The 55,351-nt window shown below is 36.3% G+C and overlaps 2 protein-coding genes across 3 annotated transcripts; both read right to left on the bottom strand.

Moving 5' to 3' along the window:
• Window positions 1-4,459: 4,459 nt before the first annotated feature.
• Window positions 4,460-26,237, bottom strand: LOC108678780 (sodium-dependent neutral amino acid transporter B(0)AT3). The gene is made up of 18 exons (XM_047882773.1): window positions 25,918-26,237; window positions 24,672-24,722; window positions 23,525-23,572; window positions 18,705-18,844; window positions 16,731-16,837; window positions 12,009-12,124; window positions 11,646-11,753; window positions 11,061-11,141; window positions 10,213-10,374; window positions 9,418-9,528; window positions 8,503-8,704; window positions 8,265-8,344; window positions 7,447-7,648; window positions 7,031-7,190; window positions 6,425-6,545; window positions 5,962-6,104; window positions 5,313-5,403; window positions 4,460-4,948 (listed from the first exon to the last, which is right to left on the bottom strand). Exons 1-18 carry the CDS (start codon window positions 26,077-26,079, stop codon window positions 4,820-4,822), a joined length of 2,214 nt encoding a protein of 737 aa, XP_047738729.1. The 5' UTR covers window positions 26,080-26,237; the 3' UTR covers window positions 4,460-4,819.
• A 14,434-nt stretch (window positions 26,238-40,671) lies between these two features.
• Window positions 40,672-54,410, bottom strand: LOC108678790 (mannosylglucosyl-3-phosphoglycerate phosphatase). Of its 2 annotated transcripts, XM_018167258.2 has the most exons (15): window positions 54,286-54,410; window positions 53,106-53,279; window positions 51,730-51,816; window positions 51,217-51,365; window positions 50,257-50,373; window positions 49,263-49,385; window positions 48,816-48,984; window positions 47,910-48,173; window positions 46,985-47,098; window positions 46,227-46,363; window positions 45,060-45,187; window positions 44,688-44,792; window positions 43,914-44,019; window positions 42,545-42,676; window positions 40,734-40,797 (listed from the first exon to the last, which is right to left on the bottom strand). In XM_018167258.2, exons 1-14 carry the CDS (start codon window positions 54,326-54,328, stop codon window positions 42,557-42,559), a joined length of 1,836 nt encoding a protein of 611 aa, XP_018022747.1. In that variant the 5' UTR covers window positions 54,329-54,410; the 3' UTR covers window positions 40,734-40,797; window positions 42,545-42,556. The 2 variants fall into 2 exon arrangements, with proteins under 2 accessions (XP_018022748.1, XP_018022747.1); XM_018167259.2 differs by lacking the exon at window positions 42,545-42,676 and having other exon boundaries at window positions 40,672-40,797.
• Between the last annotated feature and the right edge of the window lie 941 nt (window positions 54,411-55,351).

The following is a 55,351-nucleotide window of genomic DNA, read 5'->3' as shown; positions in this document are numbered from 1 at the left end:
TCACTGGCGATATGTTGCTATCACTAGATTCAATCAATGCATATTTTCTTGCTGGAAAAAAAATTTATTAGTTCATCTAAAAATTTCTGGGCTTTAGAAAAATAAACAGATTCATCTGCCTCCTGTAGAAACACATTATCATTCACTCTATCAAAATTATATCATATATCACTTAATTGGATTCTTTTAAATTTCATTTGACAATAAAGTTTAGTCCCGTCATCTTTCCTTCTGAACAGTTCGCTTTTGAATCACGCATCAATTGCCGACCAATCACAGTGCAAATCGGAACGTGTTATACACCAGCTTATCTGCCTATGTAAGTGTGACCAATTTATTTTTTAATTCTTATCAAGTGCATCACATAATAACATTTAATTTGGCTCGAGCGTGTCATATCAACACGTATTACTTCAATTACTTCATCGCAGACATTTTTTTGCACGGCAATGAAAGTACTTTTCGTCTTGACAATAAAATTTAATTTATAATTTATTGGTCCACTCATGAAAAGATTGTTTTGGTTCCATAACAAATTATAAATATACCATCGCATCAATTTTTTTTCAATCCGCGAAATAACATAAATTTAACTCGATGGAAGCCATATCACGTCTCTTGAAGTGGACGTACAATTCGTCTGACATGAACGAGTATCGTTCAATTCCAGTCAGATTTTTTTTTGCCTGGAAAACTGACGTTTAGGATATCACTACACCTTAAGATATATAACATGGATTGATTTAAAGATTCTCTTACTAGTTAAGCAATGCAACAAGCAGAAAACAACAAACAAGATGAGGCACTTGGTAACAAAGGTTTAAAGAACTTGCACAACTCACAACCGTAATGAAACGTTGCCTTTCGCAGACAAACAGAATACTACTAATTTTAGTGGGGAAAAACAGATCTTTGAAAACAATTGATCCCGCATATATGGTGCAAAATTAGGTAATACAAATAATATTAGGTACTACTTATATTCATAGTTCGAGCTCGGAAAATGAAAATTTCTGAAACTTAGGTTTTTTAGTCATAACTGAAAATATTTGCAACAAATGCCATCTTTTTTCACTAATAAACCGTTTTTAATTAATTAAACATTGTTATTTCATGAAAACCGTAATAATTATTTAACCATAGAATACGCAAGCCTTTGCAACAACGAAGCTGTACTTCTTGATAAAAAAACATCGCTGCCAGCCTACTTGTATTGGCTGTAGCCAAAAAAAAACATTCATTTCCAATATGGATATTTTCTCATTCAACAGAAAGCGAATCCTCCAGAATTAAATAACCATGTAATTGTGGAAACTTGAGACTGAAATCAAACGCTGCAGAACTATGCGGTAACCAAATTTCTGCTTTTGAATAAAAATAAGGTTTATCTACAGAGATGTCGGTTTTGGTACGTTGACCGATACTATTACCGAAAAATTTGGACCGATATTCCATCGATGATATTGAGTGGAAAAATTGAAAAAGAAATAAAAATATGTCGCCTGGAAATTCAGTACAGCTTCAATCAGCATGGACTAGTTTTCTTCAACGTACAAAAATGAAAATTTCCAAATTGAGAATTTAAATCCTACCATTATAATTTAATTACCGTTAACATGAATAATTTGCTTCAACATTAATGCATTCCATTGCATTCGACATCGAAAATATCAGCAATATACAGCCAAACAGTAAAATATAAACGCATTTTAACCCTGATAATTAAAAAGAATTATTTGTTTTATTATGATTATTTTTCATTTTTTTTTTGAAGCGAAACTGATAAAACTTAAGTTATTATTTCGCGATCAATGAGCACAAATAATGCCCGGCAATATTGTGCTCAGCTTATCAGAATCAATTCTACAACGTTTCATTAAATACATATATAAAAATCAATTGCATCTGGATAAAGGTACACAACGCTTATGCTTATTCAAAACAAATATATTCGTTCCTGATCAGGAAGGAAAGCTTAACCATTAAAACAGTAACAAGGCCCATATACGACGACTGCAACAGTGACAACTTCATATAAACTTCACTAGCTAATAGCGCGCTATGGAGAAAGCATTTACACTCGAAATTCTCAAAACGGAACATTCGACACAACACTTGCTAATTTAGTTAGGGCAAGAGACAACAGGGCTAACGCTTACTTCACTAGTTATGGCGACTCATTACCCGCTATTTATATAGCAACTTCTCCTTTACTCGACTAGTTATGGTTTCTTATTATCCACTAGTTAAATATGCAACTTCTCTTAGACTTTCACAACACTACGGCACTTCATTGAAACTCTGTATTTAAACTGCTTGCAATTCGATCTCCTTCTAATAAACAACTGAAATAGTTCTATACTCAGAAAAATTAATGCACAAAATTGACCAAATAGTGACGCACTTCCTAGGACAGGATGACCCACACAAGAGCAGAATATGCATTACATAAATGGAATAAGTTTGACTAATTTCTCAGAGAGACAGTCAATACTGCTGACCAGAATAGTACAAAACAACGATGGTCGTCTTGATGATCACAGCATTTCTGAAGGAAGAATTTTTGGGGGATAAATTTCGAGGGATAGAATAGGAAAATCTAATCTTAATTAAAACCTATGGTGTTTGGCATTCTTGTGGTTTGACAGAAATCACAGTCCCCGAAATGGGAACTAACGCGTGCGGTTAAAAATAATAACACTGAAGTTAAACGCTAATCGTAAGTTTTCTGTTCACCCAAACCGATAACGAAAACTTTCCATCCAATGAATCGTTTCATTTAGTACTTGCATAAGTTCTCCTTATACATCCAGAAATAATTATAACTATAAAACGTTTATTTTGAAAACTGGAATGATAGGGTTGATAAAAGAAACTGGACTGGATGTTGACATTCATTTGCCATTCACTTTTTCGTTGCTTGTACACTAAAATAGAAGTCGCAGCCAATACAACTTTCAAACTGCAACTAATTATCATGCTCTTGGTCTTGTGGAAAAGGTTGGTGAGTCTTTCCGCAGCAAGTAGCGGCCATACACGAGCCAATAGCGCGGTAAATACTGGCAGATAGTATTTAAAAGTTATACTGGCCGCCACTATCGTCCTCGTGTACAACCACCTTATTCGTTGCTTCAAGAGAAAATGACACAGCTAATAAACCACGATCTGAAAACACACAGCTGGTTGGGAAATTTCACGCACAATACAACATAAGAAGCCTCTTAGGTAATTCGCAAGTTAAAGGGATCACCTTTCAGAAATACAATTGAATATGACCAAAATCGATGTGAGGTTACAATTAAAGTTTCGAATTTCGGTCCCATTTTCAGATTAGAAATTCGTCGTAGAAGAATTATTCACATTAACATTGAAACTTGACGCATAGCCTTATTTTCTACTGACGTGCATAGGTGATGTAGTTACTTGCTCAATGGCTTATGAGTATGAATGTTTAAACGATGAAAAATGGAAGACAATCTTGTGAGTGCAAAAATTTCAACCTGTCAGCCAGGGTTGTCATTAGATTTACCTTAATCAATACTCCAGATAAAATAATTCTTTTACACGCGTAGGCTCTTGAGATATTAATTACACATAAAGAATAAGTTTGTACTCCGACAATCAATTAGATGGACGAATAACTTGTTATAAATATAATCTCAAAGTTTAAATATCGTCGGACCGCATTTCCGTATTTGAATTATCGAGGCTAGAACATGGATGTTAAATTTTCACCTCACCAGCAAAGCATATCAATTTTCTAATCAAGATCTTATCTGATTTTATTGTTAGTCAGGGAGTTCATTGTACAGCTCATCATGTGCAAATAAAAGACATTTGACTCCCGAGTTGATTAAGTCGCTGTTCCTTTTGTAGAACCAAGCAGAAAATCCCTAAACCAAAGCAAAAGTCGCTCCCACATAGACTTTTCTGTGACGCTTCAGAATCCAAAGGTTTCCATTACGTTGTCCATGTTCAACCATTAGAATTGGAATTGTAAAATTATTGTATTATACCAAGATAAAAAACTTCCCGTTCCCATTTTTCTCTCTTAGATTGTCTGGGGGAGGCATTGGGTAGGAATAACGTAGAATAAGACCACGTGCCTTTACGCAGAACACCAGTTGAATATGGCTGTGTTCCGTTCAGCTACGGAATGCCAATATTTTATGTTATAAATTTGAAAGTGAAAACGTCACTATTATCCGATGTACTCGACAAATATGTATCCGAAACAAATTAATTTCGAAACTTTTTCTTTCTAAGTTGCAGGACGTACGTCTCGTTCTTGTTCATGCGAAAAGAAAATTCGTGTAGCTTTGAAACCGGTTAATACATTTAAATAAATTACGAATATTTTTAAGATCTCTGATTACTGGGAGCCTTACTGATGTACTATTTTAATTTCGCAGTAATCTGCATATAAAAACAATATGGAAAATTTTTTATCGCTCCTAAACTCGACTTTAGTTCTCAATTCTGATAAACAATAGTTTGCATCAAATATTTCAGTTTATTTCTCTAGATATAACTCTGAAATTCATGCTTTTTACTTACTATTCTCGCTCGCATAATGAATCAACGGCAAATTCAAACCACGAACTTTGTTTTCGCTTCATCTCTTTACTGTGTGCGTTAAACCCATCCTACGTTTTCACCAGCACAGAAATAGTTCTGGATAAATGACGATAAATTTAAAACCACCAATATCCACGGTAATCTTCTAAGATTTCGATAGGAATATTGCTAAAGCAAGCACACCAATTTGCTCGGTAAATGGCGGTGAAGTATTAAAAAATTATGTGTTATTGGATCATGATTATGCTTGTGGTGTCGTAGTGATGACTTCATCGTCAAACTCATCTTCAGGAGGTGGAGGGATGATGCAACAAAGTCCTTCTGACCCATCGTCTCTGATGCAGAACAAACGCTTCTCGGTTGCCGTGACCTGTCAATCACATAACATATTAAAATAGATATTAAACTGTTACCTGCACTCATACGTCACTTCTCATCTGTCATCTGCAGCTAAAATTACGGTGCTTAAAAGGGATATGGGGAATACCATTTAGGTATACCCCATATGTCGCTTTTTTTAGGGATCCCACTCATATATGTCGCTTCCAACCTTGAAACTGACGTTGAAATTACGCTAATTAAACGTTAAATCAACGTGTAATAAACGTGTTCCTACTTTTTCCCTAGAGGGTTAGTAAATTTCGCGGAAAGGCAGTACTTTCAACTGATGTATATTCTATTTTATATGATATTAGACAATTGAGGGCTGATGAAGTGGAAAGTCCATCCCCCACCTTGTGTGGCACGATGCTGTGAAATTCACGAAGTTCCGCAGTTGGAAACCAAGCGGGCTCTTCGTCCTGGATAATCTGAGCTCCACATAACCTGGCGGAATATCAGCAAAATAAATATCAATAAAATTAGTAAACTGCAAATTGTCGGATATCAATAATATGTTAATAGAGCTTTCTACCGTATCTCTGGTTCATGGCTTGATATGAAAGCAGCACCTGTTAGTTTTAACTTCTTTCAATTAGTTTTTATTCGGGTTAATTCCTTACTTTTTAATTGCGTCATCCTTAATTTTAATTATAAAAAAAATTACGGGAGTGACCAAATGCAATATGAAAATAATGTTAAATTTCATTTAGTATATATTCATAATAAATGCTGATATAGTAATAGTTATAGGTATCATCTGGTATTTTAGCAAATAGTAGGTATATATGGGCAAAAAATAATTATAATAAAATGAGTGTCATAAATCAAATAACTTTGTAAGTTTTTTATCCTAAATATACTAAATTTGTAAGCGTTTGCATAGTAAGTATATCAAAGCAAAAAAATAATAATAATAAAATGAGTGTAATAAATCGAATAACTTTGTATTTTTTTATTCAAAATTTAATAAATTTGTAAGCATTCACAAAACTTTTTACCCACCGGGTGACAGCGATCAAGGGTATCCACAAGACCGAGACGAGCACGAGGGCGGCGACGATGGTCCAGGACCACAGCGGCCAGAACTTGTACACCGTCACGCCCTGGGTGCTGTCCCACGCGTCGTAGCCCGACCCTGTCATCATCTATGGGGGAGACTTAGTTAATAACATAATTATTATACTGATTTTTTATAGTTATAATAACAGCATTAATTATAATCATGATAATAATAATATTTATTATGATAATTATAATAATAATAACAATAATAAAAGGAGTTAGGATAATAATGAAAAAAAAATAAATAACAAATATAGTTGAAAAATAAATGATATTAATAATAATCACAAACCCATATATATTATTTATATGATTGTGTGCTTGATTGAGTATATCATGACATTGGGCTGTTCTTCTCAGTGAATTCTATTTTAAAACTTGCAAATTTATATGATGCGATTACCTGCTTGATGATGGAGGCTCCGAGGATAGTGAGCATCACAGCAGGACTGACATATTTCCAGCATATCATCCAGAAGGTGCCTGGACGCGAGCCTGTCATGAGCTCTATGTCGTCGCTGAATCTGTTACAAGAAAAACTTAAGTAACTGAATTCTATAACGAACCCAATATATTGAACAACTGAATTTCAACGCGTTCATCAATTGAAAATGAGGATCTTAAATACAGAATATATTTAAGTGCTTTCAATAATAGAGAACGAACCTTCTAAATACTAAATGAGTGCTAATGCCTTCAATCATTATACATGAACCTCTTGAATATCAAGTTAATTTTAAAGCTTTCAGTTCTTTTAAGCTATTTTGCAGTTATATCTGTGACAATACAGCCAACCGGTGTATTTTTGAAGCTTTTTTTTATATTCGAATCCCAAGAGTGGAAGCTCAAAAAACTCGTTACAGTTGCCACTTTGATGCTAATTAAAAAAGCCAGTCAATCAAGCAGATTGGAAATTTCACTGTCACCGCAAATTCCATTTAAATAATTAAGTATAGAGCTATATAATGTAAATAGCAATATAAATATAACTAATCTAAATAGCAATTACCTCTTGAGTCCGTAGATGTATGATACTCCGATGCACTCGAAGAAGGCTATGATGAGGAGGGGAATGTTTCCAGAAAAGTTATCGAATAAAATGAATATGTAATTGCCAGCCCCATGAGCGAAAACCATGCTGATTACGCAGCATAAAGAACACAAAATACCTGCGGAATAACAGTTTTCAGTTATAGGATACAAATAGTTTTTTCATATTCTCTATTTTTCAGTTAAGCACAAATTTTCGTATCAATGTTCAAATTGAGAATTTATGTTCCCAATATTACATAAAATTTTGAACGCAAAATGCGGATGAAAAGTTAGGAACTAAATCCGTTAATGGAATTGTTTACGGTGCATTGAAATTGAATGACCACAATTACGTGTTACTAAACATTGATTCATTTATCAACAATAATTTACCTGTAAGTACTTCTTTCCTAACGTTTGGGAATATCTTCATGTCGACGATTGAAGTGGTTACCCCTTCGAGCGTGCCGAACTCAGAGTCTATACCCAGCGTGAACAACATGAGGAAGAACAGCACCGACCACACGGGCGCCAGGGGGAACTGATTTATTGCTTCTGTGAAGACGATGAAGGCGAGGCCGGTCCCGCTAGCAGACTGCGGGCAGAACTCCAGAGTAAGAAGTGCTCATGTCAGGTCTCGCACAAAACGTGCTTTCAGGCACGTTTTAGCACAAACATTCATGAGATTAGTCACGGTATTAAAACTGTACTAAATATTATAGTAGAAAACTATTATTATAGGAAAACATTATAAAATATTATTATAGGAAAACATTATGATTATTATAGGAAAACATTATAAAGGTCATTATCTCGAATCACCTCGAAAGGAATGAATGGACTCGACATGAGGCCCCAGATTGAGATGTTTTGATGAAAAGTATCGGGTTTAAGAAGACAATCGTTTTATGCTCTTCGGAAATAAGGAATTATTGCCGAACTCAAGGCCGAAATAATGCCTGTCAAGCAAAATTTCCTGTTGTTGCTAGCGTGCATGAAAACCATGCACAAAGAATGAGGTAATTAAATCAAGACGAATGTTGACGAGCAAAATGAATATTATGAATAATGATGGAAATTAATCCCAGGTGATCGATACATTAAATGACTGAGGCAAATTTGAATGATTATTATCTTTCAAGAAACTCATACAAGCCATATTTATTACCGAGAATATTGAAATCAATTCATTTATTCACACAAAAACTCACATTTTTTAGGATCTCGTCAAGGTCACATTTTGTGACATTGAGGGCCACGCATTCGTCATACGTGATATGCGCTTTAAACCCTGCAAAAAAATTTCAAGCCCTATAAATTTCAAAGATATATATAATCCAAAAACTAAATTTAAAAAAAGAAAAGAGACTCCATTTGAGCATCAAAATCTAAAATTCTCCAATTTATCTCAAATTTGTAAGGCTTTTCATACGTCAGTTATAGTCTGACCAAGTATAGAGAAAACAACGATGGCAGCAAATATGGCCGTCGCGCAGTTGATGAGGGCACACACGACGGCATCTCTGAAGCAATTGTTGTGCACGGGATTGTATGACGAGAACGCGATGAGGCCGCCGAACGCGAGACCCATCGAGAAGAAGATCTGAGTGCCGGCGTCGAGCCACACCGACGGATCCAAGAGTTTCTCGAACTGTGCAGAAAATGAATGCTATTAATGGATCATTTGACGTTTGTTTCATCTATTTAAGAAAAATACACCTCGTTAATTAATTACCAAGCGTTTCCTCCTCTACAAATATTCTCATTCTTATCACATTTAGTTAAGGTTATGATTTTCACTGTCCAAGTAGCTGAATGTCAAGTTATATGTATGGAATTTTTTGTAATTTTAACACTCATCTTCCTTCGAATAATGATTATCATAATAAAAACGATTATCCAATTTACGCAACTATTATTTCTGGATATATTCTGTGCTATTATCAAGTCCATGGTCGTAAATCTGGTTTATTTATGTCTTAATTGCTGCTTCAGAATAATCTTTGTCAAGATGTTTAATAATTCTTCTAATTTATCCCTGATATTGGTCTTTGAGAAGAAATTCAAAATACTTTTGGCACAAACAGAACAAAATATTTGGTGATGTCCATCTTAACGGTGGGTTCATAACATAAAAACCGTCAAAGCAAAAAAGCTAGGTTTTAAGTTTTGAACAACGAAAGCGATAACATTTTTACTAGCCAGAGATTAGAGATTAGCAAATGTCATTTAAAACCATATATAAACGTTACTAATGGCAGAATTACTTCTTTCATTTATTAGTTATAAAAATGAAAATTTGTATTATTTATTATATAAATTTCTTTATTTATGTTATTTATTGTAGAAATTTTAATTTCTTACGTCGGGAGTGAAAAGATGTCTGAGTCCGTCCTCCATGCCGTTGAGGGTGATCCCGCGCACGAAGAATATTACGAGGACTAGGTACGGGAACGGCGCGGTTACGTAAACCACCTGGAATGTAAGTAAAGTGTGATGGCGCATGAGATAAATTTTTGTTTTGAAATGTATCAGAAAAAGCAGGTACGTGAACGTCGCGGTCACGTCAACCATCTGAAGTGTATAGAAATTGTGATGATATATGAGAAGAAACTTAAATGAAATACAAGACGAAACTTACGTTTTTCTTCACTTTCTGTTGCTTGAATTTTGGTTTAATGGAGTACTTTTTGCATACAAAATAAATTTAAATAGCCAAATATGATCACACACATAAATTATTTTTTTGATCAAATAATAAATAATGAAACAATTACCAGAGACTAACAGCAAATTAAAAGTTGATGGCAATGCTTTAATAGTTCAGCTAGCGAAGAGAATTCAAAAAATGAGATATTAAAATATTTAACGAGCTTCAAAAACTGTGAATGAACTTCAAAATACAATAACGGAAAAATTTCTGCCGAGGAAGTTTGATTTCATGCTTTAGACGAACATTGAACAAGTTCATTACTTCCGTTGATATCAATAACAACTTAATACAAGTTACAGCCAAACCTGTATTTTAAAACGATAAAAAATTTCATTGATTTACTGAGAATAATTAGGAATTATTCAAATTTTAGTACTCTTGCCACCTATTTTAAATCTATTTTTACTTTAAGACCTAAACTCTATTTTTATGTTAAATCTTGTCACCTTGCCAGACGAGGCGATTCCTTTAGCCATGCATAGGTAAGTCAGCACCCAAGCAGCCAGGAGACAGGCGCATATTTTCCAGTTGAAGCGCATGGGATGTGCGACATCTGATGAGATGTCCAGTGTTTCACGGTACCAAAAATATTCAGTGGGGCTGCTAATCTGTAGAAAATCACCATCGTTTACATCTTTGAATTATAGTTAGAGAAACTATATACAGGTTATATAGGAAAACAGAGTTCAAACTTTCTGTCAATTTTCCACTAATTTATTAATTTATTAATTTGTGTTGGGAACCAAGCTTTCAGATGAAATCATTATATTATAACAATGAAATTGTCAATATTGCTGAGCTATGTCTTCACGTCCTGTTCTTGAAAATGATCAGAGAAAATTTCTTCAAGGCGTTGATTTTTATGTAAGTTTGTGCCTGTATTTCCATTATGAGCATTCAAAAGTACAATTTATCCACGAGCAGCCTACACTAAAAAAATTTGGGTGCCGCCTAGGTTTCTGTGAACAGGTCACCACACTCGGCATTTAGTCTTTCGGTATCTGCTTGGCCACCCAATCTAAATCAGTTTCTGGTCACGATCTCCTTTCCGACTTTATACTCGCTTGAGAGTATGAGCAGGGTTGGCCGAGCTGAGTCATACCAAACTTACAAACTGCCCTTCAAACCAAGAGTCGAACCAGACATAGAGCTGCTGATTTACGTGCTCCCCGAGGCCTAGGCGGCACCTCTTTTAGAGTCGGGCCAGCATCTAAATTTCGTAATGGTAATTATAAAAATATTCAAATCTGTCAAATTATCATCAGTAGAAAATAGAGTAACTTCAGTTGCCCACCGCACACTCCGGAACGTCGATTTCCGTGCCGTTGATTAACTGCTTGGGACACTCCGACCACGGCAGCGGCGACTGGAAACTCTGCACACAATTTACATGCTTCACGTTCAAAGATCAGTAATAATTTGTTTCAATATGGTCAAAGTAAAAAATTTAAATACTTCTTGAAAGAATAATTATAGTTTGATTGTTATAGTGCCGCAGACGTAGTATGAATTGTTAAGTATTTGTGTGATTATTTCCTTTTTTCCGAGTTTTCGGAAACCTTCCTTGTACATTTCATGAGCCTTGATTTGATGTGAGGGTTCAGTTAATATTTATTTTATATTTAATAGAAGAGTTAAGCGGGTCGAGATTTTTAATTTAGGTGTAGTCCTATATAGCTCAAACCCACCCCTAAACCTGTAGGCTTGAAAGTCATGTAATTCCTGGAGCTCATTATTATTATTTAATGTTATTAATATTATTATTAGTATTATTATTATTTTATTGTTATTATTATTGTCAATGTCACGTTGCATTTTGAGTAAATTAAGAAAAGGTCTAACAGTGAATAAATAATAAACAAGAAAACCAATGCTTCACCTGTGCCAGGTAGTAAAGACACCAGGCAATGATGGTGTTGTAGTAGAGCGCGACGTTGAATGACACAATCGCTGAAGCCACACCAATCCCGCCGAGGTATGGTGACATCTGGATAAGAAAAATATTTTATAACTAAATCTACAATAACAAATCTTCGGATTAAGTTGTTAAACTATCAGTGCCAGCCAAGCTAATTTGTCTGGGCAGAAGGCAGCGACGCTTGCTAAGAGGTTGAAAACAAAATGCTTATGATCGATAAAGATTGTTTTCTTGGCAAGATTGTTGACGATTACAGGGACCCAGTCGATTTATGTTGAATAAGTGTCAGAAATGCATGGCAATATAATATTTGCTTGAATTTACCTGATTCCAGATGCCTATTGCTCCTTTTCGTAGCCTCTGGCCGACTGCCAATTCGAGGTAGAATATAGGGATGCCTTCTACAGCCAGCATGATTAGGTAGGGCAGCAGAAAAGCACCTGCACGACATCAATTTTTATTTCAGAAAATGTCAAACAATGCATCAGATAGTCGAAAACTATCGCATTTTTGCTCTTTAACTCCATGCTGAAACATTTTTTTAAAAATACTGTAAGTCGGAAACTCAAATAAATAACGCAAACACAATGGCGCGGCAGTTGAAAATTCCCATGGGCTTTCAATCCTATCAATTCACTTCTTGATTGATTTTTATCGAAAAAGGAAGAGCAAATTATTGATCAGACGGACATTTTTAAAGTACCTAAACGTCTCGATTGCTTGTCTACCTATACGTCTCGATAGATCACTTCTTAATGAATATCCTCTTGGATACTCGTTCAATTTGTAGGTAGGTCACGAATATTCGATCACTTTGACGTGTTCGTCGTTCGATGAACAACGATCAAACCGGTTAAAATACACACCCAAATAATTATCTAAAAAAAACTTGGCTATAACTTCTCCTCAGCAGCCGCATCAATTCAATTCAGCAAACTTCAAGTCAATTTAGAAATGCCAAATGAAAATTTCATAGAACTGACAAGAAATCTTCAGAATCAAGGAACTTCAGGTTTACCCAATTTCGCTCTGAAAATTGTAATTGGTCTTCCTATTTTCCCCCAGAGATGGTGTGGAAATGGAATGAAATTTTCAGACGTTCATGTAGGAGATTTTGGAGCAGCGACCGTGAGAGTTTGAGAATTAAGTTTGTTTACTGAATTAGACTGCGAAAACAAACAGCTCACTTCTGCAGTTCCGAGAGTCGTTGCAACACACGGTGTGCATGAAAGTTTAGTAAGTCAGCTGTATGATGGAAACGCCAATAGTATTTAGTAAATCGTGCATCACTCTGGTCCCATGGCATATATTGCATACAGATAAAGAAGTGAGATGTTAGATGCAAGTTTATATGGCATTTCTGTGGTTAATGCATTTTCAAATAAAGCCGGAGTTTGTATTTGTGAAATAAGTCAACATTTATTTTCCTGTCACAGAATAATCACAATACAATGTATAGCCTATAACTTGAGTTAAATGCCAATTTTATCCAACTGGTCGAAACAAAAGGTTTAATTATATACTCGTCCAGAAATTTATTAATATGAAATATGAAATATTGATCCTATTTCATTTATCTAATCACACAAATTTACAATATTAGCCAACAAATTTCTTAGTCAAGTATTACCTGTTCAAACTCAATGAGGTCGTAACATAACAGTTCGAATTCGTTGAGAAATAAAATAACAGCAGGCAAATTTCGAATTTCGTGAATAAATTGAAGAATGGTCTTGTTTACGTTTCAAAATTTAACAGGGCTGCTCATGTATACTGTTAATGATTTATTACTGATTCCGTATTGTGTTGTCACGGCATAATTTATCTATGGTCATATTCGATAAAGATTGACAAGATGGAGTTTCATGCTTCATTTAATTCAGTTATTCGTCGCGCTCAATTGAGTTATTTATTATAAATCTGTTCATTTCTTCATCAGGCGAAAACTCTTCGCCAGTTATTTCAAAATGAAGTTTATTTGCTTTATTTTGGTCTAGCTACTTTTTTCAATTCGTCTTCGCGTTTAAGAAATTACTTTGATGGCAATTTGCACAATTAACATAGGAAGTATTTTCCATTACTGAGCTATTATCTTGTCTACGGCCGGCAAACTGGTTCATGCCCTGAAACCCTATGGACCCTAGTGCCCGATACCCTCATCGCTGGTGCCCCGATACCCTCGTCCTGGTGCCCCGATACCTTCATTACTGGTGCCCCGATACCCTCGTCCTGGTGCCCCGATACCTGATACCCTCATTACTGGTGCCCCGATACCTTCATTGCTGGTGCCCCGATACCTTCATTGCTGATGCCCTTCTCTCTTCGCTCACTCGTCTACCTTCACCTTTATATCTCGCTCGCTGAGCAAGCTCCTCCCCACATGCCCACACCACGTTCCCCTGGGGAGCCGCCGCCCCCTCTTGGCCTGCCCACGTTTGGGGTTGGCATTGGGGCTCGGTACGACAACGTTCCTTTAAACGCGATCAATATCGTGCGAGAAACGCTTAATACTCCTTTATTCACAGAGACCAAGAGATGCATGTCAATCGATAGCTGTGCCCCTACGTCAATCATGAACGTCCATTATTCTAGGCCTCATTTATAGTACGCAAAACAGTTAATTTTGCTAGAATTTTTGGTCAGGTCTCGCCTCGTAACGTTAATTGTTACCAGAGCTCTCTTTAAGAGGGTTCTTACTTCAACTGACCGGCCATGTTTAGGTTTTATTACAAAGTTCGAAGTTAAAAGAAAATAACTCAAAGAAACTTATTGAAAAACTAATGATGAAACATATTGTTCTCTCTTGAAGAAGAATTGTAAAGCTTTTAGAGAAAAATTCATATAAAAATAAAACGTTCTAATGCAGTCAGCTAAGAAATTTTCAGTCTCTCTAACAGTGACTTATAACTAATAATTATATTATAATATAACTAAATATTACAGACTTTTCCGCTCGAGATGAGTAGTAATAGAAAACTGTATAATGCCGAAAAAAAATCAAATTATTTCGTCAAAGTTTATGAAACATATAGGAAAATGAGAAGATCAAATGGAATGTCACTTCTAGTAAATAACCGTGTAAGCGAATTTAATGATAATATTAGAAAAAACGCCTTGTCTGAATAAAAAAAAAATAAGCACAACTAGGAGGAGCTGAACGGAGTGTAAGACAAAGTATTAAACATGCAATCTTAAATATAAGGAAAAGAACATGAAACGTACATATTTTAGTGTCATAGTCCCATGTAAATGAGAACTCAACTCACGTAGCTGTGAAATATTGTAAAATATATTCAAAGTTTAAGGAAAAATAATATTTTTTAACCATATATATAGCGTTCAAAACTTCAGTTATAAGACGTGTTCAGTGGACCGTGGCACTGACGAAGCGCTGCCCAGGACGAGTAACGTCCTCGTGCAGATACTGGCATCAGAAGTGGGTCAGACGGGGAAGGAAATGGGGCGTGAGTGAGGGCGGTGAGGGTAGATTTGAGGGTAGCCTCGTAGACAGAGAGCTGAGGGCTCCATAGAAGGGGTGTTTGGATACAAGAATGCCGAGAAAAAAAAGAAAAATAAATAAATGAGAGACAAGAACTGAAATAAAAAATAATAAAAGGGAAAAACTAACATAAATTTTGATGTGTCTCCAAGAATGGCTAGGCTTCTAGAGACAAAAAATAAAGATGCGGGAGGGCACTGAAAAAATACAAAAATCTAGGTAAAGGTTTCATTAAAGAAGAGTATATATTGTCATTTGTACATAATATCTAAAAAAGTATTTATCTAAAGAATATGGACGAAGTACATAAAATAAAACAGTATGTATTATAATTTGAACAAAATTCAAACGGACTAAATTTCTATGAAGGTAAACAAGTAAATTCACCGGTGGAAAAAATGTTTATGATTTCAGGAGGAAGGTCCGGACCGTGAAGCGAGTTCAGGAGCAACCTAAACGAGCCTCGCGAGGTGAAATCCGAGAACGAGAAAAATCTCGACGTCAAATCCGAGGCGGTCATTTGGGTTAGAAGGGGTTTCGCATATTCGTCACTGACTAATGAACTCAAGTAGAAAAGTGTTTCTAATTCGCTTGTCGGCATTAGTGGCTAATGTTGACGTAATATATTCAGTCCAAATGTCGAAGTCTGAAAAGATCACGTGAACACTATTCCGTTATTTTTATATTAATACTGATAAAGAAAGGGGTTTTGAAACGTATCGTGATTGACAACCGCTTAGTTCCAGCATCGGCAAGTTAGGATTGTTTGTCTGGTACCTAGAATACCTGGTCACGCTAGCTGCAGGTTAGGATTGTTTGCCTGGCACCTAGAGTCCCTGATCACGCTAGCCGCAGGTTAGGATTGTTTGCCTGGCACCTAGAGTCCCTGGTCACGCTATCGACAGGTTTGCTCTCCGTCATCCATTAGCGCCGAACGATCCTTAGCCGCGCTCGTGTTCCTTTGTGGACGAGGAAAGCATTTTTTAAAACGGTGATATATTTCGTCGTTTAATCATTACGAAACGAAGCAACTGATGAAATGAGATGGAACAATTATTTCTAGTCAATATATTCAACTTTTTACGTTTTATTGATATTTTTTCCGAATATCCAATAAACAATTTAAAAAATCTCAGGTGTTTCGGTCAACTTAAATAGTACGATATCTAATGAGACTGTAATTTCAGTACTTTATATTCGAATGATATTTAATACCCAGTAATAGGTACACCTGCCGCTACAGGTTATAAGTTCGACTACGTAACAGTCTCTGAATTAATGTGTTATAAAAGTCACCAATGTGCTTCTTTCAAATATGTAGACAATTAGAATTTACAGAATGTTCAATTCAAATTCATGTCAAATTATTGATAATTCAAATTATTGATAATTGACTATTCAAGTTGTTGCTAATTAGAAATAACAGGTACAAATCAGAATTAAAATAAATATTAATTTGGACTATTTCGTTAAAAACTCAATTCAAATTATTATTAATTTTAATTAATATGTAGGGTAATTAATAAGTCAAGTTTCAATCTACTCACCGCCTCCGTTCTTCTGGCACAAGTAAGGAAATCTCCAGACGGAACCGAGACCCACGGCGTACCCAACGACAGCCAGCAGGTACTGCCACTTGCTGTCCCAAGACTCCCTGCAATTATGACCTTATGATTCAAAACTTCTGCTAAACGTTAATATTATTAATACCTGTATTTACGTTAAAAAGTTATATTATATTAAACTAAAGGATATATTAAACTAAATAATAAACTAAACGTTATATTAAACAAACGTTATATTAAACTAAACGTTAATATTGCATGGAGTATTTATCATTATTAAAGCTTCATATGCACAAATGTAATGTACGAAATGCTGCTAATTAAAGTGCAACAAAACAAACGCCAGCATTTCCATTCTTCATGAGCCTCTTCCATTCAAATTTTACGCATCAACATTCAAAACTTCTTCTCAGTGTAAATATTCTAGGTAATATTTATAATTTATAGAACTTCAACTTCTCTACTCAATGATATTTTTGAAGTCTTACGTCTAAACATTTATAATTTCTTCTCAACTTAAATATTTTAAAGAATGTTTATAAATTAGCTTCCAACAAAATTGAGCGCAGTATAAGAATTTTTCATGACTTCTTGTAATTTTAATCTTCAATTATTTTAAATATAATTCCAAATTAAGGTTCAAAACTTTATATACGCATAAATATCATAGAAACTTTGTTATGTAAACACCTAAAAATAAACATCGACATGTTTATTCTTCAAGCCTGTCTGAAGTTCATAAAATGTAGCTCGAAATTCGAAACTCCTGCTGAAAAAATGATAGATAATTTTTAAAAACTAAACTGATGAAAACGAACAACAAATTATTAATGAATTCATGAATCTTCATTCAATTCCTTTCATATTAATTCAATTCATTATTCATTATTCAAATTATTATTTATTCAAATAATATTTATATGAATCAAATAAATATTTGAATAATATTTGTTCAAATATTTACATATTATTCATTGTTCAAATTCATTAATTCAAATTATTCATATTAATTCAATTCGTCATTTTGGTCAAATGACACGATTTTAGATCTACTGTGAACAAGGCACGAAAAGGAAAAGAGTCGGGGACAGGCTACATCAGGCCTAGGTACGCTTCAGTGCCGACATCTTTATGTTATGTTATGTTATGTTATTTTATAACCACAACGAATCACAATAATTTTCTATCTGAACGCAGATCAGCTCAGGTGGCTTCCTCTCTCTTGCAGCGTCATTATTATCACGCAAATCGGATTTTTTCGGTAAATGTTCGTTTGTTATGTTATAAGAAGCGAATCTATTAATTTTTTAACTAATTTTTACTTTTTTGTCGGTTCACTTGACTAGGAGATATTTCCGACACACAAACGTATAACTGCTTGAAACATAATATAGTGTATGACTTTTATTACAGCAGACTATACCACGCGGCATGTAGTTTGCACAATAGACTATCCTCACAATAAATGATAGACTATCCTCACAATAAATAATAGACTATCCTCACTATANCTGTCTCTTATACACATCTAGATGTGTATAAGAGACAGATGATAGACTATCCCCACAATAAATATTAGACTATCCTCACAATAAATAATATACTATCATCACAATAAATAATAGACTATCCCCACAATAAATAATAAACTATCCTCACAATAAATAATATACTATCATCACAATAGATAATAGACTATCCCCACAATAAATAATAGACTATCATCACAATAAATAATAGACTATCCTCAAAATAAATATTAGACTATGCTCACAATAAATATTAGACTACCCTCACAATACATAATGACTACCCTCGCAATAAACAACAGACTATCCTCACAATAAATAATAAAATATCCTCACAATAAATAATAGACTATCCTCACAATAAACAATAGACTATCCTCACAATAAACAATAGACTATCCTCATAATAAATAACAGACTATCCCACCTGTCGTTGTCTGCACTGTCCCCAGGCTTGCCCACAGCGATGGTGGAGTCTTCTCCGTCAGTTGCTTCTTCACCTTCCGGGACGCCGTCTACGCTGTCCCCTACAGACACCTTAGACGGGCGCGTGGGACTCGAGGCTCCCTGAAGGTAAAGTTCAGAGCCTATACTTTTAAAAAAGTTAAGAGATCGTAGGTTCATCAGCCAATAATTGAAGGCCTTTCAAGCAAAATCCAACAATCATAGACAAGAAAATAGAGCGTAAGTACTTACGTTCACTTAGCAAATTTTGAAAGTATGGCCCCTGGTCGTGATTTACGAGTGATAATCAAATTTTTCGACTTATACGTGGCTTTTTCTCTACAATGTGTATAAATATAATTCATTGATGATAAAATTATAATAATTTAGAGGCATGTGTTCAATTGTTGCGATTGAATAATGCTCATTAGTATATACTTATAAGCATCAGAATAGATAAAGTTCAATAAGCAATTATTGCAGTGATGCATGCATGTATGTAGAATATATAGATAATTGTTTTAGTTCGGACAGTAAAATTAGCTTTAAATGATGAAATGGCATATATCCGTGAGTGAAGCTCTACATTTATATAGGGCAGGGAATGCATTAAATTACATTTTAGAAATTCATCACATTTTCATCATAGTTAGACATTGAAAATGCTTCAAATTTGCATGCATTTGGTTATGTCCTACTCGTTATAATATCTATAAACTTCAATTGCAGCATAAATATGTTTGGTAGATTGACGAAAAAAACAACCTTTTTATTGAAGAATATGCTCGTAATGACATTCTGTTTTGATTAAACAAGTTTTCATGCAGAACAAAAAAAATCTGGCATTCACAAACTAACAGTAACGAAAGGTGAGCAAGCAACCGACTTATCTAACATAACGGAAGCACTAATTTGGACGACATTAATGATGACACGAATTACATCTACGAAATTACTTATTAATAATAAGGTTAAGGAAGATGAACGGCATGGTTTTTTATTATTGAACTGAATTAGAAAACTGTTAAAGGATATAAAGGATACTAAGCTATCTGAAGGCATGCAATTGGAACAGCAAAATAAACTGTATATATGTTACGTTTCTCTAAAAAGAACTGCCGAGGGGCGAAAAGGAAACAAAAATAAGTATGCAATTTTATATTATTAACTTTTAAGCAGCTTTTCAAAATAGTATTAAACATATGGTCTTTTTCCCATTCTATTGATTTTCTTTGTTTACAAATTTATAGACATTATAGTATTTGCTTCCATAATTTGCATTAAACAAGCCTCAATTGCAAAGTCTTTAGAGGGAAAAAATGCGTAATGCTCGGGGAACTATAGTTTGTACGCTCAGAAAGTGAGAAAGTTGTACGGAGGAATTTCTCCTCAGTGGAGTCTCCACAACTACAGAGTCCGTCTTCATTGCCGTTCGTTACAAATACGAAGCATTTAATTACTAATTAACTTTAGACGACGGCCGCTGAGCTCCAGTTAATGTATGGAATTTCCAGAGCGAAAAAATTCTTCTTCACTCAGTTAATTTTGTTTATATTATGTTTTATTTGGTTTCTCATTTAGTTTTTCTTATATTTGGTTGATAATTATTATATTCGTAAGTTTAGAAGCATGATTTAATCTCTGAATCGTTTCTGAAAAATTCAAATTAATTGAATTTAAAGAGAAACTACGTTCTTTTCTCTCTTACCTAAAGTTTTTAATTTTGAAAAGCAAATTATAATGTTTCCTATTATGCTTCCAATTAATAAACGAGATATAACTCGTCTATTTAGATGTTAAGTGAAATTATATTTACTGATGCAAATCAGCGGAACTTTATAAAATCCACCTATACAGAAAAGTGGATTACAGTTAGCATAATTGTTGATATCGAAGAAAGGTAAACTGGATGAGTAACATAACATAGATTTTAATACTAAATTAATGTGTTCAAATTATTACAAAAAAAAAACACAAACTATCTTCGAAATGCTCTGATTATTGTACGTCTAGAAAAAAAGAGTTTAGTTCGTTACGTCTCCTCAATTAGTTGAAAGTAAAAACATCTAGAATAACATTAAATGCCGTACTGGAAACTTGATGTCTCGGAAATAGTAAAATAAATATAATTCCATCAGAAGGTCATGATACGCATGACGTTGAAAACTGCGCGGCATCAACGAGTGGCAACGACTTAAAAATTTTGAAGCGAACACCATCCACAATAAATGTACTAGTATATAACAAATATCCCGTGTTTTGTTAAACCGTTGAAAATTTCTGTTTAATGACAGATAATTTTCAAACCGAATTCATGAATAACGATAAGTCCCTGGTAACATTACCTCAAGGAAAAACGATACACAACGAGTCTGATGCAAAATGTTATTTCGAAACTAGGATACTACGTGAGATCTTTGTCCTGAGGACTGCTACACCTAAGACCACGCAACTACATGTCGAGGCAAGAACGCATCCTCTCGCAGGATCCACATTCATCAGAATGACTGATGATCGTTGCCATCGCTTGCAGGAATTTCGATCCTATACATCAGGACAGTCAACTCCTTAGCAGCCAACACCGTTGGCCTGCTGCCAGCATACCCTTTCCTTCACACGGAGGCTAACCTCAGAACATGTAATTTTTGCAAATTATTTCCAACGGCCCTAGGATAGCGATTTCTGAACTCGATACAATCCTTAACTGTGCTACTGTTGTTTTAATTTATGACTTGTATAGCGATTTTATTTCGTACCATTTCTCTGAATTTTATTTTCTATGATATTGACGCAGCCTCTGTTCGTCCCGACAATCAAATATGGTCATAAAACTCTGAACGCCACAATGGAGAAGATCTTTCTCTGGTTTTGGTTAGTTTTTACAGTTTGCGAGCATCGTAAAAGATTTCGGACGTGAAGTGAATTCGATAAAGACGTTTTCGTAAAATTTATTCACCAAGAATTTTTAAAAATCCACTTAAATGGAACCCATTTCGAGTTTCAAATTGCATGATTATTTTGACAAATCGATTTGAGATTCAAATTACCCTTCAGCGCAACTCGGATTTGGTTTAGTTTTTTTATGAGTTGTAGTATAAGTTGTTCGTGAAGATTAAAAAGATGCAAAACAAAATGAAATTATTCTATGCGTGACATCATTTATTATCGAGTGCAATTTAGAATATGATACTGTTTTATCGTTTAAATGAAAATCAAATATTTTAATTCTGAAAAGTCTAGTAAAGGCCGTCCACATCTTGGTAACGTCAGGTAGACGCAGAACTATTTATCATCGCACTCAAATTTCGTGCAAATATTCGAATTTCGGAGCATACTTAGAGATACAATATCTGCAAGAGAAATTTCGCGATTGCCATGTGTGCCCACTGAGTTTATCTGGACGAGCAATTATAATACTAACTATTAGATAGGAAAACTACCAGCTAGCCACGCTTATTACAAGAAAAATCCGTATTATAAATATTTTTTCTATTTAATTTTAAGTGAACGCTTTAATCTTAGGTATGTATGGCGATGGAGGTGCACGAACTCATTGAGAAAGCACGAATGAGAAACTCATTGTTTTTTTCACAAAATGAAAAAATTAGGATAATTCTACTCGATTCATTTAAACTTTAACCTCTACTTCCCGTCCATTACCTGCAGATTATCAACTCAATGTTCAAAAGAAAATGAATCAGTTTCATCTTCCTGCTGCATTAATGGCCATGTAAAGAATCATGAAAAAAAAGAAAATTATTTCGAAACGAAGCCAACAGTGCATTGCGCCTGCGCGTATCTACATGCATTGCCATAATAAAAATTGGAGATCATAATTTTCAAAACGCAAAAGAATTAATTCAAATAATTAATAATTATCTGATCTGGTTATTAATGCACTCAATTACGAACTATAACGGAACTAACACGCAACAAAATCGCTATCGAAATTATTGCGTGCGCCGCCGAGGATAATGCACGTTATTTTGAAATAAATAAGTAAAGCAAAGCTGTAGCATCTTGAAATATCGTTAAGCTTTATCACTTCTTCAACAAAAAAAAAATCAAATGATGGCTGGCTCAATGATATATTCTTTTCATAGAAGAATATCAGCATTGAAACAAAACAAAGCTCAATGTCGTTACATTACTCATGAAGGAGACTATCTTTATACTATCAATACTCTATGAAATCTATAGGTGGAAAACGGCTGTGCTAGTTCATTTCTAGAGCAAGTCAATAGTGAGCGTTTCTAGAACATGTTAATAGTGAGCGTTTCTATAACAAATCAATAGTGAGCTTTACTAGAACAGGTCTAAAGTGAGCGTTTCTAGAACAGGTCTATAGTGAGCGTCTCCAGAACAAGTCAATAATTAGCAGTTCTAGAACAGTTCCATAATTAGCGTCTCTAGAACAGGTCTATAGTGAGCGTCTCTAGAACAAGTCAATAGTGAGCTTTTCTAGAACAAGTCAATAATTAGCGTTTATAGAACAGGTCTATAGTGAGCGTCTCTAGAACAAGTCAATAATTAACGGCTCTAGAACAGTTCCATAGTGAGCGGTTCTGGAACAAATCAATAGTGAGCTTTTCTAGAACAAGTCAATAGTGAGCTTTTCTAGAACAAGTCAGTAATTAGCGGTTCTAGAACAGTTCCATGGTGAGCGTCTCTAGAACAAGTCAATAGTGAGCGGTACTGGAACAGTTCCATAGTGAGCGGTTCTGCAACAAATCAATAATGAGCTTTTCTAGAACAAGTCAATAATTAGCGTCTCTAAAACAGGTCTATGGTAAGCGTGGTTACCGCGAGATGTGTGAGTGACGTAGACGAACGCACAGGCAGGAAGCGGTCCTGTGAGAAGAAACAGTTAGATTCCGGAGCCGTGGTCTTTAACAGGCCGTTTTTTGAATATTCACCCTGAGTTATTTCCCTTAAAATATACTGACATAACTTGAAGCTAATAAAAAATTCAGAGACAAATATCCTCAAGCCATATTAGGGTAAAAAGAGTGCAATTATGTTTACGGCAAATAACCTCGAATAATCATCCTTATATTTAATTCATCTTATGAAAAATTCTCGCGACGATTCAGCGAGTGACGATAATAATAATAATATTTTCATGAATTTGCCAAAAAATTATGAGCTCTAATTTGCTTGATTGTCCACCTAAATTAAATAAATAAAACGTGTTATTCCCGACAATGCCTGAACTCGTACTGTAACAACTAATTGTGATAACAGGCACAAACATTACATGTATATTATAACTGTTATTGTTTAAAAGTTTGGTAATTAAAATTAACTTGAGAACTTAATACATTAACAAAAATTTATGCAGAAGAAGAAAACTCTTTAAATATTTTTTAAAAGGAATGGGATTTATATTATGCTAATCCATTGAATTTATATGACTGGATGGCACAGAACAAATTGGAGGATGGAAGCAACAATAGCAGGCAAGGCAGCTATTACATTTGTAGCATCGAAGCATTATATGTAAGCACGACAATGGATATCTGACACAGCTACTGCAAGGGTCAGCGACATTGAGTTGGGTTTTGGCTATACAAAAATGATAGGAATGAAATATTTTTAGTGGTTGTAGGTTGTAATGGGAAAACTTGAATGTGAATCTTTTAGAAATGGATGGAATGATATCAGATTTTTAATCGATGAACATTTAAAGAATTCAATTGGTTTTCCTATAATTTACCTTTATTTCATCTTCATAATACTATATATATTACGTGAGTCAAATCCATAGAGTTAATGGTAGTTCTATCTTGGAATACGAAAAATTCAAGATTTTCAACAACTCAAAAGAAAAATTATGATTTTGCACAAATAGTCGAATTTTTCTAAGCTTATTGCTTCTCTGTGTTGCTTTATTCGGCCAAAAATCATTCAGAATGAAAGATGAAGTTTCCAGTGGCTATAGACTACTCACTTCCTCCGGGATCGTAACAGAAGCCGTACGTTTCTTCATGCTCGTTCGCTTCTGCACAGTAGGAAAAAATTGCCAGAAATTTGAAAAAATTATATATAATTAAATACACCTAGTTAATCATAATACAAATTTTACTACGCTTGTCTTTCAAGGAAAAATCATGCATAATTATGGATATTTGTTCACTCGAATGCTAATATTCTGGACTTCACCAAAAATTTTCGAGAAATTTTGGGATGACAACCGAATAATATCTACCAGTAGACGAGACTTTCTACATCCAGGATCAGGACACAAAAAAATCAATTGATTATACTAAGGAATTTAACAAGAAGTCAGTGCAAAGCTATAATTACCGAGAACTTGAAAATTTGTATAAGTAGTCTACGGATATTAAAACGACTATTTCAGTATCTTTTCAGATTTTCATAAATCTTTTAATTCCAGCCATAACAAATATTTAGGCGCTATGTCACATGAATGAAGTTTAGAAAATTACACGATGTGAATTTTATGGTTCAATAAATCTGTTTTTGCACAGTCTAATTGTGCGTAAGTCTATCTTCATCAATAACTAAGCTATCATATGTAATGTTCTAGAGACATCTGAACTTGCTAGAATGCTATCTTCACCTCTGCATCCCATTATTTTGATCGGGTATCGTTTTGCACGGTAACTTTATATTTTAGAAAACTATATTTATGAAATTGAGAATGGCATCGTGCTCCTTGCAATATAAGCTCAATATTCTAAATTTTCTGGGTGGCCATCGGATGTGAAATTTGAGACTATACACGGGAAAACGGAACCTACGATCGTGACTAGAATTCAAAATTTCACTGTATTTTGGCTAAGTTTTTTGACAGTAGAAGTGGCAATTTGATGACATTAATACCCACACAAAAATTTTTAGTGAAACTAATGAAGTGAAAAGCAAATAAACTGAAAATCTGTTTATTTAAAATCTCACCAAATCTAATTCAAATTCCAATCAATTTCGTTAAAAAAAAAAGACCTCGTCATAAATTATTTAGATTGAACGTAATAAAAATTTTCGAATTTGCGAGCTGCAATATGAGTCACAATATAGAACTAGTATACATTTTTCACAATAGAATAATAAAAACATTGAATATAGAATATTTACAAGAGAGATCCTTTGGGATATACCAGGAACCTTAGGAGTCAAAAAACAATCTTAATAATTCAATTAAGCATTTTATTATATGGTAAAAAGCTACAGACCTGGAATTCATCGTAGCCTTGGTTAGCTGCCCCGTAGCTGGGGGCTCCGTTTTCCGACATGAGACGGCGCATGTCGCGCATTTCGTAGCGCTCTAAACTTTTCTGCGGTGCGAGCATCTCCCGCTGGGAGGTGCGCCGAATGAGATGGCCTGCGTTTGCCATCTTGCCTGATTATTCTTCGTTAAAAGGACAACCGCAGCAGAGATTAGCTTGCAAGGAACCGACGCAAAAACTGACTCCTTTGAAATGTCCTGAGGATCTTGGAATTAAGTATGACTTCCTTTAACCTACTATAACTCGCTCAGAAAATGAAAGTTTTACAAGTTGACATTGTCACATTCATTTGAAGCAGCTCTAAGAGGTCAACTTCAGAATTTTCTTTAAATCGAGTCCATTAGCTATGAAAATATTATAACATGAGTGATATTAATAATCTTTGTTTCAGCACCAACTTTACACATAGAACTTGGATGGACTTCGAAAGCCCCATTTTTTCAATGTTTAGAAGAAAGATCAGAAACGAGCTAAAATGTGAACTTTTGCTTAAATTTCATGAGACATTTGTTGTTCCTTATCATCAAACAATTATTGCTGAAAAAAAATCAGGTTGACAAATCACATACATGAATAAATTTTAATAAAATATTTTAGCATGGAGCATAAAAAGACATCAAAGTCAACACTTCGAGGACAAATGTTCCATCACCGTCATGAACGGAGCTTTCTACACCGGGCAAAAATTGGAGCGTTTCATTTCTTCATGGATAACACCTACACGCCGACGCTACTGAATGCCACATTCCTGAGTGAAATATTTTCATTATTGCGAAGTCTTTTTCTTCCCGAACTTCGCCCACATCCTGACAATATATAAAAATATTATTTCTTAATGTTTCCGAGTTCGACTTAGCATTATTGTAATGTAATAGTATAATCGCCATATTTCGAATCTGTAGAAAATTTGATTTTTGCGAGTATAACGTCTACATCCCACATCCATCAGAAGACCTAATGCTACACCGCGTTAAGCATTTCATCAAAGAGCTTTGTTTATTTATTTGAATCGCCATTCACACGTGTCTATTATCTGTGCTAAACGTGCCAGGTATTTAAAGGTGAAGCAATTGACTGTCATGTACGCAACACGTGCCATGTATTTAAAGGTGAAGCAATTGACTGTCATGTACGCAACACGTGCCAGGTATTGAAAGGTGAAGCACGTGACGTCGTTATCAGAGCACCGCGATGCAACGAACGGAAACAGGAGTGCATGGTTGGTACAGGTGGCGTGACCAAGGCAGACGCACAGGTGGGGTGACCAAGGCAGACGCACAGGAGGGGTAACTAGGGCAGACGTACTGGAAGGGAGACTAAGGCAGACGTACAGGTGGGGTAACTAAGGCAGACGTACAGGTGAGGTAACTAGGGCAGACGTACAGGTGGGGTGAACAAGGCAGACGCACAGGAGGGGTAACTAGGGCAGACGTCCAGTTGGGGGAACTAAGGCAGACAAACGGGAGGGGTAACTAGGGCAGACGCGCAGGTGGGGTAACTAAGGTAGACGTACAGGTGGGGAGATCAAGACAGACGAATAGGAGGGGTAACTAGGGCAGACGTACAGGTGGGGTAACTTGGGCAGACGCACAGGTGGGGTAACTAAGGTAGACGTACAGGTGGGGTGATCATGACAGACGCACAGGAGGGGTAACTAGGGCAGGCGTACAGGTGGGGTAACTAAGGTAGACGTACAGGTGGGGTGATCAAGACAGACGCACAGGTGGGGTAACTAGGGCAGACGTACAGGTGGGGTAACTAGGGCAGACGCACAGGAGGGGTAACTAGGGCAGACGTACAGGTGGGGTGACCAAGGCAGACGCACAGGAGGGGTAACTAGGGCAGACGTACAGGTGGGGTGACCAAGGCTGACGCACAGGAAGGGTAACTAGGCCAGACGTACAGGTGGGGTGACCAAGGCAGACGTACAGGAGGGGTAGCACAGTTAGACGCACAGGAGGGGTAACTAGGGCAGACGTACAGGTGGGGTGACCAAGACAGACGTACAGGAGGGGTAGCTAAGGTAGACGAGGGCCAGACAGGCCGCGACCTGTTGACCACACCCTCCTCTTTACCCCAACTCTGACTCCACCTCTCGCACACGCCCATGCAAACTCTTTAACTTTCCATTTTCCTTAAAGCCGCTTCCATACACGACGACGCATGTTTTATTTATAGGAGTCCCACTTCGTTCGTTACAGAAAATCGAACGAAAGAAAAAAATAAATAAATCGAAAAAAACAGAAATGAAATCGAACCTTATAGATGATTATTAAACGCTGTGTTCATGACATATATAATTCGTGCTGCGTGAACTTCATGAAACAAATTTGAAAATTAGGTCGGGATTTTAAAACCATGTTTGAATGCACAGTTCGAATGATGAGAAATAATAATTTTAATACAACTAATAAAAGTAACATTTCATAAACGGTTTGAATAGACTGGTCATTCTGCCCTCGAAAATAAATTTGACAAGTAATATGCCATAATTTTTAATTCAGCCACGACGCTGTTAATGGATACAATGTAAAAATAAATATTCACTGTCCGAGCATTTATAATTATGACCATACATTATGCCGAATAGGATACTTTCTAGAGCAACCAAAAGCACTTACATAGCTAAAATATCCAATTTCATTGAAGCTCAGCGAATAACTTTTACTGCACTTTGAGGAATCGTTCCTGCCGATGACGAAGAGACACGAGTCACAGATGAATCGTTGTCTTGCAGAAATATTCGGATCTATTTGTTAACAGATTTTCTTGTACGAATCTATAACACTATCTGATAATAATTCGACACTTGAGAACCTGGCAAATCTGCTGCATTATGACTTCCCCACACGGAGCATGTACGTTCATAGTAGAGAGCTCGAGGAGCGATGGTTTATTGTGAAGCTTATATCATCAATCACAATGATACATAGTAAAAACTCCAGAAAATAAACTGTCATTGCGACAAAAACAAAATCAATTAAATTGATCTTGTATTTTTAACTTTGTTGGATTAATTAATTAAGTTAGGTTAATTCACAATATCAGTATCCGAACAAGAGAAAGCATGGAGACCGGCCGCGACTACAGCAGTTTTCCGAAGATTTGGTTTTGGTGTTCAGCGCCTGGCTCTTGAAGTGACCGTGACCTGGTTTGGCTGCCATGGAGACCAGACCTTAAAATCGATTACCGTTGGCACAATAACGAACACCTCGTGAGCCTCACCCCAGCCCTGCTACGCCTTTGTCCAAATCCTATTGGAAAATTCAGGAGGTAAAATTCCGATAGTGACATTGACGCGGTCACTGAAAAAGTAAAATGAGAATCTTTTATTTCCAGGGAGAGAAAATATTCTCCTATGAGCATTTCAAGATTGACAATCATTAAACGAACAATAATATGAATAGTATTTATCAGTCTAGATCAGGGCCGAGAAATTGCAGCAATTTTAGAAAATTGAGACGCCCACCTGGAATTAGTGGTCACCGCGCATGTAAGTCAAATAGAAGATGAATGGCTCTAGTTGGAATTGAAATGATAGTGAATATATATTGTAAATGAATAATTTATTTTAATTATTGCTGCGTTCTTAGTGGATAATTTAGGATGAAGATCAGACTTTTTGGATGTGGAAGATAATTAGCCAGTAGCTGAAAGTAAATTTCTAAATCATCTTTTGATAATTTTATTAGTGCACACTGAAATTTCATGGAGCGAAGTTTATTCAAATCCGGATGGGACCTGACACTAAACAGAGTGAAATTCGTTTCCATGAGAACAATGAAAATAACTTCACGATAGCACAAAATTCAAGGATTCTAGGCTGCAAAAACACTGCGTTTTAGTGGCTTTTGAAAGCCAGAAAATATATAAGAAATATAAACTATAATCGTATATATTCGAAGGGAACCTTATTTAAATTTGTATACAAATTCGACCAAAATTCGTGCACAAATTCAATTAACGATTCCACTTTTATTTGACCACTAATTGATTAATGTTAATACTATTTATTTGTATTATGGTTGTTATAAATATAGTTGTTAAATAATAATTATTTGATTACTGATTTTCAATAATCGAATGAATTATCAATAAATAGCCAGCAAAATACAGACAAAATTTTCATATACGTTCGTCGCCTGCATGCTACAATTCTATAGCTTGACGAAATTCATTTTGTACTCTAAATTCGCTCACTACGTTCCAAATAGCTTTCTTTGTTCAGAGCTTGAATCCTTTGTTCAATAAAGCGATGAGGTCATTGCTCTGATTTTCTTTCATTGGAGTCTTGCAATAATCATATTGTGAGCATAACACCGATATCAAATTTGTAGCATTTCTCTCAGATTCTCTCCAGTTTTCGAAACTTATGCCTCCAAATAGTTAGTAGTTTATAAATAAGGACAATAAATTGTATAATTATATTATCTAACCTTATCATAAAAATTGAGATACGTGCGAATAAAATGAAGCGTTAGGATACAGTAAAATCATCAATGATTCAAATCTCGACCTTTGGCGTCTAACATCGGCCAGCGTTCGACAGACTCTGCAAAGGTCAGCTCCCGCTTATTTTAGATCAGCAGGAGCGGTAAATGTCGGTTCATTCACTTACGTAAGTATCAAACTGCAGCCTCGCCCATGTGTTCCGGTGCTTGTAATTGAAACGATGCGTTGAAACTATTATGTTATTATAGTTATATTAAATGTTATTAATCTTCTACCGCCTGACATAAGTAACCGGAGCAATATTGTCACAAGCCTACTTCCCAAAAAAGATACGTTCTAGTGAGCACAAAATGACTTGCACTGATGGTTGCCGCCACGTACGACAACTTTAAAATGTTCTTTGTCGCATACCAACGTCTTCAGGTTGCTACTCTCAATAGTTTACGTGTAAATCAAGTTGAAAGTTACGTTCACGAAGAGTGAAATACGGCGGTAGAGTTAATTCATGTATATAAATTATAATTTAGGCGGTGAGTCAACGGGACATTTCCGCTAACAATTTTTACTCAAAAATGAAATCACGACATTTTCGTTGGAAATATTCAACGAAGGAAATTTCGTTGAAAACTTTTGGAAACTATTCAGATCCCTTAATTGGCTATGATAAGCAACAAACAGCTTTACTGCAGCAATTAACTCATGTGTTCGGTAGTTATAATGGCGAGATGAGAGTTGACTGAAAATTTCAGTGAATTCCAACCCAGAAACAGAGAGAAACATTATTTCATTAAAACGCTTCACGAATTAATATTAAACCTCATTTGAAGCAAATTTTTCATTTTGCATAGATTGCACTGTCAGAAGAGAGATATTGGTTTAACAATTCTACTATCAAAAACTTTGTATTATACGAAATAGTTTCATATTTCATTTTTTATTGGTGAAGCGGAATCGCACAAGCATAAAGGAATTATTAAAATGCTCATTATTATTTCTGCCTTTTTTGTACATTAATTAATGGAAGAGAAATTTTCATATTTATCGTTCCCAGTATCAATATACTATCATACACCAGAGTGAGAAGGCCTTCTATCCCCACAACAGAGTAAGAAATACTCCTATTTGAAAATCATGCATTTTTAGTGCAAGTTTAAATTCATTGATCAAGTTGGCGTGTTCGATTGCACTAAATTAATCCCAAGAGGATAAACGATTAGAAAATTAATTAAATTCATGTACGAAATATCGCAACACAAACTTCCAAGTGAAGACGCCGAATGCAGTTCTCAATAAGTATGAGTTGAACAAAATCAACGATAAATGATAAATAAATGTTTAGAAGATCTTAGTTGTTTCGAAGAACTAATGAACAAGGAATTAGACGAGTTTCTCTGGAAACGCAAGTAAAAATCATTTACCTTATGGAAATACTTTCATATTATGTAATTTCCATTATCGAAACGGTGTAGCAACGAACGCTAGAAAGTAAAGTTAAATGCATCATACATATATAAAAATCCAAAGCTTGAGTAAAGTCTTAATCATTTTTAATTAAATTTATTTATATTTAATTAAAGTCATCTATATTCAATTAATGTGAATTATATTTAATTAAATTGATCTAATCATGGTGCTACGTAGGTAACAATTTTTTTTCAGGAGTTAAAAATTTTCATGCATATATTAATTATCAACGCCATAAGAACTTCTGATTAAAGTGCGGTAAACCAAATCATCAACGAAGTGAATACACGTCCGATGCATGAAGGATAATTATCAAGTCTCTAACTGAATGAGTTTATATTAGGTTCACTGCACGAATATTCGAGAAAGAACTTTATTCAATTACAAACTTTAAGGGCACTTTCGAAACTGGTATATGAGTAACCCAGGCGTTCCTATCCAAGTGGTATTTGAATGTCCACATCGTTACCATCTGAGAAGCATCAGAGAGCTTCGTAAAATTAATTGAACATAGTCAGAGGACACTGTTAAATAAAGCGCATGTTGTTAATTATGCACGGTTTATAATAGCTCCTAGCGATTGCGTGGAACCAAGTTCATTGCAGTGCACATAGCGTGATGAGACAAGGTCCATTACAGCGCACATTGCCTGTCTATAGAAGGCTTATTACAGTTCAAAGGGCTTCAGGTAACAAAGGAAATGACAGTAATCCTCGATTGCTAAGACAAATTTATCTACAGTAGGTACATATTTTTTGAGGTAAATTTTAGCACAATCCTCAATTCTAGAAGTTTCGAACAAAATTAAAGGCCACATTACTGGAAATTTCCAAGTCAAAAACAGTATACACTGATAGAGGTGACAGAGCATATCACATTCCACACTGCAGGAATAAACCAGATAAATTACAGCTCCCAAAAGTCACAATCAGATAAGTTTTTGGGGCCCGGGTACCGGACGGCACAGAGGAGCTCGCCGGGCGCGCGTGCTGTTGGCACGGAGTCCCACAAAGCAATAGCGGCCGCGGCGTTCCTGACCGCCGGAGTGTGGGTGGCTGGCGGAGGCTTGTGGCGACCTCCTCCACGCTGCGTCTGGCAGTCGGTCCTAGGGCAGCACCACACCGAAGATCGTCCTTTTGATCAATGACGGGGAAAGCTGGAGCACCAGAATACGTTATTTGATAATATTATTCAACTTTGATTGCTCGCGTTTTCGATTCCAGAAGTCATTTTTATAGCAAGACTTCTCAAGTCCCTTTCAATTGCTCAGTAATGCTCACCTCGTTATAACCAAACCGATGCTACTTACTTGCATTAGTGAGCGATACTTAAAAGCTGCATGGCAAAAAGTTCTCAAATATTGTCAATTGGAAGTTTATATGCTTCATATATTTCGTCTTAGCTGTATTACTAGATTGTGGGCCTCGTCTCGGGGTTTAACAGCCATAGAAACGAAAGCGTCTCAGTTCTTTCGATAGCCGACACTCTCTCATACAGCACAATTTCAGCTGAAATCTCGAAGTATGAAGCATAGAAAGTAGAAAAAGAAGTCGGTAGCTGGAATTATTGGAACTACTGGATCATTTAATTTTATACATTCTAGTATACAATTGAATTATTTGTAACTGCTTTCATCATGATTACCAAGTATTGTTAGAGCCCGATAAGTGATGCAATACAACTCGAATTGTTAGATCAAACAGCCTAAATTATTGCAAAAAATCCAGTTCTGCATTGTCATCATTAGCAGAAAAAGTTTTTGAAGTTAAACAAGTTTCTGGTCGGCTGAAAAAAGTCTCCGTACCGGAAATTACAACCTAACGTCCACTAAGATTTTTGGTCCGTTACTTCGGAATTATTTGTCTAGTCTAGTTACCCCACCTGTACGTCTGCCCTAGTTACCCCACCTGTGCGTCTGTCTTGATCACCCCACCTGTAAGTTTTAGTGTCGGTCACTTCAAGGTGAAAGATTATAGTCATAATCTTTCAGAGAGGAATAGGATCAAGGCAGAACAGATACAAATTGTATATAAAAACGGGTTAATGCCCGTCCAGGAACCTAGGTGGCGACGATCCGCAAAATACTCAACAAAGCAAAATTGTTCCCTTCAATTTTCATCCTCTAATTATCTAGGATAAGATAAACAAAATAGGCGCAACTCAACAGGGTTGTGAGAAGTTATACAATTCAATGCATGGTTTTGAACGACCAACGTTGAACAAACGACGTTATATAACGACCATTATTTAAAAAAAGTAGGAAGTTATTCCCCGGCGTTTACGCTGGAATCCCCATCTGCGGTAAGTATAGTCTTCAACTAGCGTATTTTGTTCTTCAAATTCACGAGGAGTAGGATCTATATCGGCAACTTTACAGAAGAAATTAGGCAATGTCAAACCACGAAGTAACGGACCAATCAACCTACATTTACAGGTCATTCAATTTACACCTTGTTCTGGGTATATTCTTTGATTCAGAAAATCGACGATCAATTTTGTATCAATAATCACTAGTTCTGAAATTGTAGTAGTTAAAACGATGACAACAGCCGCGCGCGTTAACGACTATCACCGCGCCCTCAAAAATTATATTTTTAAGAATGGAAATCAAATTCAAGAGTTTTAGCAAATTACGCCGAAAGATGAAAAATTCGATAATTTAGTTAGACAAAATAAAAGTGAAATAATTACTCGACATGGACGTTGAACGTTAAACAACTCGCCGCAATTTATAATTGTAAATAAATTTAACTGAATCTTTAATCATTCTAGATTCTGGGACTAAATTTGTACAGACGTTGTATGCAGGAAAATGAAACGAGAAGTCATGAATATAAAGTCGTTTTAATTAAAAGGAAACCCACGTCCAATAAATATTACATTCTAACCACGTTGAGAGGTGAAACCAGATTAAGTAAAGATTAACACCAAAGAAGGCACATAATCTACAGCCCACAACTGAAGCTAATTCGTCGTAACTTTCTCCGGTAGCATCAAACAGGATGGACAATTTTAGAAAAAAAAACAGCATAATTTGAATATCAGGCTGATGTCATGAGCCAATCTGATACTATAGGTATGCTAAAACAATACCAATTTTCGCCTCCATTTGCGTCACGGATCAAAAGATTTCAAAGAAAATGGATTGAAAAATTTCCTAATTAAACGATGCAATGGGATAAAGCATTTAGAGACCAAACTTCTCGACAGTTAAGCAGAAAAAATGACCGAAAAATTAAACATTGAAATTCAGGAAGAATTGAAGTATTAAACACACTGCAAAAGTCCTCAGATCACTAATGTAATAATAGAATGAAACAATGAAAGAGGGAGAGATTCAGCTCCCAAGAAGCGAAATACAATTCATCGAGTTCAACCAGAAACCCCAGTAAACGTGCAATGAAACCAAACCAGGTTAGAAAGTAGAACTCAGAACAACACGCTTAGAAAATTAACATCAATTTGAAACAACAGGGAAAAAGCATTGAAATATAATAAGTAACTACTTAACTAGGAACTAAATATAATTTGATTTGAACGATCAAAACAAAGAGAACCACATTCCACCAGGTGACTAAAATAAACCCAGATAAGAAACTCTAAAAGGAAACAAAATATTATACAACCAACAACGTACACCCGAACAATAAATATAATACTGAAGACTGTAGGTCGTGACTCGAGAAGCTTAGGTTTCATGAAACAGCGATGGGAAATAAAAATATAATACGGACTGTACGGAAATGCAACTAACGCCAACGTCACGAAAGTCGCCACAGCGCTCAAGTTGCCGCCCTTTAACAGATACGATCTATTTCATTACAAAAACTGAACGGCAACTATCTAGCGATATCAATAACGCTTCTTAAGTTATTAATCGAACGCTACAATTCGTATTTCTGACAGGTATAATAGATTTTTATCAAAGATCAACGAGTTGAATGCAGTATTTGCTGAGTGGCGGGCGACTCGTGTGCCGTTGACGGTAGGCATAAACGTTTACCTTCTTTTCAGTGGGTGGGGAAAGCAGGAGTTTAGTATTCCGAACCAACATAAACTTAGTATCAAAGTTAGGAACACAATCGCTGTTATTGTGATCCTGATTGTTCATAGCATAGAAAGTTCAGCCAAAGAAAGGCTATGGATGAGCCGGACAAAAACAGCTGCTTTTTAGCCACAGAAATTGAACGCAGCACAGAAGCTTACCGCTAACACTACAAGTTAGGTTTACATGCAAACTAGGATTATTAGGTAGTTTCTTCATGAGCGTACACTCAGATAAATAAGACTATGTCCAACTAACGGTGCACTTATTGCCCTCCGTCGGAACACGTCCAACGTTACATCCGGAACCCGAGGGCGGGGTGACCTGCCTAGCGACGACTCGGAGACGGAGGACGACGAAGGCGGCGCCTCAGCTTGACCGTGGACTACGAAGTCCTAAACTCATCATAAGGTCATAAGGTCTTGTGTAAATCATCCAGCACAATTCAGTCCGACACAAGGGCGTGTCACTATCACGTATAGAAAGTGTCACTATGTGGACAGAACGACACATTGTTTTTTCCACCAGTGTACCAGACGACAAACAAACATGCATAGAAAAAACATGGTAAAAATCAGCAGATAAACCCTAACCTGCTAAGTTTGTGCATTGCCAACTTTGATAGATCATTATAAACGACAAAACATTAACATAATATCCATTCAAATGACATAGATATTTTTCACAAAGGTTTCAAAGCATGTGCAACTAAGGCAGTTTCGTTTGCACGTCTCCGGTCACGAATAAACAATAAACAATCAGGATGTAATTTCAAACAAAAATATACAGAAAAACCTCAATATTGAACACTTATATCACTTTCCTTTCGTGTTATTATTAATTATATTTCAATACGACCAAGAGCATACGAACGACATTTTTGTAAATACTCCAATAGTCGCACGCTTAGAAAAGTTCACCCAAAATTTCATGGCGCTACACTTCAAGCTGACAATAGTACACTAGACAATAGAGGTCACATTTTTTGCACTTATTATGGTATTATTCACGCCAGGTAATTAGGGCGATGCGGTAAAAAGCTCTCCGCTTTCGCTTAAACCTTATCAGCAAGTGGCTGGATTATACAAATGAATAAAATCGTGGTTTACTACACGTATGCAGTTAGCTTTTCGTCATGCCATCGCTGTTCAAGTTTACATCTCCTTGAAGGATTAACTGAGACCGAATACATTAAATACGATTCATAAAAAGGTATCAAAACAATCAGTGTGAAAACTATATTAAAAACTCCGTTTTAGCGAGTTTATCACGAAATAGCCATTACTTAATGTCGATATAATGGACGAGTCAGCCCTGTACATTCATAACACTGAATTACGAAGCTTACGTCGATGAGTGCATAGATCACTTCGAATGGACTGACCAAAGGTGCTTCTTAACTCTAAGATGAGAATTACACGGCTAATAGTTTTGAAGTAAGTATTCTAGTAAGTTAATTGATTTATACTGATTAAAGCGAAACAAAGTATCAGGATCTATACAACGAATGTAATACATTAGATGCTCAAAGGAAGAAAATTATCCGAATAAAAATTTCAGATGAGAATGAAACAAGAAAAAATATATATATATCACCGCAAGAAAGTGAAAAAGCAAATATTTAATATGGTGCCATCAATCGAGAATGAAACCTGTATATACACGTATAATCATAATAATGAAATTTTATAATCGTCCACAACAATGCACGCCTCTTATGTTTCCATACGTTCCATTAAAAGATGCTATTTCAAGAAAAAAAGTGAAGACATAGCAGATACTGTTAGATACAACATAGCAGATACTGTTAGATAGAATACTGTTTTGTGCGTTTCTACCAAAAAAACTTATTTATCAGGTAGGGATAACAGTGGATATACGAGTTCAAAAATGTCTGTGTTGACAGTACAGTTTATGCAGAAAAATATCGGATTTTTGTATAGGTAATCAATAAATATATCAGAGCACATCATAGGGGCGACGATTTGCGTCTCTGAAAAATTTGTGCAATAAATGCAACTCGGAGAAAACATTGCTTGCATTGTAGCTTGAAATTAGATTTCCAGATTTTTACGTTAGCGTTAAGAATTGTGATTGGAATAAGGCCGGACGAGTGGGAAGAGACACGAGGTAAATGTTAAAATAGGTAATTATAAACTAATATATATATGATATTAGCAAAAAAATTAACAATATGTTAGATAACTAGGATAACCGTACTATGCACGACACAAAAGATTTCTCAAGTTGAGGATCATAGTAGAATTTTGACTAAAAGCCCCAACACAACACAGACGTCATCAAAAAGCGGCTGTATAGCTTCGTACAATATTATGCTGAGACTGTCAGCTACCAAGTCATTTTAATTTGACGTAAAACTCAATTTGCGTTAATTTAGTATTTTGTTTTCATAAGAAACATTCGACATTTTCGCATACCTTCCTATTTTGGAGAAACTACGCCCATTTGAGCCAATTAAAGTTCTAAGCCAAGAAAAACAAAAGACGCAAGACAACAAATTCAAACTTATAACGCGAAATATTACAGTCTCAAAATATAGACTTACATTTGGTATCGATATTTGGAAGCGATACGATATGTACTAAGTTAAAAATGGCCTCATTTTGAATTATGTTTTCAAAGCGGACGTATCAAGTGCATATTTCCTTACAAAATTACAAGATTCTGATGAACTACTTTAAGCACAGCCCGTGAATTCATAGAACCCTAAGTCTAACATTAATAACGGTTAAACGATAATTCAATTGTCAGGCAAGATCAACGTTGCAAGTCGATCACTTCTGGCCATTTATTTCTAATAGCGCGGCTAATGGCGAAAATTTCACCACGTTTTTATGTTCAACAAATCAAAAAATTTCACGCATCGTCTAATATATAAGAGAACATCTGAAATCAAGTGAACTCATGGAGACAAAACCCGATTATTATTTAACGAATCCAGCATTCAAATTATATGTATCTTCATGTAGAACCGATGGTGATATCATTTCAAATAATCTGTAAACGGAACAGTAAAATGAACAATGGCATTTTTAACACCGTAAATAATATTGATATTTTATAACAAGAAATATTCTAATAACCGAATGCTACGTGATATTTTGATAGTGCAGTGAAAATTAAAATTACTTCCAATATGGTACGTAGTATAAACTGGTTGAACATTAGGATGTGCATCGTTATGACAGCCGGAATAGTTTACTTTTGAGTACATATTAAAGCGTTGGTATTGTATCATAAATATGTATAATATGAATTATATCTTGTCAGTACTGCCAAAAGAGTTTTTGTACGAGTATTATAATTGAAGCGACAATATCACACCAGCAATTCTATGAAGAGACTGCAACCAGAAGTCCATTCAATATTTTTGAGAACAAGGTATGGGATTCTGTAAAATTTAAAGCAATATTCTGGTTTGCACCTGGTAAAAGAACAGCTATTTTCATCTCGTTAAAAGAAAATGGAGCAGGAAAATTATCTTATTATTACACGAACTCGGACTACATTAATCCTAAATTTTGGATAACAATTTTGAAAAAGTAAGATCAACTTATGGAGCTTTTGCAAGATTGCGTTAATAACAGCTTGAAAAAAATGGTCTCGGTTGAATAAATTTATTAATAGAATATTGAATCATTGACTCGTAGAAAACCTGGCACAACAAACGACGCAAGGTTCACTAAAAGAAATGAGTGAAATTTGTCCAAGTAAGGATGCATTGTACTTGTGCGGGTCATTACGACGCACAAAAAGGCGTATCTTCGTTCTGCTCGAGTAATGAGTAAGAAAGTGTGAACCTATTTGGATAGTAAGACCCATTCATTTTTCTGACTGCGCCATATTTTCTAGTATCCTTGTGTTACATTAATTTGCATGGATCAAAATTACCAGTTATTTACTACCAATTATAATGTAACCAGTGATAACTTAAACAGAGATAATGAGACGTAGTGGATTACATGTACAACTTTACGTTGATCCGATGTTTTCCAAACGCATTAAGATGGTTTTAAGACTTTCAAGATGATTATGATGGTTAGACGGTTAAGATAATTGAGATGGTTAGACGGTTAAGACAATCAAGATGGTTATATGGTTGAGACAATTAAGATGGTTAGATGGTTAAAACAAATAAAATGGTTCTACTCAGAGATTGGATGCGCTATTTGAGAGCGACGGTAGCTGCCACGTCCTGAGTGACGATAAGATAACAAACTAAACAGAAATGTTAGTTGAGAGCCGACAAGTTTGTGGAGCATGTAAGAGGATTGGTGTGACATGGTATCACGGCAGTGTCAGCATCATAGGAGTTGGCAGTGTCTGTGTCAGCACCAGAGCAGCAGTGTCAGCACCAGAGCAGCAGTGTCAGCACCACAGCAGCAGTGTCAGCACCACAGCAGCAGTGTCAGAACCACAGCAGCAGTGTCAGCACCACAGCAGCAGTGTCAGCACCCCAGCAGCAGTGTCAGCACCGCAGCAGCAGTGTCAGCACCCCAGTAGCAGTGTCAGCACCACAGCAGCAGTGTCAGCACCACAGCAGCAGTGTCAGCACCGCAGCAGCAGTGTCAGCACCACAGCAGCAGTGTCAGCACCGCAGCAGCAGTGTCAGCACCACAGCAGCAGTGTCAGCACCCCAGCAGCAGTGTCAGCACCACAGCAGCAGTGTCAGCACTCCAGCAGCAGTGTCAGCACCACAGCAGCAGTGTCAGCACCACAGCAGCAGTGGTCAGCACCACAGCAGCAGTGTCAGCTCACTGAGGCAGGGGGGAGGCAGGTTCGTCAGCCTCTTCTATGACGCTGACGCCTCGAGCAACGCGTTGCTGACGAAGCTTCACCACCTCCTGCAACGTCAGCCACAATTACACGTCAGCTAAACGGCGCTATCTTCGTCAACAACGAAAAATTTTATCACTAACATTTGTTATCTTCACGAAGCAAACAAAACCTGTTTTCACAAGCAGTGTGATCAACACGTAATCATTAACTATCCTCACGCATTCACCATCAGGATATCAGGATAATGATTAAATATCCTCATGCATTCACCATCAGGATATCAGGATAATGAATAACTATCCTCATGCATTCACTATCAGGACTGTGGTCATACAAGACATGTAAATCAACATAACTCGCAGCACAGCGTTGTATCACGGCTCATTAGACACCAAACAAATTTATGTAATCAAACGAAAACAAGACATGCACCTTCCTACATAACAAATACAACATAGTTACTTCCTACATAAGACATCCAAAGAGAGTATATTGAATAAATTGATGACTTATAAGAGGTCAGGATGAAGTACGCGTGCACGGTGAGAAGTAAAAGTATTGTTGTTACAAAGCCAGGGAAAAATTATAATTGGGATATTTAGGATACGAGGATACTATGATATTAACTTTAAGATATTATCTTGCACAGTATCACAACACTGCAGCACAATATCACAACACTGCAGCACAATATCACAACACTGCAGCACAACATCACAACACTGCAGATCAAAATCACGGCACTCAAATTCAAGGCTAAGTACACAGAAGCAGGAGTTATTTAACCCTATTAATAACCTTTTGATTTATTAAGAAACCTGTTGTGAGTTTAAGCAAAAGCTACAGCAAATCACAAGCAAAAATTATCAGAAGAAGCAAAAAAAACAAGGCATTGTAAGGCGTTAAGGAGAATAGAAGATTACTTTAAATTCATGAATGACTGCATCCAACAATCGTTAACTTAGATCAGGCTAAGCCATTGAGATTAGATTTAGATTATAAGATTAAATTGAGTTTAGATTTATTAATCGCCAAATAAAATAAGGTTAACCCGATGAAAATGCAATTAAATTATCTCTGTCAAGTAATTAACATTGATATTACTTACATGAAGTTGTGACTAACGTGCCTCATATATGGTTATAACTTCAAGATGAACACCAAGTTAGCTAGGCACCAAATTCAGCTCACTTTTCCGTTTTTTTTTTCATTGAGCCTGTACCTAATGAATAACCTTCATTACATCACTTCTATTCCGTACCAAATGAATAAGTATCCTTGCTTCACTTTTATCCCATACCCAATAAATTACCATTACATCTGAAACTACACCGGTTAACCCAATTACCCACGCGACCGCGGTACCTAGCACAACCCTACCTGCCAAATCACCTTCATTACTTTCAAATCACCATCATCTTGAACCACCTTTATCACTTCACAAGATACCATAACCCAGCGCACCCATATCACCGCGGCCCTCTTTCTATAGCACTAAGCCCTGCTTAGCAACCAGCATCATTCAAACCATCTTCATCCCCTTCATTACATTTAAACATCCTTCATTACTTTCAAACCACCTTCATTACTTCACGAATTACACCAGGTAACACTATCACCTACGCGACTGCGTCACTACTTCACTAGCACTAAACCCTGCTCATCTATTACTTCCATTACTTTTAAACTATCTTCCTTACTCTCAAACCCCCTGCATTACCCTCAACCCCTTGCATTACCCTCAACCCCTCTGCATTACCTTCAACCCCCCTGCATTACTCCAGCACTACACCATATACCCCCAGCACCCACACGACCGCTGCGCTACACGGCCTGCGCTGCTGCGGAGTCATCCACGGCATCTTCGTCGTCGCCGTCCTGCTCCTCCGTGAGCTTGTCCAGCAGGCGCTGGTAGGCAACCTTGGGAGGGTTCAGCGAACGGCACTGCCACACAATGACTTCGTGTGAATTATGAATAATGCATGAATACACACTGTTAGAAAAATTCCCGTTAACGATATTACCGGCTTTTTAGTGGCCGGTCGGCCCGTGAAAAGAAACACTGTGTCGCCGTTTTCATTCTAGTTTAACACTAGAAATCCGTAAAACATCTGATAAAAACGGCGAAAGTTTTTTTCACGGGGCGACCGGCCACTAGAACGCCAGTGGGACCGTTTTTTCTAACAGTGCAGTGGAGGTAAATCGTAGTGTCGACTGAAGATGATAAGGCTTTTTATGTCAATAAAGGGTTTCAGTGCACTCGAGATACAGGGCATTGGATGGGAATAAGCATGAACAGAAGGGATTGAATACGCTGGAAAGAGACATCAAGTAAAATCAACTCAAACGGAACTAAGCAAGCTGGTTTAAAGATCCTGCTTTTGAATGGATAAAACAAAAGCATTACTGGGAGTTTGCAAGCAGATTGGGCACCAAGAATCACAAACCAGCGTCAGGTGATTCAAACGGGGATAACGGTACCGAGAATATCTCAATATTTGTTTTGAAATAATATAGAAATAGTAAAGTTTACACATCAAAGTTGCGAGTTCAAAACTACTCAGTCTACGTGCAAATTACCGAAACGTAGAAGCTGAACTACATATACACACAATATCGACTATGATATGTTACTTTAAATAAACTAAGAGACATATTATAACACACTCACTCTCCTCACTAAACTTAATGGGACACTACTAGGGAAATCATTCATGAATTAACAGTACTGAGCAGTGTGATTAAACCTCGGCGTTTTATTAATGGGTTGACCTAACAGTATTATGGTCAACCCCTAACAGACTTTCAAAAGTCAATAATCAACTTTATATATACATAAAAATTACGAATAAACTACTAAAAAATAAAGTACTACTCTAGCGTCACACATACATATAACAATAAAGATAATAATAACTTGTTTTAACTAATAACTATGCATAACAATAATGATTAAACTAACGGAATTATATATTATTCTATTGTCATACATAGTACATAATAATGACTAAACTTCTGTACATATTCTAGTGGGAAACATAAATAAAGAATGAAATGAAGAAGAATAAAATAATATTCTACTGTCATACATACATAATAATGGATTAACTAAATATTCTAGTGGGAAACATAAATAATAATAAATAAAGTAGAAGAATAAAGTAATATTGCAGCGTCAGACCTCGGCAGAAGCAACAATGATCCTGCCCTCGACAGTGGGCGCGAGCTTGCACGCGATGTCCTCCAGATCGTGTACGCTGTCCTGCCGCGACAACTTCCGACGCCCGCTGATAAAAACAGACAAATTATAACATTTCAATAAATATTGCGAGAATAATTACATGAAAGCATTGCATTGAGAATATATCATTACGACACTTATGAGTCATGGAAACAACGCTTCGTCATTATTGGGATGAATGATTGGGCTAAAGCATTACATTTCATACTTCATTATGGCAGCCATGGATGTTTTAACTAGAGCTTCATCATCACGAAACAGTGATTTCACTCATCGTTTTCAGGATAACTAATTGCGAGCAGTAAATTGCATACTGTATTATGGCACAAAACAAATGCTGACTCAGCTTCAAGTGAATTTTTCGGTTATACATCAAAATGAATAAACCAAAATATCATCATCCAAAAAAATTGATAAGTAATATCTTATAAGACATATTACACGTAGAGGTCAAGCAACTGAATAAACCACAACATTGTCATTGAAAAAATTGATAAGGTATATCTTAGGAGGTAACTTATAGGTAAAGGGCAGGCACGAGCAAGTAGAAAATTAGAATAAACACGTAGAAGCAGAGAAGTAGAAGAACACATTGAAGTGGACAGGTAGATTAAACACGAATAGGTAGAGTAGTAGAATAAAGACATAGTATTAGAGCGTCAGCAAATAGATCGTAAAACGTATTCTCAGAGATGGTGTTGGCTAGAAGAGCACCTGGAGATGGTAGAGATGGATGAGGCGTTGGAGTCGGTGGATTGCGAACGGGTCATGGCGGAGCGGTGGGTGGGGCGTGGATCGTCGTCGCGAATGAGGCTATGTCTGCACAGATATCCAACATGGGAAATAACGGCTAAGCCGTGTCTGCACAGATATCCAACATAGGAAATAACGGCTATTGGCTCTAGAAGTGAGCAGGTATCAGGATGTATTTACTTGTCACGTGGCAAGGCTCTAGAAGTGAGCAGGTATCAGGATGTATTTACTTGTCACGTGGCAGGGCTCTAGAAGTGAGCAGGTATCAGGATGTATTTACTTGTCACGTGGCAAGGCTCTAGAAGTGAGCAGGTATCAGGATGTATTACTCACCGTCTGGAGATGAGCACCAAAGATTGCCGATGCGTGGAATTTCTACGAGTTTTGCCCTGACGAGTTTTGATGGCCATGAAGTGATTCTGGACGGCAGTGGACAGCATTGGGCATTGTTCATCATCTTGCTGTAAAGAAATTGTAGGTCAGAACTAATGGTTTTTTATTTATTGAAATAATAATTAACAATTGCAACTAGTACAACATACAAGTAGGTTGGTTCTACACACAAAATGTTGAAATAAGTTATGCAAAATTAAAAATGTAACTTATATTCTAAATTATTATTAAAGTATGATCCAAATTATATTACTAAAGTATTATCCAATCACAGGAATGATTAAGCCAGGATGTCACTTAGCAACGCTCGGAAACGAATGTCAATCACTAATGCAATGACGATGTTTGCATTTCAAACAGTTCTGATACCAAGATAAGGATAATCTTCAAACGTTATCGCTAATAAACGTTATGAAATACGAAAAGCAATACGCGAAACGTTGTTCAACAAAGAATCAAATTTAAGGATGATGATGTTGACTTGACCGATCATTTCCTTGATTGAATTTAGTATCACTACACCAGGAAAAGATAAATATTTTGACCTTAACGCTGACGAGCAATAAAAGTAAGAAATGAAGTACGTAGGTAAACATTTTCCAATAAAATATTTTACATGGAAATGTACGTGATTGTGTAAATGATCAAGCGGCATTTTGGTCAAATAATTTGGCTTTACGACTAATAATGAGCAATGCGTCATACTTTGATTTTGACACCATTATCAAATAATACTCATTTTGGTTCATAAAACTGGAAAAATTTACAGTCACACTCTACTCAAGGCCTGAGTTGATAATCCGAAGAAAGGAAGAGCAAAAGAGTCAACAATGAACAAAGATTTACTTTCATGTGATGAAACATTTGTCAAGTAATCAACCGCCAGGCATCTGACGTCGAATCAACGTTGATCAAACGATTAAACTTTGAATTTACATTAACTAAACATTTAAACGTTGAATTTACATTAATTAAACTTTTGAATGTTAAATTTACGTCAATTGAACAGCTAAACATTAAATTTACGTCAATTAACCGTTGTTTCAACGTTCTATGTCTGGTGGGAAGCTTTTCCCCTAACAAGATTCTCAAAAGCGGAAGACGGACCAGCACGGGACAGTCGACCAGCATGCTGTAGCCGTCCCTGCCCTGCCGCATGTAGGCCTTCGTGCACAGCCTGTAGGTCTGATCCAACTGCAGATACTCGTCGCCAACTTTCACCATGTCGCGCACCACGCGCGAACCTGCCGTATGCATTGCAACGTTAGTCACTTGGTTATTATTGGAACTATTAAATATCTCACCAACGTATTGAACATAGTTTAAAACCTACCATATAAGGTTATGGCAATGTCAGTGCCCCTTAAATATTTTTTGAAAACATCAAGTAACTCGCCCACGTCTTTAACCAAATAAAACCTACAATGAGAAATTACTTTACTCTATGAATTAGACTTGCATAAATCTTCATCATAATTCCAGACTACCCCACGTTGCAAATACACCACGCAAAATTTTGGTGTTGAATTTTAAAGATTTATAAAGAAATTAGGGACCTCGCACGATGTTAATTACAATTTCAAGCATCAGAACCCAGCCCCGAACACAAAGCAAGCCTAAATTGATCAATGAGACCTCTCTAATGAGATATAAAAATGAAGAATGAAGATAAATAAGACATCAATATTGATACTAAGATACCGTATGAACATAACTCTTTGCTATGATCTCGCATGCCAGCGAGCATCGGACAATATTATTTCGTCAAGTAAATAGTTCTTAGAAACAGCATGGAATATTTAGTCCATTAGAATTAAGCTGCCATCAGAAGTACATAATAAGAGTAAGAAATAGGAGCTACATACCCGGCGGTGCGTTGGGGTCGAAGGCGAACTGTATGCCGGCGACCTGAGGGAAGCGCCCCTCCAGCTTAGGATACTGAGACACGCCGTTCTCGAGGATCTGTAGCAACACAGCGCCTGGCAGCGAACAAGACTGCAATCAAACACTGAGACAATAACAATATAGCTATTTTAATAATGCTAACTAGATTGTATAGATAATCTAAAACATGCGCCGTTCTCGAGGATATCTGTAGCAGCACATAGCGCCTGGGCAGCGAACAAGACAACAATCAAACACTGAGACATTAACAAGATAGTTATTTTAATGATGCTAACTAGATTGTATAGATGATTTGAACTATGCACCGTTCTCGAGGATATCTGCGGCAACACAGCGCCTGGGCAGCGAACAAGACAACAATCAAACACTGGGGCGCTCAGACCATAATTATTAGGAAAATGGCAACTAAATTACGATGATATAAACATGCGCTGTTCTCCAGAATATGCAGCAGCACCGCCTGTGCAGCGAACAAGACAACAATTAATCGAAGAGACGATAAGATGCAAATTATTCCATTGAAATCGGCAGAAATTTAATAAACTGTTCACAAAAACCAAGGTAATTTTTTGATATATCAAGGAATTCATGCATCTATGATACGAGGTCAATATTTTTGCGATTCATGTAGATGAATTAGTACAATACGATATTAGTTCATCTACATCTGTATCATATTAGTACAATACGATACCTACTCGGTAAATGTATCATTTCTATTTTAACCTATTTTCCTGGGTCTAAGAAGCGGACATACCGGTAGCTCGTTCAGTAGGAAAATCACAAGCAGTTCGACAACAAACTTTGAGTTGACATACGACGAAGAAGAGAATTTCAAGGAATATCTAAGTCCAGCATGGGCAGCACGGTCATGCCCTCACCCACCAGTGACCTGCAGCACACACAGGGAGTCCAGCATGGGCAGCACGGTCATAAGGTCGCGCATGCAGAACTGTCCAGCAGGATGCAGGCGGTCGGAGCGCAAGGTGCCTGAGTTGAGCACCGCGACGTCCGCGTTGCAGGCGGCCAGCATCACGTCGCAGATGAAGTTCCCGAGGTTCGTCTCGCAAGTGCGGATGCTGGAAAATTTCCCGTCCAAATCTACCGAGAAACTTCCTAGTACCTCGTCCATCTTGCCGCTCACGACGCCTGCGCACAGTGAATAGGTGAGAGGAAGAAATATAAAAAATAGGAATCAAACGTTTAGGATGAAATGCGTACTAGTATTTCCCTCATCATGCCTCGTGCAACATCAGAATTAATGGAAATATTAAACTATATTGAACTAAGAGAAATGGAATGGATTAATATAATTATCAGTATTAGTCACCGAAATACTATTCAAAATATTAGGCAAGTCCCCATTGTCTCAAACATGAAGAAAACCAGCCATTAGAAGAAATTAAAAGATTAGTCTTTGAGTTATTCTATACCACATAGGTATACAAACTAACTCGGTGCTTTGTCATTTAAAGTATGCAAAGCACTATACCAAGCAGCTAAAGCGTTCTATTTCACAATTAAAACCGGACATCGCAATTCAAAGTAATCTACACATATAAATGAGAAAAACACTTGTCACGTCACAAATCCCACATCATTTTTCGTAAAAAACTTTGATATGACAGGTTTTTTCATTTATCAATACTGCAATAACATCTGCCTAGGAATGAAATGTTGACAGTCCATCATAGATGATTGCAGTGATTACAGTGTTCGTTATTTACGTATATAATATCGAATATTATGAATGATGGCAGTAAACAAACCCCCAAACTAGTGGCGACCCACTTTCATATTTAGAGAGAGCTTCCTTAAGGTCAGGGTCAGGAGCAAAGCGTCCTGTGACCTCCACTTTCTCGATGGTGACCTCAACACCGCCGCCGTCTGTGAGCTCCAGCACGAGGTGAGAAAACTCCCTGAAGTCTGTGCCGCTCTTCACTATCCACTTGCCATTTACCTGAAAGCATTATAGGTTAATTAGGAATTAAAAGGCACTTTTTGGCAACCTTAACTCAAAGATGCCTTTTTTATTAATGAGAAAGCTTGGAAATTTTATAAAGATAAAAGTTTTCAGCCAATATCAAAGAAGATCTGTAATTAAGCATACTTATATGAGAAATAAAAAAATGTTGCAGCTGATGTTTCAACGTATGAAGATTTCAGGTTCGATTTAATTTTAAAAATTAGCTTAAGAAGTACCGTACACATGGTCAAAATAATTCAAACGTAACGCACCTGTTGCAGCTCATAGACATGATCATGACCCCCCAGAATGAGGTCGATGTCGTCCACGTTTTCGGCAAGCCGAACATCATTAGGTGTGCGCATGTGAGTTAAAGCTATGATGTAGTCACACCCCTGTGGATGGAAAAAGTAATGATGATACATATTAATCCATTTCACATGTAATTTCAAAATCATCATGACTTCAAAGATAAGGCATAAATTTTTGAGAAAAACAGCTTGTATAAAACCTTGAAAACATTCACACCTCCTTGTAGGATGCCACAAATAATCGAGTAGCTCTATCTTTATTCCTGATTGATGCAGAAATCTTCACCTTATATTCAAAGCTGTGTACAAACTTGAAAGTAGTGGTATAACCGTATAATGGTCTACTAGCACTTCAGCTATGAAGCTATTTCGCACCGGGGGTCAAAAGATAACATCGCCAGCAAGGCAGGTCTCAATTATTCATTACCCACAAGAGGCGGGAGATCTCAATTGTCCAGCCTGCTGAAGCTGGCTCAAAGGAAGCAGCGTTAGCATCTCAAAGAGCCGAATTGACATGGAGGGACAGGTGAAAAACCACAGAAACTAAGACACTCGAACAAGAGGTCGCTTACACGGGACGTCGGCCGCCCGCACGAGAGACAGAGAAGAGAAATGTAAGGAATCCTGCCTACATAATAACTTAACCCCACTACTGAGACCTGCAGTCAGACACCGCGAGCTCAGTGGTGGGGCGCTCAGGAACAATCCCCGTAGGAGCGCGAAATCCTATAGGACTTCTGACGAGCACAGACACGCGTCAGAAGTCCCCTCTGAGGGGTGTACAAACTTGAATGATTCACATAGTGCATTCCCTTCTAATCCTGAAGATTTGACTAGCAACATTTGCCACAGCATGACAATGATGCATTCCAAACAACCTTGACACAACAACAAACCTGAAACAACTCCCCAGGCACAACAGCAACCCTGGCACATAACAACAGCCACAGACTACCTGTTGTCGCAGCTCAGCAGCCAATTTCTTGCCGGCCTCGACATAGTCTGTGAAGGTAACCTGCTCGCTGTTGATGGTGGCCAGAGTGTCCAGCCACTCCCTCTCCACCAGGCCAACCTGTTCAGGGTAATGAAAACCTATTAGCCCATAATATAATAGTAATATACAATAATTAAATTACTAAAATTGCAAATTATATATATAATTAACCAATTTTATCCTCAAATAAAATAGTACTTACAAGCCATCTTGGGCTTAAATCCAATTCATTTGCTCTTTTTATCAAAGAAACATGAATTATTCAACTTTACACGGTTGATGGAACTAATTTTTGCAGTTTCAATGACAATATGGTGCATTTACTTTGAATTTTCTGTGATTTTCAATATTTGCAAAATTCACTAAGGTATTTTACATTGAACAAATCATAAACTTCTAGCTGGTTGGCCTGACAATGCCCAGGCTTGATAATTTCTATAATTTTGGTATCCTTCAAGTAATCCCTAATCCCGTAAATGATGATAAAGCATAGGTAGGTACATATTCTAGTTTAATAAAGATCCCTTCAAATACCTACCTATATCTTTTACATAGATTACCATTTTACTCTAGTTTACAAACCTGAAAAAACAGTTTTGCTTCTTTTTAATTAAACTCATTCATTTTCACCACTTACAAAGCAAATTTTAATTTTTTGATCCAATCCTCACCTCCCTCTCCTACAATCCTTGTTGGTAATATCCCAATATGACAAGTATCATGGATACCTACATGCCTGGACAGCCAGCATATACCGTACTGTGGTGCCAGGCTTCCATCATAGCTCGCAAGCTTCCAGCAAATTCCATCATAGCTTGCAAGCTGTGCACAGGAATATACCTATCCTATTGCTATTTGTGAGCACAAAGTGAAGAGAGTAAAAGTTAAACAAATATCCATTCCACCAGAAGAAAGACGTACAAAGCCAATGGTCCAGCCATGCCAGCAGATGGTGTGAGTGACGCAGCCATCAGCCAGAGGCCGGCCAGTCTCATTATCTACGACGTTGCTCATGAGCCATGGGAAATTTGTGTCTGATGCCAGATCAATGAGGCGCTCCAGTCCAAAGTCTGAAAATGGGAACAAACCTCAAATCAACTTATAGGTAGTGAAAAATTAATTAAACTCTAATACAATTTTTAATTTCAACGTTAAATTAAAGAGTGTGGAGGATAATTTTAGCCAAAACAAATTACGGAAGCAATGTTAAAAAATGAAATTACAATTAAAGACACCAAAGTGATAGTTACTTGAAAATATAATACAAACGAAAAAGTTATATACCGTATGTATGTATACCAGCAAAAAAATTGGCCATTAAGTTCAATACTGGTACCACCTTAGCAAATCATATCATGGAACGTAAAGTAAATCAACTGCCAAAATTTGAGTTTTAGGAATTCTGAAACATAAAACTTCACTGAATCATCTTACCAAAGTCATGGTTTCCATAGACAGAGACATGCACACCCAACTGGTTCAGCACTGGCACCATCTGCTCGCCCAGAGTGAATGAAGACACTGAAAACATAATAATAGATGTTTAAAAATTAATTTTTAAAGCCAACACTTCCAAAGAATCCAGTGTCTCCAATCTTACAGATGTACAATGAATTTCTCATTAAATTTTTGAATATTAAAAAAATAATTATTCAATTTTTTTAATATATAAATTTTTTTTAATATATAAATTTTTTTCAAAATTATTTATTCTATTAATTGATTCATGCATTGCCTCTGACTTCACACAAGTGTGCAAAATTTCAGATCAATTAGACAGGTAAAAGCGTGTCAAATATCAGTTATAAGATTTGTAGCTGACAAAACTATTTTTTCAATTTTTTTAATACCTACGGTACCAAAAAAAAATTTAATTTTTAAAATCATTTATTTCGACATTTGATTCATACATTGTCTCCAACTTTACACAAGTGTGCAAAATTTCAGATCAATAGGATAAGTAGAAGTGTATTAAATTTCAATTACAAGATTTGTAGCAGACAGACAGACAGACAAACAAACAAACAGACAAGAAGTGAAGTTAAAGAGAAGTGTTGTAAAAAGCATCAGTTCTTGTTGTAATTGTCCATCTTAGTGGTTGCACCTCAATGAAGGAGGGCTGATAGGTCATTTTTGCCAAGCATCAATGTTAATTGGCATGGTACTAAACTACTAATACACATATGGTATATATACTGTACCTACTCTTGATGGTAAAATGTACTGGCACACTGCAGTAACATTTTGCAATTGAACAGAGCTCATTGAGATATACAGTAGGTACCTAGGAATACATGATTGAATAAGAGTTTATCTTTTACTTGCATATAGGTACATAACTCATAATGAACATATGCACAAAATATGAACATCAACATAAGTACGGTATATTTATATTTGTTATCTAAGAATAAATGAGAGTCAGGTAATATTTAGCAAGAACCAAGGCATGAAAATAATTTCTTTTATACGGTACTAGAAAAAAAAGTTAATGGAAATCCATCAGGAAAATTCAAAATACCCAGACAAAATTGGATGAATAAATAAATTACAACTTCAAATGGCCAGCTAGCAAATGACTAAAAAATAAACAAATTTACCACATTTTACTCATCTCAGCTTACAAATATCTTCTTTCAAGTCAGAAGAGACAAAACTTGAAGCACTCACCTTAACCTAGTACTAAAATACATACATATATGACCATGATAATACCACACTATAACTTATGAAACACAATTCAAAACACAAGTTATGTCATACATATCTTAAAATATTCTGTATCAACATGGAGTGAATGATATCCTTACTGATAGAAGGAGCAAAGATATCTCCACTGAATAGGATTAGAGGGTCCTGCTCTCTGAAGCTATGAAGGGCTGTCTTGAAGCGCGCAGCACCAGCCAAAGGTTCCGAGGCTTGCTCCTCCACATTGTAAACATCATTGAAGTGCAACAAGCTAATTCTACTAGCTCGAGGTCCAGCTGAAACAAAACCAATTATTAAGTAACTACCAACAAACCTTTATATACTGTATTTTTTCTCTCAAACATGCCTATTTAATGTTTTAGAATCAAGAGACAATCAATGATTTCATAGATCACTGATCATGTTTCAAGCTACTTTAGAGCTAAATGCAGTCATGTTAAGGGGACCGGCTACCCTCCGGAAAAACTTCTACAGTTATTATCCGATTATCATGAAACTTCACATACATACGTAAAAGGTAAAAAGAAAAACATTTTGCTCCTATGTATTTTTCGAAAAAATTGATAGAAAACGTGAAATTCATAGAAAACGGCTAAAATGCAGCTAATTACTTTATATCTAATTACTTAAAGAACTCTCTCACCCGCTTCCCTTTAAAGAGACGTCATGAACGTAAATATTAACGTACAGCGATGGCAGTGGTACCATTGGAAAGAGCAGAATTCCAGCTTTCAGATGAGCACAAAAGCAGAAAAACGCCAAAATTGAAAATTTTAGGGTAGCCGGTCCCCTTAACAATAATTTATTTTAGGGTTGTCATCATTATAATTAATAATTCCAACCACACATTTTTTGTGACTGGGTAGTGGGTACATGACATAGTACGTATTTAATTTTAATAGATGATATTTTTTAATGCAACTTCAGCAAGAACATAAGACTATAGGTATATGATATTTTATCAGAAATATAGTTATATATAGGTATATTAATAAATTGACATCATCACCAAATCCTTCAAGAACACAAATTCTGTGAGTAAGCTCTCAAAATTTTTGGCCTTACATACCTACTCTGAAATCTGAGGTGCATTGATATAGTTTTTATCCAAATTCACTGCATTAAAGCAGCAATGAGGAAACATTTAAAGATCATGAGATGTCAATTCAAAGGTAAACAGGTTTTTTATGTTTACTGAGGAAAGTTAATTTTTACACCACTGAACAATTTGATATATCAGGGCACTCCACATTCAATTTTCACATCAATTTAAAATCTTACCTTGTGCTTCCACAGGAGCATTCTGAGCATCAGCTTTTACCATGGCTAGCTAGTTAGGTTCTTTGCTACAGTTGAATTGTCTTAAAATTTAACACATCTGATCTGTAAGCTCATTAAACTGTAAAGAAGACTGGAATAAGTTATAGTTAGCCTTCCAGCAAACTTTGCTAGAACAACAGCCAACAGTATTGTTTGCAAATCCAGGCAAAGAAATGAGACATCAGGAGTTGTAAAAATTTAGGATTCTGGACCATGATGATGATCCAAAAAGGCTTATGTCCAAAGGCAGGGTTGTACATGCCCTAAGAATCAAGATGATTGACAATGCCAGTTCTGTATATTTTTTGGTTTTATTCTATGATGAGGGTTGCATGAGATGGGACTGAGGGAGTGATCACTCAGTGTCTGACAGTGATTATAGTGCAGAAACATTTTTCTTCAAGTAAAATTTGTCTCACGTCAATGAGCAATCCAGAAAACACTGATTAAGAAAGAATCAAGACATGTGAAAACAAATAGCCAAGAAAAACATAATAGGTATAATTTATATAAATACCATATACAGGGTGACTTTAGCCATTGACAGGCTGAGTGGCTGACTTGTAAAGTTGTAGTAGGCTAGCACAGGTAGTGATTACTGTCTGGTAGTGGTAGCCTGGTAGGTACTAGGTACTACCAACTTTTGGAGTTTTGGTGATATAAATTTATTATACTTGATACTCAATATGTTCAGTGTAAAATGCCTTGCGGCCTGTTCACCGTGCCTGGTTGGGGGTTGCTTCTTGACTATTTGGCCTAGTTATTTGGTTGCTTTTTGACTGCTTGTCGGCTGTCGCATGCATGGCTAGAAGTTAGTCTAGAAGTGCTAAAAGGGGAGCTAATGACAGCATTCGAGATTGTCCCGTTCTCTGCGTGTCACCCAGCGCTTGTCGAGCCTGATCTTGAACTAAAGGTGTTAATAGAGGGGGCAGTGATGACGGTGTCCGACAGGCTGTTCCATATTGACACCACTCTGTAAGAGAAGTACCGTACCAGGCTCTGACGTTCAGTCTACAGCGGCACTTGG

Source organism: Hyalella azteca, unplaced genomic scaffold (genome assembly GCF_000764305.2).
Source record: "Hyalella azteca isolate HAZT.00-mixed unplaced genomic scaffold, Hazt_2.0.2 contig11277, whole genome shotgun sequence".
Taxonomy (NCBI): Eukaryota; Metazoa; Arthropoda; class Malacostraca; order Amphipoda; family Hyalellidae; genus Hyalella; species Hyalella azteca.
This window is presented reverse-complemented; position numbering and strand designations above follow the sequence as displayed.

Bases quoted from the DNA above. Each gene is read 5' to 3' on its own strand.
- LOC108678780 (XM_047882773.1), bottom strand. From the start codon at position 26,079: ATGGCAAACGCAGGCCATCTCATTCGGCGCACCTCCCAGCGGGAGATG. The intron at 16,838-18,704 runs GTGGGATAGTCT...TCATAATTGCAG, and splicing joins GACAGTGCAGACAACGACAG to GGAGTCTTGGGACAGCAAGT. The intron at 11,142-11,645 runs GTGAAGCATTGG...AATTGTGTGCAG, and splicing joins GTCTTTACTACCTGGCACAG to AGTTTCCAGTCGCCGCTGCC.
- LOC108678790 (XM_018167258.2), bottom strand. From the start codon at position 54,328: ATGGTAAAAGCTGATGCTCAGAATGCTCCTGTGGAAGCACAAG. The intron at 48,985-49,262 runs GTGCGTTACGTT...TAATGCTTTCAG, and splicing joins ATGTCTATGAGCTGCAACAG to GTAAATGGCAAGTGGATAGT. The intron at 47,099-47,909 runs GTGGGTGAGGGC...GTTCGCTGCCAG, and splicing joins GTGTGTGCTGCAGGTCACTG to GCGCTGTGTTGCTACAGATC.